Source organism: Uloborus diversus, chromosome 10, assembly GCF_026930045.1.
Source record: "Uloborus diversus isolate 005 chromosome 10, Udiv.v.3.1, whole genome shotgun sequence".
In the NCBI taxonomy this organism is placed as follows: domain Eukaryota; kingdom Metazoa; phylum Arthropoda; class Arachnida; order Araneae; family Uloboridae; genus Uloborus; species Uloborus diversus.
This window is the reverse complement of record NC_072740.1, coordinates 121,434,802-121,506,890: the sequence shown is the minus strand read 5'-3', so window position 1 is coordinate 121,506,890 and position 72,089 is coordinate 121,434,802. Positions and strand designations below refer to the sequence as shown.

General features: G+C 32.1%; 1 protein-coding gene across 1 annotated transcript; it reads left to right on the top strand.

Moving 5' to 3' along the window:
* The first annotated feature begins 22,672 nt into the window (after nt 1–22,672).
* Nucleotides 22,673–66,360, top strand: LOC129231523 (coiled-coil domain-containing protein 169-like). The gene is made up of 7 exons (XM_054865862.1): nt 22,673–22,857; nt 28,637–28,722; nt 36,825–36,938; nt 61,774–61,820; nt 63,421–63,519; nt 63,592–63,743; nt 66,058–66,360. Exons 1-7 carry the CDS (start codon nt 22,751–22,753, stop codon nt 66,215–66,217), a joined length of 765 nt encoding a protein of 254 aa, XP_054721837.1. The 5' UTR covers nt 22,673–22,750; the 3' UTR covers nt 66,218–66,360.
* Nucleotides 66,361–72,089: the final 5,729 nt, after the last annotated feature.

The following is a 72,089-nucleotide window of genomic DNA, read 5'->3' as shown; positions in this document are numbered from 1 at the left end:
TTTATGGGGAGAAACACCCCCATTGATTAGTAGTGGTGTGTCTGAAGTCCGTGAAATTAAATGGTTTACGTCTAGTAGTAACAATGATTACATTTTTGGTAATGTGTATGTTTAAATTTTAAAGCATAAAATTGTTCTTTTCTACACGATGACGGAAAATTTTAGTGCTGTTTTTTTCTGCTAAATTTAACTGAAGAAAAAATTTATTTTCTTCGATCTAGTTCAATTTTTCAAATAGGTATTTGTGCAAATGCTGCATTCGAAATCAGTCCCAAAATCTGCACAACTTCTTATCGCATTCTGTTTGAATTTTTAACTCTATTGTATTGCGGTCACAAGCGCATTCAAAAATTTCCCATCTGAGAGAGGAGAGTTATAAAATACCATACTTATATCATTTTCAAATCCTAGTATGATAATTTTTGTAATTCGTTAATGTATAAAATACCATACTAGAATAGGTAATATGATTTAAAATCAATGCAACTAGGGGTTTTTAACCACTCTCTTTTGTCCCATTGTGTGACATGAATGAATAATTTGAAACATTGGTATGTTTTCCTGACAATGCGCTAAGGATTTAAAAAAAAAATTTAAAACCCCTCCTAACCCTTTACGAAATCATGGACACGGCCTGTGTCCAATATCTTAATTCTGTTATCTTTTAGAAATGATTGAGTCCATTCATGTATGCAATAGAACAGAAACGCAATTGAACAGTTGTTAGCATTTAATATGCCATAATGTTACTAGTTATCCATTTTTTTTTTTTTTTTTCAATGTGTTTGCTCTCAACAAGAAAGCTCAATCCACTATCAGACGGGTGAGAAGATGGTAACTTTTTTGGCTGCGTGTGCTGCCATCTACTAACGTTCTCAGTAATGTAATCTTTCCCGTCTTATTTCTCCTCTCTGAGATAAATGATACATTTCTTTTCTAATTTGCAAAATAATATTGTATTATGGCTTAAGGATGTTTAAATACTCTTTTTGGTGATGTCTAAATGTGCTGGAGGAGTATGAACCAAAGGGATATTTTTAGCTTTGAGACATCCGCAAAAACTATGGCGTGAGGCAGGATTGGGTACAGAAAGATTTTGAATTGGGAACTAAAAGGATTTGAACTTTCCACCCTCCTTAACAAGTTTTGTTAAGAACCGAGGAGGCGAATGGGACTGAACAGGGGGGGGGGGGGGGAGACGACAACTATAAGCCATAGGATTTTTAGCGGCAACCAAAAAAGTGAAACAAAAAGTACAAAATTTTGCTGAGGCTGGTTTTTAGAACATATGAGTGGTAATTGATACAAATTTAACAATAACTTTCCTCAAAAAAAAAAAAAAAAACACATAGCCATGAATATAGAAATACACCGCCAGCTCAGTAATTTCCAGCCGAGGACTGCAGTTTCGTGCTTATTAGCACTCATAAGCCCGGCATAGGAAAGCGACTGAGCAGGAGATGGAAAACCTCTTAAGGAAGCCAAGAGTGCGAAACAAACTGGTAGCTAATATAGAATTAGCAGACCAGACGAGTGATCGAAGCAATGGTTCGGTTCAACTCGAAGATTGAACGCGAGGCAAGGTATATTCAGTAAATTACCGCCCATTAGCCAGGGCTAGAGCAGAAATACATGAAATACAACGCCAGCTCAGTTATTTCTGCTTTAGCTCTGGCTAATGGGCGGTAATTTACTGAATATACCTTGCCTCGCGTTCAATCTTCCGAGTTGAACCGAACCATTGCTTCGGTCACTCGTCTGGTCTGCTAATTCTATATTAGCTACCAGTTTGTTTCACACTCTTGGCTTTTTTAAGAGGTTTTCCATCTCCAGCTCAGTCACTTTCCTATGCCGGGCTGATGAGTGCTAATAAGCACGAAACTGTAGTCCTCGGCTGGAAATGACTGAGCTGGCGGTGTATTTTACGTATTTCTGCTTTAGCGCAGGCTAATGGACGGTAATTTACTGAATACATGAATATAGACTTTCATTATTTACCCCAAAGTATTTTGAAGTGTAACAAAGACTTGGTATTGATTTCATTATAAACAATGAATACAAAAACTAAAAGTTACTGCTTGTGCTAAATAATGTTTCGTAAAGATACACAAAGTGAAACAAATAAATATGGTCTGAAAAATTAGACGCTTCTGCTTTTTTTATAATTTCTAGCTCAGGTTCCTAAATTGGAAAATAAAATAAATAAATGAATCGTGAAAAATAAGGACTTTTTGGGCGTGGGATTTTTAAAAAATTCATTAAAAATCAGTCGTCCTGTTTAAAAATACGGCATTGGTAAATTTCTGAGCTTTGAGGGTCTGTTAACAATATCTAATATTCAAAATTGGAATTTTAAACAGGCTGATACTACCATATTTTTACAATAAGCTTATGAAAAGTAACGGGACGCATGACATTGATTTGACAAAAATAGCTTTTTTCACATTTGGAAATTTTTAAGCATCCATAATTTTCTGTACTTACCATTGTTTATATTTAAAATAACAAATTCATACCATTTCTGAAATTTTAGAACTATTTATTTCTGTAAGAGAATGCTTAAAAACATAGGATTTGACCATTTTTTAAATAATTTGACAAAGTTTCATATTTTTTAACAATTGTTTTAATCGGTGTGCAGATTCAATTTTAACCTTCTGTACATGACATCACAAGTGATGAAATGCCATTGACTGATGCCACTAGCGCAGAGCACAATATTTAATTCGCTTCTTTACTCTGATGTACTGGTAACGATATGGCTGATAGCAATCGCAGAGTGCTATATTTAATTCGCTTCTTAATTATCACAACCTGGAAACGCGGCAAACAGCAAACGTAAGCGTTCAGGGCGCCAGTGGAGTAGCGCGCCAAAGTTCATCACTTGTGACGCCGTAAAGATCACGCCTTGTTCGAAAAATCGGACATTTTGTAAAAATAATTAAAAATTAAACGATTTGAAAAGAAAAATTTTCCTCGCTCCGTCGCTCCTTGCTATTTTATTATTATTATCATTATTTTGCTCATTCTATCAACTTCAGTGACTAAAAGTAGTACTTTTGACTGATGGAAACAACTCCATTATAAACAGCTAAGTTAAATGTTTGAAAGCATTTTTAATTGAATGCTTGAGTAACTGTAAAAGTGTTGTTTGTAAGTTATTAGTTAGCCCATTAAGCAGATAAGTTTTTTTTTTTTTTTTAAACCGGCACTTCATCCCCCAATCGAATCAATCAACAAAATAATACTTTCCCACCTTACGACCAAGATCTTTTTCTGGTAAGAATGGCGATGATGATTGATTACTAAATTCTGTACTACTGATATCCCTCACAAAATCAGTCATAACTTTGTAACAGCTCAAATCTTCAGATTTCATTTATGTCTCATTCTTAAGGTCTTTCTACGCGTTTCACATGATGTGGCATGATGGTAACATCATACTATCTCTAAAATACATTTGCACTAAAAAGAATAAAATAGCATATTTAAAATTTAAAAAAAAAAAAAACTCAGCAGTTTTCATAATGCATTCAAAAGGACAAAATAACTTATCTGGAACAGAAAGGACAATTTAAGTATTCCTTTAGTTTTCAATTATTCCAAGAAAATGACACCGCAAACGAAGAAAAGTGTGGCTCAAGTAAGGTAAAGAATTTGTTATCATTGTATAGCTTTCAATCATAAATTTTAGTGTTGAAACATGCATATTTTTTTGGGAAAGTAAAATTTTGTTATTTAGTTAAAGAAAGAGTTCCATGTAGCCCCGAAACAGGGGTGTCTGCCTAGAGGGGGGGGGGGGATCATTGCGTAGACTGCGCCATTGCAATATTTTGGGTGTGTCTATTTTAAACGGTATTTTTTCTCATTTTGGGGGAAGAGGGGGGAGCTCTTTATCCTGGGGTGTCTTCGCGATACTTAGGGGAGGAGCAAACATGCCAAGAAACACTTCCTTTTTTTTTTTTTTTTTTTTTGCAAATTTTTGTGCTCTACAGTTATTTTAAAGAACTTTAAAATTTTAGCATACACTCTTTGCTTCTCCCAGAGCCCGATCATTCTGATATTGGAGCTGGGGCACATTTCTAGTTCAGCCCCCCCCCCCCCCCACGGCCCGACTAAAATATTTGAAGACACTGGGGACGAAATTCATTTTGTGCCCCCTCCCCATATTCTCGCTTATTCTATTTAATGATGCAATGAAATATTTCGATACTTGCGTATAACACAGCCATTCTAAATTTGGCGGCATCTCGTATCACAATACGGTATATTTATTTCAAAAGCAGAAGACATATAGAATATGATAAATTATATAAGGTCTGGCTAAACTTTGCCCCTTTCAGTAAATACCAAAATTATCCATGATATAACTTTTAATATTAAATACAGACTAAACTTGGAGTAGTTTTGGGATTTGCAAAAAAAGATTAAATTTTTTAGGGGAATTTTCATCAACAAATAAGAGATTTTTTTTCTTGTCTTGGAATTTTCAAAAATAGTATTAAGGATATCCTTTTACTCTAGATTCTAAGTGAAATCATCATTTATTTGTTAAATGATAAATTAAGGGGATTTTCGGCTCTCTTGAAATCTAAGAGGAGGGGCCTGTGCCCCGCGTGCCCCTGCGGTAATCAGACTCTGTTCCCCCCTCCCCCCACCTGGAGAATTCGAAATCAGAAACCCAATTCACAGCAATTCCTAGATTTCTCACATTGAGGACAATTTTGCATACCATACATTCATAATGAAAATGATATTACCTAATATGCTAAATGTTGTAACTTTAATACTTGAAACTAAATCATATAAGCTTAACAGGCTTGTAGTACTAGAACACCAGCTGTCAAAAATTGCAATAGTTTTATTTTCATTAGAAATTAATTTTTAGTTGAATATCGTTTGAAACACGCTAAAATATTTAATGACTGTCAAATTAATTTATTTTTTGAAACCGAGTTTTTTATTCTCAAAAAATTAAGCTCTATAAAACAAACTACTGAAATCTGACGTCGAAATCCAGTTCATACCATTCATGTTTTAACGCCTATCCATTGTGACAGAAAAAAAGAAAAAAGAGGGGGAAGAAAAAAATGCATAAATACTTTTAACGTAATTTTTCAAAAGATATCTATGAACTGGAGCAAGAAATGGAAATATAATTCAAGTTTCATATTTAAAAAAAAAAAAAAAAAGTCTGCTACTATGTAAGATTCTGCGAAATAAATAAATAAGAAAACAAGTATAACGACAACTATTTCTTGAAATAATTCCCGTGAAAAAGTAGAAAAAATATTTTATTCAAATTCAATGCTTTTCTTAGAGAAAAAAAGAAATAAACACTGGAGTCGAACAAGAACCAAGTTTTCAATAATGGCTACAGATGTAACAGGGACTTTCTCCCGGCAGAAAAGTATTGGAAGGAGAAAACAATAATCTCGCTAAGGGAATTTTCCACAAAGAGAAAATGACGTTCAGTTAGGGACCGAAAGTTTTCGAAAGCGCCAGGGTGAAATGGTGCAATATCTTCGCTTTTCTACTTTATTCTCTTATCGTTTATGCTGCCATCTAGTGGACAGATATATGAGTATCGATCAATATTAATTATAAAATTAGGTTGCATAGCCCTTTGCCAAAATATAAATATTTGAGGAATTAAAAAGATTATATTTAGCTTTCACGATGGAAAAAAATGAAAAATAGACTTTTTCATTTACATACACAATTATTTACATTAATGCAATCTCATAAAGAAAAGGAAGAAGAATGTATTGTTTTTGGTTACACTTGGTGTAAATGGGTGAATAAATAAATTTTCTAATTTAGTAATATATAAACATGATAAAATTCAAATTGCCTATAATTGTTAGTATGTAATAATAAAATTATTCGAAGAGACAAGAATAAAGTATAGCATTATTAGCTACGATTCATAAAAAGAGTAATTTAAATAAATTGGACGACAAACATTGGACGTTCTTGGGAAATAGTATTTGTTACATTTGGAGGATGTAAAATTAATCCTCTGAACAAAAAAATAATGTAACATCAACTGACGAAAGTATTCAATAAACTTCAGTAAAAAATATTTTAGAAATAAATAAAAAAAGCATTAATGTAATTATTTTCTTCCTATTCATTTACTTTTTACAATTGGCATTCATATTAATTATAGTGAAAAATAATTAAATACAATAGAATAAAAGTTATTAAACTAGTTTGTTGATAATCATATCTTTAAAATGTGAAAAGGGTGCTGAAAAAAATGTCAGTTAATTAAAAGTAAACAACGAAAATTTTTGATTGGATAAAAGAAAAAATTCAAATTTGTTTACAACAAATTAATTGATGAACATATCACTTAAAAATATGAGTTTCAGTTTTACATCAAATACAGACAAAAGCACTGAAACATTTTAGTATGCAAGACGCTCATATCGTCACCTCATAGCAACAGTAGGATATCTTAGTGTTATTCCTGGGATTAGATGTCTTAGTGTTGCTCTGAGGTGACGATATGTGAAACACATTTTCTATGTTAAAATTTTATATGAAAATAGTTTTACAGTAAAAAAGATAAAGATTACTAGAAATGACAACTTAACATAAGGGTTTGTGTTTTTTTTTTTTTAAATAAAAAAACTCGGATTTTTTTATTCAAACTTTTTTTTTAAATCTTGAAGAATTTGTAGATATTAATTAGGGTTGGGAAGTGGGTCACTGGGGTAAGTGAGTCACCCCCCTAAAACTGATATAGGGAAAACAATTCTTTAAACTCTTTTCAACTCTTTCAACCTTTTTTACACAGATCATGTTAAATTCATCACAGTAATTGGTTTAGCACATATGTGGGATTCGTGAAATTTTTCTAAGTCATAGCACTTTGTCAGAAAAAAAAAAAAAAATTCTGTTTTTTTTTTTTTTTTTTTTTTTTTTTTTGCGAGTCCAAGCAACATTTTTCAAAGAAGTGCTTGCAGGTTAGTTTTTATTATTTTTTTTATGATAATTAATTTTTCACTTATTCTATAACTTAAAGTTCATACAGCAACAAGAATTTTTGAATAATTTATTGTTAATATGTATTTAAAAGGAGGGGTCCCACTTACTCCATACATTTTTGCTATACGGGGTAAGTTGGTTCCCTTACTATGGGGTAAGTGGGTCTTCCTATACTAATGGGGATTTCAAAATGAAAAGCAACTCTGATTAAATATTTTCGGTATTAAACTAGCTTAGCATCTCTACCAATCTCAATACCATCGAAAGTTTGTGGCATCGTTAAATCTAAAGAAAAAGGTTCAAGACCTAGGGCCAGCTAACAAAATTGAACTCATTGCCGCATTAAAGAGGGTATGGAAACAGTATCTGTAGCCCTGAATGTAAACAGCTGATGGAATTTTTATCTGAAAGGATTAAAGATGTGATTATTGCAAAAAATGAGGCGACAAAATATTGATATTGTTTTGTTTGAAAATGTTTTTTACCATTTTAATTTTAATATTTTATTTCTTTGACTCAATGTAAAGTTTCATTACTTTTAACTTTTGGATAATTCTCTCTAAGATAATTTTTAATTAAGTTTATATGAAATGTTATGTGCACTTTAAAGTCTTAAGAAAGGCGGCACGTTCATTTAAATATCTACTTTGCTCTTATATTTTGTTAGAATAAGCTTTTTCTCCAAACAAAAAAGTGTTCTATTTTTTTGAATTTGGGTTGTATAATCGTTAAGAATATTTAAAGCATTATTTTAGAAAATAATGAAGAACTTTTGTTTATTAATAATATCCAAGATAAAATAAAACAATAAGTTTAACATTTTTTGCTTCAAAACTTTTGCATAAGGTTTCAAAAACGAACTATTTTCAGAAGGGGTCCCCCTTACTCCAACCAAACCTACTTTACATTTATAAACATAATATATTTCCCACACAATAGGTGAAACAGCAACTTTTTAGCTATTTTTATTTCATTGCAGTAGCTATGTTTGAACAATAGGTATAAATCTGTACCTCAGAGCCAGAGGAACGTAAGTCACATTATGAAAATTTTGCAGTAGAGCGAAAAAACAGAAAATAATGATTTTGTTGCCTAGTTACAAAGCCATTATATGAATTACGCTACAAAATATGACTGTTAATATTAAAAAAATATGTCTTCTTCATCCCTTGTTGGTTAATTTTTGCACCACTTTTCAATTATTTACATAATTAAAAAATACATGATTCCTTGCATCAGAACTGGACTTACGTTGTTGCGGTTTTAATCAAAAACAGTTCCGTGCCTGAAGGTCAGACTAACGTAAGTCACATTAATCTACTTTGTACGAGTTTGTAAAAAACCAGGGCTGTGGGTTTGGATTGAAAATGATCAAATCCGACTCCGGGAATTCTAGAGCCTTTGACTCAGACTCCTTTTTAAAATTATTTAGACTCGACTGACTACTTAGCACAAGCAGAGATTCGGGCTCAGAGGAAAAATGACCAACTCCAATTTCGACTCCTATCCCGGCGCTGAATCCGACTCCTTTATCTCAAAATAAAGTTAACTCCGACTTTGCATCCCTGGTAAAAACTGAAAGGAAGGATTTCATTTACATAGGCAAGACATAATTGTTAACTTTTAAAAAAATGTATGCTGTACTCCTTGTTGGTTCATTTTCGTACAATTTAAAAATTAATTATATAATTAAAGATTAAATAACTCATTATATCAGAACTGGACTTGTGTTACTGTTGTTTTACACCAAACGCTGCGTGTTTAAACGGTTTTACAAGTAAACTGCAATATTCAGGAAGTTACCGCCCTATAGCCAGGGCTAAACTGCAATAGTTCATAGCAGAAATTTAATGATACCTAACACAAAAAGTAATCGACAGTTACAATTAGAACATATAAGCAGAACTTATTTAATTTTAAAATGTTGCAAAGAAACTGTGTGATCATCTATAAACTGCAGATGATGTCAAAACATTAGTCCAGAGCAGTTGAATCATCTTCAGAAAAGTTTCCTTCGTTTTCTCCATGTGGAAGATTTTCAAAGTCAGGTCTATACTTTATAATAGAAATCCATTGCGTTCAAATTCATAAGGTCTCTTTACGTTTCATTACTTATCTTTTTTGGTGGTTATTCTTAATTTTGGAATTGCCTTTGGCATAACAATCCTTTCTTCTTATCCATTTCTTTTTATTTCAACTGCTAGAAATTCTTCATCTGCAAAGCTGGTCTTTCAATACAATTTGCTGTCTCCTTTTTGAAGCTGCAACCAAACTGCATTCGATATCAAAACAAAATGAGCTTCTTTGCTCCTCAAATAAACAACCTCTAAAAAGTCTTCAAGGTCCATCCTTCTTGCTACAAACGCTTTTTTTTTCCCTTGAACATGAACTAATAAAATTAGCCCAATCATTTGTAGTGAAGATAGTGTGTTTCTTAATTGTTTTTAGATTGCTCTATATACTATGTTTCCCATCAACTTCCATGTGAGTGTGTCCAGCAAGCAGAAGCTTGTGGTTTATTTCTTTTAAAGTCAAAATATTGTCTAACATTCATAGGTAAAAGAAAACCATATTGATATTCCTATTTTGGCCACTGTAATTATCAGTCCATACCGTTAAGTTTCTAGTAGGGTTTTCAGAATTTTGAAGTCATTTTCGCACGTGAATAAACATGATGCAATTCAATTTCCTCGCCCGGCTGTTACGTCATACCAAATCATACACCAAGTTTTGTCGATGGTTGTGTCAAGAATAGTACGATTTAATGTCCAGAGTTTTCTTGAGTAAAAACAATGAGAGCTCCTCAAATCTGTAGTAGGAAGGCATTTTTGGGTAACAAACATAAACAACTGTCCTATCTTTAATTTCTCAGCCTTTTAGTTTATGTTCTCTTTTTAACTCATACCTGAATAAAGCTTCTCCCAAGTGTTTTACTTTTTTAACTTAAATTTCGCTGCGTTTTTCAACAGTTCTTCCATTTTTTAATTCACGAGCTAATTTGTCACAAATATTACAAGTGTCGTTGTCTGGCAAGCGGAAGGATAAATTGAAGTCTTCTTTAAAAACTTTTGAATATACCCACTTTTTCTCTGCTTTAATTTTTTCTTACACGTTCTCATCGACGTATAGTAAGTACACTTCAGAAATGTTTAGGTGATTGCCCAAGTATTTACGTTTCGCTCTTTCTTTGGTGTAGTGGCTTTCATTCACTGGAAACTTCAAAATGTTTGTTTTGACTATATCTAAACTATTACTTGTTAGTTTATTTACAGGAATACGTTTACCCCTCTGGTCTGGTATCACCAACGTAGACTCACTGGCTTTTTCTAAAGCGACTCTCATATAGGTTTTAGATATAGATAGTGTATTTAAAAAGTTTTGCAAACTACTTCTTCGCTGTTGTTAAAATTTAAAACAATTGTGTGGCTTCTGGTTTTGTTTCCAATCGTGCCGGCTCTTTTACGTTGTCTATAGAAACAGGCCATTTTTTACACTTTTCCTCCCTTTCTCTTTATTTTGCTTTTCAATTTTTTTCATTCCCATCACAAATTATTTCACAATAAATCTGCTTAATTTATATTTCTTTAACCAATATTATTCCTCTAATAACAGACGATATTTTTCACAACATGCATTAGAGTCATTCCATGTCAAGTAACCTAGGGGTACCCACTCGACCATCTCCGATTTAGATAAAATTTCATAGAGGTGTCGAGATGTCTTTGAAACTAACCTATGCAAATTTTCAGCTTTCTAGATCCAAATCCTGAGGATCTAGGATCTCCGAAAAATGTGATCCAAAATGGCGGATCAGCTTTTCGTGTCGAATTGCCAACTTCAGTCTAAGTTTACAGAAAATTTTATCATGATGGAAGCCTGAATTTTTAGGCACCTAAAGTACGATTGGCCGTTAATATATTCAAGTATTTTTGTGAGTTTGAGCTCGTTAGATTTTGTGTAGCATGCGCGTAAATTTGTGAAAAAGCGCAATATGGAAAAATTTTCCCGAATTTTAAGTTGTCATAAAATTTGAACAAAAATAATTCAAAAGCTCGTGCTTCGTGACTCTATTGTAAAAATGTTTGTTTTTTAATGGGTAACAGTTGCAGAGCTTAAATATGTATTTTCTGAAAGATATTGTCATCCATATATAGTGGCTATCAAAACCGTTCAAGTGAAAAATAGTCTATTAGCTATAGCTCAAGTTTGCCACCTTGAATCTTCTTTTCGTTAAAACCATTAGAAAGAGCAGAATTTTCCCTTTCAAAATTAGTTTTTTTTCTTCGATAGTGTTCTTTCGTTTAAGGATAAAAAATTGAGCTCGAAATTCTCTCTCGTAACGAATTGCCTTGTTTAAGAGCAGGTTATGGAATATTTTATTTCACTTGAAGCCTGAAATTTTAGAGGCTTAAAGTACTTTAAGTTTTAAATATATTCTAGTATTTTTATGAATTTCAGATCATTAGCTTTTGTGTAGCACGCATGCAAAGTCGCAAGAAAAACGCAGTGGAGAAACTTTTTTCTGGATTTTAGAATGTCATAAATTCTGAACAAAAATTATTCAAAGGCTCGTACTTTGTAGTTCTATGGTCAATACACATGTTTTTTGAGGGTTATAACTGCAGAGAGTAAATATTGTTTTTCTAACAGATATTGGCATCCAAAGTGGCTATTAAAATCGATCACATGAAAAATGACCCATTTTTAATGCGCCATAGCTCAAATTTGTCACCTTGCATCTTCTTTTCGTTGTTATCATTAAAAAGAACATATTTTTCCCTATAAAAATAGTTTTTCTTTCCGATGGTGTTCCTTCAGATAAGCGTAAAAAAATAAGCTTGAAATACTGTTTGTCAATAGCGAGAAAATCTCGTTCCACAATAAATAAAGAATGGTGAATGTCGTGGAAACCGACTAATTATGATTTTGCAACTGTTGTAAGTCAGAAATTGTTTATATATATATATATATATATATATATATATATATATATATATATATATATATATTTATATATATATAGTTTCTAATTGATATATCCGCCAATTATTATCGGAGGATTATGTTAAATAGCCAAACATGAAGACGGGAAGAATACGAATCCATCGATACCTGGCTCGACGGTCAGTTCATTGGCGTTCGAGAGAAGTTACTTGGACATACATACATAAATACATACGCTCAGTTTTTAATTATTTAAGATCTTGAAAAATGTATAAAACTTATAATTCTAGGAAAAAGTAGTACCAATGTTTCCTAGAAGTATAGTTGAAGGATTAGTGGTAGTAGCTGGAGAAAGAGGGGGGGGGGGCAGAGCAGCTAAAGTTGAAACCAAGTGGTTGATAATCAAAATTTGTACGCAAGGATTTCTAATTGTCGTTGTAAAACTTCTATCATCATGTGTGACAGTTTTCTTTTTATATAAAGAGAAAATTCTGTGAAAACTGCTTGAAAAAAGGGGAAGATGGGACTGGGAAAAAAATTGCAGATTATTCACAATGTACAAAACATTTTATGATAAAATGTTACTATGGGCTATGCCGATAGACTTGCATTAAAAGATCAAAATAAAAATTCTATGAAACTTTTTTTTTTAATTTTAAACGCTAAATTTGATTTGAATTATACATTATTTGTGTTAAAACTGGTCTACTAATTGTTAGTATTCTAACATAGCTACTGCCATGATATGAAAATAGCTAAAAAGTTTCTTTTTCATCTGTTGTGTGGGAAATATATTACGTTTATAAATGCAAAGTAATTGATATCTACAAAAATTTCAAGACAAGAAAAAAATCTGAATAAAAAAAATTAAAAAAATTTCAGAAATTTTTGATTAAAAAAAAATTAAAAAAATCACAAATACTGATGTTAAGTAGTCATTTGTAACCTTTATCATTATTACAAGAAAACTATTTTCATTTAGAATTTTAACATAGAAAATGTGTTTCACATATGAGCGTCTTGCAGACTAAAATGTTTAAGTGCTTTTGTCTCTATTTGATGTAAAACTGAAACTCATATTTTTAACTGATATGAAATAACTGATGTTCATCATTTTATTTTTTGTAAACGAATTTGAATTGCTTTTTTTTTTTTTTTTTTGCTTTTTTTTCAGTCAAAAATATTCGTTGTTACTTTTAATAAACAGACTTTTCAGCACCATTTTCATTTTTTAAAAGTATGATTATCAACAAACTGGTTTAATAATTTTCTATTGTACATAGTTATTTTTCATCTGTCATTCCATTCATATGTGAATACTAATTGTAAAAAGTAAATGAATAGGTAGGAAGAAAATAATTCTATTAATGCTTTTTTTTTTCCATTTCTAAAATATTTTTTAGCGAAGTTGACTGAATACTTACATCAGTTAAGGTTAAAGTAACTTTTTTGTTCACAGGATTAATTTTACATCCCCCAAATGTAACAAATACCAATTTCCAAGAACGTTCTATGTTGTAACTTTTTCGTCCAATTTTAAATTACTGTTTTCATGAACCGTAGCTCTTAGATATCCTAAGTCTATTTCATGTGAAGGCGGAATATGTACTTACACAGAATAACCCAAATTAAAAAACGTTTAATAATGCTAGTTTGAATAAATTAACTATTACTAACAACTGTCAGCAATTTGAATTTTATCATGTTAAAATATCACTGAATTTGAAAATTTATTTATTTAGCCATTTATATCAAGTGTAACCAAAAATAATGCGTTCTTCTTTCTTTCCTTTATAATATTGCACTATCTAATGTAAATAATCATGCATGTAAATAAAAAAGTCTTTTTTCATTTTTCCACCGTAAACAAAAATGTTAAACTTTTTAATTATTCAAATATTTATATTTTTGATAAATATAAGGAACAAATGAATACTTTAAATAAAAGAAAGAATGAAAGAGAGACTCCATTAAGAGGGTTTTGCAACCTTAATTTTATAATGATTATTTAGCGATATTCATACATTTATCTACTAGATGGCAGCATGAACAATAAGAAAATCTTGCCGAAAAGCGAAGATATTGCACTATTTCACCCTGACGCTTTCGGAACTTTCGGACCGAATGTGTCCGGGTGAAATAGTGCAATATATTCGCATTTCTGCTTGACTTTCTTATCGTTTATGCTGCCATCTAGTGGATAGATGTAGGAGTATCAGTCTATAATAATTATTAAAATAGGGTTGCATAGCCCTCTTAAGGAAGATTCGCTTTTTTTCGTATTGATTTATTATTTATAATTAGCAGAAAAATAAATATTCGAAAAATAGCGTATTAAGTTTATTGTTTAATGTGGCAGAAACTGAAAAATAGACTTTTTCATTTACATACATGCTATTTACGTTAGATAGCAAAATCTTATTAAGAAAAGAGAAGAAGTGTGTATTATAGTTGGTTACACTTGATGTAAATGGATGAATAAATAAATTTTCAAATTCAGTAATATATAAATATGACAAAATTCAAATTGCCTATAGTTGTTAAGAAAAAAAATTAATCAATGAGACAAAACACTAAAAGGTAGCAATATTGAACGTTTTTTCATTTGGGTTGTTCTGAATAAATACATGGAATAGACTTAGGATATGTAAGAGCTGCGATTCATGTAAGAAGTAATTAAAAATTGGACTAAAGGAATAACAAACTTTGAATTTACTTGGGATTTGGTTTTTGATACAGTTGGAGAATGTGAAATTAATCCTCTGGGTGTAAAAATCAAAGTAACCTCAACTGAGGAAGATGTTCATACAACTTTGCTGAAAAATATTTTAGAAATGAATAAAAAAAGCATTAAGAGAATTATTTTCTTCTTATTCATTTACTTTTTACAATTAACATTCATATGACTTAATACCAGGTGAAAAACAATTAAATACAATAGAATGTGTAAGTTATTAAACTAGTTTGCTGATGTCTTTAAAAAATGAAAACGGTGCTGACAAAAATGTCAGTAAATTAAAAGTAATCAACAAAAATATTTGAATTTTTTTTTCTAGTTTGTTTACAACAAATTAATTGATGAACACACTAGTTAAAAATATGAAAAATAGGAAAATTCTGCATGAAAACAGTATAATTGTAATTTTTTCAAAGAAAAAAATTCGTTTTTTTTTTTAAAATTCATATTTCTTTTTAAATCTTCAAATATTTATAGATATTAGTTACTTTACATTTATAAACATAATATATTTCCCACAATAGATGAAAAGCAACTTTTTAGCTATTTTTGTTCAATGACATTAGCTATGTTTTAAAAATAGGTATAATTAGGCCGATTTTACTACAAATAATGCATGATTCAAATTAAACGAAACTTTTAAAATTAAAAAAAAAGTTCTTTTTTTTTCTTTTAGTGGAAGTCCAGAGGGATATAGTCCATAGTTTATTTCTATCATAAGTTGTATGTACATTGCACATAGTAATTTATTTATCTACAATTTTTTCCTCAAACCCTTCTTTCCTTTTTTCTGAGTTTTCAAGCAAAATTTTCTCTTTTAATGAAAAGAAAATTATCACGCATGATGATAGAAGTTTTACAATTACAATTGGAAATGCTAGAGTACAAATTTTGATTGTCAATCTCTAGGTTTCAACTGTAGCTGCTCTGCCCCCCCCCCCCCCCAACTATACTTCTAGGAAACAGTGATACCACTTTTTCCTAAAATTCCATTGTTCATAATTTTTAGAAGAAAAATGCTTAAACTTTGGCAGTTTTCTATGTTTATCAGCTTAGAGTCGACAAAAGTTCTGAAATAGATTCAATTGGGGTGAATAAGGTAGTTGTTAAAACTTGACAATAAAGCAATCTGAACTAATGAGCCATTTAGCTTACTCTTAAAACTAGGAAAAATTCCTTAAATATTCGAAAAATTCTTGATATTTATAAATACGTTATAATTTTTAGATAAGATGTGATTTTGTTTCATGCTTTGCTTAATGATAAAGTTTCCTTCATCATGTACATTTGTGTATAGAATAATATGATAAACAATTACATTTCTTAAATATATTAGTCATGCAATAATATGATTAAAAATACATATTATCGTTATTATTATTATTATTTCTGGATTGTAATTTTGGAATAAAAGCAATATTGCAACAGTCTGAAAATCTGTTACACACACAGAAAGAGGGATCTATGTAGTTTAGCCAGTTGAAGTTAAGATTGTATTATACAGTGTAGTTAAATTTAGAGCAACACATTCTAAAAATTCAAATTCAATTTATAAAAATAAAATCAACTGATTTTCATCAACGATTTTGTTAAACAAATCACTTGATTCAAATCAATGATATTTTTTAAAATCACTTAATTTAAATCATGATTTTAATCACAGTTTAAGTCAAGCTGATTTAAATCAACGATCCCTGTTTAATATTAAGTAAAATGGTCAAGCAGTTTACAATAAGTATTAAGAAAATCGATAGCGTAGATACGATTCCAAATTATGTACACGTTGATGTCTTATATAAATAATAACAATTGAGGAAATTGTTTTAAAAATGATACTCATGTTTTAATATTTTGTTTTAAACCAGGAACTAATTTTGTTATAATTAAATGATATGACTCTTATTATTCGCATTTTGAAAGTTGATATAGGCTTACTAGTATTTGGTGCAGTATTCATTTTTATAGTATTTAAAAGTTTTGTAAAATTAGTCAAGTGCATGCTGGGCAAAGTGAGTTCAATTCGTTTACTTATTCAATCATTTACTAAACCATTTAAGAATTAGTTTATTTATTAAGTAATTTACATACCATCTTTCAACAATTTATTTATTTATTCGTTCACTTAATTTCTTCTTCATTCATTATTTTATTCACTCAAATTAATTAATTTATTCATTTATCCATTTAGTGTTCATTATCTACTCATTTATTCAGTAATGAGGAGAAAGATGTTTCTAATGACGCTGAAACAGGTTTGGGCGCAGTTCCAAAAATCATGTTCTCATGACTCTGTTTCAGCATTCTAAAAAATTAAAAAAAAAAAAAAAATACTTGAAAATATCTTAAATCTATAATATATGCATATAATAATTAGTATCTAATGTAAATAGCATATATGTAAATGTAAAAGTCTATTTTTCATTTTCTGCCACCTTAAACAATAACTTTAACCTACGTAATTTTTCAAATATTCATATTTCTGCTAATTATAAATAATTTTATTTTTCTGATAACTATAGGCAATTTGAATTTTATCAGATTTATGTATTACTGAATTTGAAAATTTATTCATTCATCCATTTACACCAAGTGTAACCAACTACAAGACACACTTCTTCTCTTTTCTTTATAAGATTGCGCTATCTAATGTAAATAGCATGTATGTACATGAAAAAGTGTTTTTTTTTTCTTTTTCTGCCACCGTAAACAAAAAATTTAATGTGTAATTTTTCAAATATTTATATTTCTGCTAATTATAAATAATAAATCAATACGATAAAAAACAGCGAACCTTCGTTAAGAGGGCTAAGCAACCATATTTTAATAATTTTTATAGATTGTTACGCATATTGACCGTTCCCAAGCGGTAATAGGGAAGTATCAACCTATCAAATATTCCAATTTTAACTATTGCACAATGTTGACAGGCTTACAAAACACAAAAATTCACCATGGCCGGATTTTTAAAACCAACGATTGATTTTTTATGAATTTTTTAAAGAGCGATGCGCAAAAAAGAGGTGTGGCCTAAAACGTCAGCAGCTGACGTCATTTCCCTGTTCCGATCAGAGCTCCATTTCCATGCCGTGTTGCGCCTACCAGGAGGTGAATAGCACTGTCTTTTTCAGCCTTTTTAAAGCATTTAACCAGCATTTTTTCCATCATGGGGCTAGGATTCACGAAAGGTCAATCCAATAACCTTCCTCAAGCAAAGTCATTCATGGTGTTTGACTTTTTTCGAAAGGACGAGAGATTTAATGTCCTAGAAGTACGGGGAGTGAGACAACAAAGTTTCACCATTGTTATTCTTTAAAATTGTACGTACATATCCGTCTATGTTTGCAGTTCATATTATTCGCATTAGTTTCCCTTATCAAGATTGATCATTTCCATTTGTGTGTCGATGGTTTTTTTATCTGAATATATAAATTACAATGTAAGAGCGCTATTCCAGTTCTTACTTGGCGGCTTTTAATGAGGCGCGCATTTTGTAACAACCCTACTGCAAGTGATTCCAGTACTAAGTTTTAGAGCAGTTTTTGCATGAAAATTTTTCGCTTTGTTGGCAATAAAAGTTGATCTGCTTTTTTTTTGTGGAAAATTGTTTTAAATCCACTAATACATGTTAATTATCCTTGAGTTTTTGTGCAACTTAGCAAAAAAAGGAAAAATATATTTTTTTGCTCTTTTGATAAAAATAATGAATTTGAAAATGGTGTTCATTTCATAAAATAAGTACCTTTTTGCAGGTGAGAAAGGTCTTGTATATATAGAAACGCTTCTGGTGATAAACTGAAAATGTATTTTTAAATTATCAATTTGCAATAGTTAAAATTTGAAGATAGTTTGAATGTTAAAAAGAAAGTATTAATAGTTTTTGCATTGTTATTAAAATGGAAATAGTAATGCATCTATTACTTTCTATTTAAGTTTATTGTGCAGGGTTTAAATTCCTTTGTTTACTTGCATTTTTTTAAAAAATATCTCATATGCTTATTAAACATTTATTTATGAACAGTTGTGAACATATATTTCAAATTGTATTTCTCACTTGACATAGTTTTTAATTAAAATGAAGTGCAAATTTTCATTTTCAAATTTTAATTAATAAACACATTTGAAAACACTTCTTTCGAAGATCCTGCTGGGACGGAACAATAACAAATCGCTTGTGAGGAGTTTTTTTAGATGTAGATACGCATCCAGCAACGAAGCAATACTTGTAATTGATTCTACTAGCCATGACAAAGAAAATCAAATTAAAAACAATCGCAGAATGCATTAAACCCTACAGACAGCAAAGGATTTTCACTAGCCTTTTATGCGCGCTGCTGTTAGAAGGCTCTTGTTTTCCCGCGTCTTCCCCCAAAGATCGCCAAGCACTTCTTTGTCCTAGCCAACCCCACCGCCTCGCAGCGCGGCAGTGACGTCAGTCAAAGGACTTACAAGCAAATGACGTCACTCGCGCGTGAACTTTAAAAAATTATTTAAAAAAAAAGTATTAGTCGTATCGTAAAAATTTTTTCGCAGATGATGTTCATGTATGTTACTCTATCAAATAAAAATAAAATTAGAAAATCGAATACTTCCCTATTCTGTAATCCACGCTATGGCTTGATTTCATCCATGCTCAATAGATGGCGCCACTACTTTTTCATGATTTTTTTTGCTTTATTTTTAAAAATGTCTTGTGTCTTTTGAAGTTTTAACCATGGATAGCTTATCATCCGGCTTTACTTATTCAAATATTAATATTACAAACGATCAAAACGAAAATTTAACTTACAGAGTAAAAGAAATCACTGATGAAAATGCTGCAAATGTAAGTTTTAAAATTTTTTTCTTAATTTAATTGCGGATATTCCGGAAAAAAAAAAGATATTCTTAAAGGGACAGAACAGCCGATTTAAATTATTGGAATTAAAAAAAAATGAGAAAATTCATGTGCCTAAAGGTTTAACGTTGTAATTAATAATTTAATCAACGGTCTAATTGATACAACTATATCAATTAGATAACATTATATGCAGTATTCGGGGGGGGGGGGGGAGTACATGTATATAGTGTGAAATGTAAGTCAGAACAGCTCTTTTACAAAAGTACTCCAATAGGCTTTCTAGTTATTTATTTATTTATTATTATTATTATTATTTTTTTTTTTTTGAAAAACACAAAGACACACATATATATTTACATGTATGCCAATGATTTTTTTTGGTGGTGGGGGGGGGTGTTCGCTTCCTTTTGGGGGGGGGACACATTCACCCTTAGTTTTATTTACCCATGTTTTGTAGCATTTTTTAAAATTAATTTTCTGTTTAGTTTGTTCTTTAAGTTTTGTTGTTTTTTCCACCAGTACTTACATGTTCTTAACTTAATTGCTATGTTGGGCCTTTTTTGGTTAAAGATTTTTTAGACTGTATTTGTGTTTTAATAAAAATTGAATTAACTTGTCTTTTGATTGGCTTATACAGATTTAACTTAAATATGCTTGTTAATTTTATACACGGAACTGGTTACAGCAACACAGTGAAGATACAAAAAGTACTTGGCGTGTTGCAACAACATATCCGAAATCAGGGAGATTTAATAAATACAAAATCAGCTATCGCTGTGTGCATGACAGACAGAATAGTTTCTGGGGATGGTCCTTCAAAGCATACGGGATGCACTGCTAAATTTACAATCACAATACAAAGGCAAGTTACTTTCAATTAAATGTATATATAACAGGGTTCTAAATAAGGTTCAATTTCTAGAAGGGGAATGTCCCCCGTTACTTCAGATTCCAGGGGGGATTTTTTGAGTTTCGGGGAGAATTTTTATAAGTTCTGAAAATTTGTTTACTATTTTTTTTTTATAATTCATTTTTATTTCATTTTTCTATTTATTCATTTTTAAATTATATTTTTTTGGTGTAATATCAGTCCCATTTTCAAATAATTATTCCTTAATTTTGCAATTTTACTTTATTATTTCATTTTCAATAAAATATTTTACAACTAAGTAACATCACATACACTCAATTATTTTTTTTCAATAGAACATTTTCTGGTTCTAATTATCCGAATGGGGTTCAGTCCCGATTATTTAGAAAAATATTTCTACTGAACAAAGACTTTTTTTCTGGCGATCAAAAAGTTCAAGTAAAAAATTGCCTATAATTTTCCAAAACGGACTGTCGTTTCTAGCAGTTTTCGGATCGCATTTCGACCGGCGGATCGGAATTAGTTGATATTGGCGGATCGGAATCGGTTGATGTAACCAGTTCTGTGTATAAAATTAACAAGCATATTTAAGTTAAATCTGTATAAGCCATTCAAAAGAGAAATTAATTCAATTTTTATTGAAACACAAATACAATCTAAAAAATCTTTAACCAAAAAAGGCCCAACATAGCAATTTAGTAAAGAACATGTAAGTACTGGTGGAAAAAACAACAAAAGTTAAAGAACAAACTAAACAGAAAATTAATTTTAAGAAATGCTACAAAACATGGGTAAATAAAACTAAGGGTGAATGTGTCCCCCCCCCCCAAAAAAAGGAAGCGATCACACCCCCCCCCCCACCAAAAAAAAATCATTGGCATATATTATGTATGTGTGTCTTTGTGTTTTTCAAAAATAAATAAATAAATAAATAAATAAAAAACTAGAAAGCTTATTGGACTACTTTTGTAAAACAGCTGTTCTGACTTACATTTCACACTATATATATGTACTCCCCCCCCCCCCCCGAATACTGCATATAATGTTATCTAATTGATATAGTTGTACCAATTAGACCGTTGATTAAATTATTAATTACAACGTTAAACCTTTAGGCACATGAATTTTCCCATTTTTTCTTAAATTCCAATAATTTAAATCGGCTGTTCTGTCCCTTTAATAACATTTTTTTCCGGGATTATCCGCAATTAAACTAAGAAAAAAAATTTTAAAACTTACATTTGCAGCATTTTCATCAGTGATTTCTTTTACTCTGTAAGTTAAATTTTCGTTTTGATCGTAATACATTTTTGAAAAGAAAGCAAAAAAAAAAAAAACACCTGTGACCCCCCCACTTCCCCCAATCAACTCTAATTTGAATTCTGAAACTTTGAATTCAAATTATGTTTTTCGCAATCACGAGTTGCGACAAGACCCTAACTCATTAGAGTTATTGTTTCTAGAAATGGCTCCCCCCCCCCCCGCAAGCATGTTCTTCCTCCTGGGTGGTTATGTGTGTATAGTTGTGTGTGTGCAGGTTTAAGTGTGTGCATGTACGCCTGTGTATGTGTGTAAAGGCGCGCGCATGTAGGCGAGGGTGTATGAGCATGCGTGTGTAGGACATGGACGCCACCACCCAGCAGAAGTGGGTTCCGGAGGACAGTGCTCAGGACCAGAGCAGCCGTGCCGACGCCGGTGGGCGATGGTGCTGCTGGTGCAAGCTGAAAAAGGAACCACAACGTCAAGGACTGTCAAATGAGAACAATAAGCAATCGTGATTGCTCAAAAATTCATGAAAAAGTAGTGGCGCCATCTATCGAGCATAGAAAAAACCAAGCCATAGCGTGGATTACAGAATTACCGCTTGGGATCGGTCGATATGCGATTGTTACTGCCACATCTATCTACTAGATGACAGCATGAACGCTAAGAAAATCAATCAGAATATATTGCACTATTTCACCCGGACATCTTCGGTCCCTAACTGAACGTCTTACGGAAACTTTCGGTCCCTAACCGTACGCAGAAAATGGCCAAGCGATCGTTTGAAAGCAGGTCGGATCTTTTCTAGAGATTATCTCCGATTGGCTACAGTGCAACTTATCCACTCTGAAAAGCACCATGCATCTCGCCAATCAGCTACTCCAGCTTGACGGGGGAGTAGTATACGTGGTTGGAACTGTTAGGTTTCTAGACAAGACTGTCGAAACGTAACTTTTCATAATTCCACACTTTTCAAAATGGCAACATGTATGTAGTTATTGATTCTTTTGACATTTTGATGATAAGTTGTTGACATCAAAGCAGTTAGCACACTGAATAAATTTGAATATATACTCAAAGCGAAAAGAAAGGAAGGAAAATTATGTATTCGAGGAGACAGAATAAATCAGTAGGTAGCAAATCTGCTATAGATGCTGGAAAAGATGTCGAAACCTTACGATCTGAAATAGAAAATGAGCAAAGAATGACGTAAGTGCTATAATATAAACTAGTTTTTTTGAATAAGAGTAAAATCAATATAATGTTTGAAAGCTCCGTGTAAATGAAATCTATTTGTCGAGTCGAGTACTATATTTTACTAACTGTTTTTTGGGATCATTCTTTTGTGTGCACTTCTTTCGTGTTCCTCCACAATATTGTTGAAGTACATTTTCTTGACTATGATCATTTCTGATGATAAATGAAGTGATTTTTAGAGCTTTAACATGTTTCTGCTATGCAAACGTAGGTCTTAAAAGAGTGATTCAACACAGTTTGTACTTAATACTTTTCTAAGCGCAATGTTTTTTTTTTGCAATATCCAGAAGAAAAATGTTTTGTTTATTCCTTTTGACACCGTTCCATTTGTTGTAGCAGATTAGAAATACAGAAATATTGTTTTGAATGAGTGAATTAATAAATAAATAATTAAACATTACATCTACTTAGTACCTTTTTTTGGGAAAGTGTTGTGGAGGGAAGGGTTTGCTTGTTGTAAGCAAACTTTGATCAGAATCATGAAATACGCAATACAATTGTTTTTGTTTGAATCTAAAAAATAAAAATTTGACATAAATTATGAAATTGTCAATTCAAGTCAAAGAGAATTTCTGGTGATTTCATGTAAAACATAGAAATAAGCTAATCTTGAATAAAAATTTCAACAAAGAAAAATGAATTAGATTAAAAATCATTTATTTTTGATCTTGTTAACAAAATTCAGTTCTAAATTAAATATACGAAATCGCATTTTCGCATAATTTCATACCCTTTGTTTTATTCAGGTAAAATATTTTTGTGATGGATACTAATGTGTAAAGAATATTATAAAATGCAAATTTAATTTTTTCCCATAGTTTTATTGAATAAATAAAAAATGATTCATTTTGAAAAATCCTTGTTGTTTAGGTGGTAATTCGCAGCTTTTAAATACTAGCGGTGGATCCTATTAAATGGAAAGGATAAGGGGGCAGCTATACCAACTAGAGTCAAATAGTTCTCAGAATAGTAGCTTACATTTAAAAGAAATTTTTGCTTAGGAGTTGATAACACTATTAGGGGAGATGTTGTGCAATTCACCAGACAGTTGGAGTTGACATCACGAATATCATTGAATATGATATTCGTGAAGTAGGTGCTTCAAAAATAATATGTGGGCAATTCCACGAAAATGTCAACCTGAGCATCAAAATTTCAATATCAACAAATCTATAAGTATTGCATATCATTTAAAAGCTTGAGATATATATTTTTAAAGTGTACCAAACTAAATTTTAATTTATAATTTTTCATATTGAAAACAAGCCGTAACAGATGCCTATATCTTTTCCGGATTTCTCGAGGAAAATTCAATATGTAGCAATCAATTTTTTTTCTAAAACAAATTCCAACTAAAAGGAAAGAAGGTTCGTGTATTTTGTTGTACTCATAATAGTTTTATACTGGAAGCTTATATCAGTAAATATCTGTATACTGTTTCGTTTTGAAACAATCTTAAAATCAGTTCATAAATGTCAGTCAGTTACCATAAAAAATCAACTTTTTCCCCTTAGCATTAAAATTATTGGTGTAAATTTTCCAAAATTCATATTTTCTGCCTACAACAGCTGGGCTGACGCCAAGGGGGGGGGGGGGTGCTACACCCCTCCAGTTTTTCAGAAGTAGGGCCGCCAATTTCTTTTTAGCAATGCAACAAACGAAGAAAAAGGGAAACTCTTCATTGTTTTTTTTTAAAAAAACAGTAAATTTAAATGAAAAATTGAAATAATAGTGAAAAAAGTATTTTTTTCTGTAAAATTTGAATGGAAAATGTAATCTTAAAATACAATTTAGGAACATCCATGATTCTCTTTTAGTGAGATTATCAAAGTAAGGGCTGCAGAAATGTGCGCTTCAAACATTTTTTAACGCCAAAAAAAAAAAAAAATTCAGTGCACTATTTACTAGGCCACATAGTGGGTATGTCTGTCTAATCGGAAACTATGGGCCCGGCTCAAATTCAAGTATTGTGCATAAAGTAAAATTAGCATAATGGGAGGAAGGACCGGCGACAAAACTTGCATGCCTCGTCTCTCAGTGGCCCTGGTTATACAAAACCATGCTTCATGGTTCTTTAGTTTTTTTTTTTAAATAGATAAATAAATAGGATGGTTTCATAGGGGCTGCCTAAACATTCCCATACGTAATTTTTTTGATGAAAAATATTGTCTTGAAAATCGTTTAGAAGTGGAGAAAAATGCTTGGGTTGTCGAAATGAATTTTAAACGGAGAGAGGAAAAAAACAGTTTAATGTTAAGAGATATTGTAATATAATTATAATGCTAAAAGTATTGTAATGAATACTTACACCAGAAGTTCTAAATGTTTAGACATAAAAATCGTAAGTAAATCAAAGCTTAATCAATAGATGCAGGAGACATTTAAAATAAAATGAAGTGGAAATAAGACCTAAGGTATCACAGAAATTACCATATCCATTCAAAATGTTAAAAGTTCTTTTTCTGGGGCCGCAGACGCTTGTATTTCAAGAAAACAAAACTATTAGGCTGGAAATTGAGAATTTTACTATATGGGAAATCCAAGCAAATAATCGTGTTTGGTAAAGGAAAATTGGAAGAATGAACTCATTACCACAACATGTTTATCAATAATTAAAATTTAAAAGGAAGATAGGGATGTAGCCAAACTGAGGGTAGAGTGGAGAACTCCAAATCCTTTATTTTTCATTCCCAAAGCTGGCCTGGAAGTGAGTTTTTAAAACTTCGGATTTGAAAAAATCCAGAGAAAACATTCTCAAACCCCATCCCTTGCCTTTATGTCAATAAAGATGACCTACACATAAGTATTTAGGACTGCATTTTCGAAAAACCATGAGAGTGCTCCCAACGTAACCCCCCGAGAAACGCCCTCTCAATTAATTATTCATCATCACTCACGGTCGAATAAATTTCATCTTTAGACTTTGATTTTAAAAAACTCCCTGAGGTCTCTTGAACCTGTACTCCTCCTAATATTACCGAAGATCCTAAAAAATTTCATTCTTAAGGCTTCAATTCAGAAAAGTTTTTGCGAGAGATCTCCCAAAACCTCTACCCCTCTAACAGTATTGAAAATCACTTACGATTGCGTCAATTCAATTTCAGTTTTGAAAATTTACCAGTGGACTCCACCCATTAACATTAGAGAAAATCTTCTAAAGCTGCGTTTTCTACAGATCGAAAATTTTTCGAGAAAATGCCCCCTCCCTCTCTCTCGCCAACATCATCGTAAAATGTCTTAAATCTCGCTTTTATTGCTTCAATTATGAAACATTTCTGTGTGCGAGCCCCTTTAAAACTCCCCCCCCCCCCTTTCATTGAAGGCTAGCTTAAATTACGTTTTCGGAGCTTTAATTTCAAGAAACTGGCATTGCGCTCAGTTTTAACAAAAAAGCCTACAACCGCGTTTTTAAGGCTTTAATTTCAAAAAGTTTAGGGGAGATGGCCCCGGAATCTCTCTTCTCCTAAATATCACCATAGATGATCTAAAACTGCATTTTTTGAACTACAATTTTCAAAATTTTCTCGGACCCCCCTTTACCTGTCACAATCAGAAATAATTTACAATTGCGAGCTTGGAGTTTAAAGTTTTAAAACTTATCAGGAGAAGACCAGTCTTGCATAATGTAGACGAACGCGCGAACGGCGTTCGCAGAAAATTTTTGGCTCTGCAGAAATTTTTTTTCAAACTGCTAACGTTGATTTAAAAAAAAAAAAAAAAAAAATTAAAGGGATTTTTTAAGAAAATCCTAAAGTTTCTTTCTGTTAAAGCCTTTCTCCAAAAGAGAGAGAGAGAGCCTTTTAAAGCACATGTGTAAAAAAAAAATTCTTTTGGTAATTTTCTTCAGTTGGTGAGAAATAAGCAAACTAGTATATGTTATTGCAAAAAATAAATAAATAAATAAAATAAATGATTTAAAGCCTTTTTTTTTTGTCTCTTTCTTATTTGAATATAAAATAAATTTAATTTTTTATTCAAGGGTGAGTTAGGCAAAATAATTATTTGCAGAAAATTTTCCAGTTAGGATTTGTGTTCGCAGAAAGCTTTTCATTTTATCTAAGTCTGGAGAAGACCCTCGAGTCTCCCTTAACATTGTCACCATAGATTGTCTAAAAACGTGTTTTTCGAATAACAATCCTGAAAATTTCCCGGGGGAGAGCCTCGGACCCCTCTCAATGCGTAATCAAATATAACTTCCTATTGTGTTTTGGTAATTTAAATTTGGAAGGGGGGGGGGGGGGATTATCGGGAGAGGCTATTGGACCTCCTCTCTTTTTCCTCCCCAACTTACAATCTAGTCTAAAACTGCATTTTTATATCTTAAATTTCGAAAAATACCAGGATGAAGTCCTCTGACACCCCTATTTCTGATTGAATATTATCCTTCGGGTTAAATTTATATTGCTAGTACTAAGGTCTAGTAATATGACTATCCCTGCTAAACCAGAAGCTAACTCTTATCTCTCTCTTTACATACTGGAAAATGCATTTTGGAACAATTAAGGGGCCGCCAAATGCTTACACCCCCCAGTTTTTTGACCTAGCGACGGCCCTGTACATCAGAAGTATTTAAATGCTCAATAAGTAGAATTTTAAGTTTATATCCGGAACACCGAAAATTCCTTGGTAACTGACTGACACACTTGATACAGTAACTGACTGACATTATGTTTAACTTTAAAATGGTTGCTGTGTATTTAGTTTTAATACTTCTGGAAACATAACTTATTTTATTTTTAGCCCTTTAAGTGATATCCAACAATTAAAACTAATAACATATTTCATTGATTTTATTCATTACCATTCTTACATAATTTAATAATGCTTGAGAATAAATTTCAAAAATAATTGCCTAATATTCGAAAAATACATCAATTCAAAACAAAAGAGGAAAGCATTTTACAGTCAGTAGGGCCAAATGACAAATTTGCAATATCAAAACTTTCACCGGGAGGAATAAAATTCAGAAATATGGGAAGTGATTACTTAAAGAACACCGAGTTTCTTGTGTTGGACAAAGCCTAAGGTCCAGCAAGACCTTACCACTGCAAAGAATAAAATTTTAGAACTTCATGTTTTGAGTGTTTAGAAATAAAGGGACCATGGGCGTTCATATAGGGGGAAAGTTGGGGCTCAAGGCCCCCCCCCCCTAGAAATGAGAACTTCCTTGCTTTTAGTATTTTTTTCTTTGCAAAAATATAAAAACATTTCTTTTCCAGCCATTAATGAATAAGTTATTAAAAATGTCAAACTTTAATTACTCTGATCTGTACTGAATCGGTTTCCATGGGGAAAATATCCTGCTAAGCCATGGGGAAAATATCTGAGCCCCTTCTTAAAATTTTGCATATGGGCACCCATGAAAGGGATCCAGAGTACTTTTGTGCCTTGAACATATTGTTAAGTGAATTCTAGAGGCAACCTGAAAGCTATTGTAAACGTTTTAAACTTGATCTCATATTACAGTGTGTTTCTCTTCAAAAATAAATTTCGAGATTAAAATAAATTTCGTGTTAGTTTCAAAAGTAATTCTTTAACAGTTAAGCCGATTAAAGTGCTACAAACCTGCTAAAATTAATTAGCGATTCACAGCTTGAAAAATACTCATCTAAACTTTTTTTTTTTGGAAAATCTGCATTGTAATCAAATCCAAAAATTTGGATTAATAATTTTCATATCGCTCTTGATAAAGTTACATGCTATGAAGTACAGAAATTACCATTCCCTGTAGAGAAATGTTGGATCTGTCGATTGAAGAATTGCAGAGAACAGTCGATGCCTTGGAGCAACAAGTGGATCACACAGATATTGCTGATGGTATTTTGTTAAAAATGCTACACTATGCCTAAAACAAGCACCTTTGCAGATATAATTGTGATGCACATAAGTGGGGAAATATTTTATTGTAGATGCTTATGCTGAATTTAAAGACGCACATTACTGATTGGGTTGTTATGCACATTTTTGCTTAATCTTTCCTAGTTATAAATGTTTAATCAACTAGTTCTCTTTTAGCTGAGACTTTATTTTGTTGAAAATGCTTTGCTCTATATTTAAATCAAGCACCATTGCTAACTTGACTGCATTGCACATTTTTGCTCAATGTTCCATTGTTAAAAATTTTTATCACAAGTTCTCTTTTTAAGTTCAAAGAGCTGAAACCAACTTTCAGTCACAACTACTTTGTAGGTTGGTTTATTAATTACTTAATATGTTGGTTTATTAAATACTTTGTATTGCACAGCAAAAAATTTTAATTTTCCTATTATTTTGTTCACGTATTGAATGGAGTGAATTGGGTGCTAAGGATGAAGGTTTCAACTTCATGGTAAATTGATGTCTTTTCCAACATTTTCTATGAACTAGCCATCTACTTTTGTCTTTATTTAAGAACTTGTTCTTCTTCTAATGAGTGGAAAATAGAATCACTTCTAATGGAAATCACTTGGAGCGATGTTCGAGACTGTAAGGTGTGTGGACCAATACCTCTTAATGCAAAAACCTTCTTACACTTCTTGTTTCATTGGCGGAAAATATTTCTGTCTATGCTGCCATCTTCTGACATTTTGCGCTGTTAATGAACTAACACCCAGCTTCGTCCACAAGTACTGTTTTAAAGCTCTTATCATCATTTGAAACCTTCTTGAAAATATAATTTTATATAACACAGCTGAACGTAAAATTTCAAACCAATTTTTTACATGCTGAAGACAATGCTGGTCTGATTTATTACTTTTTATGTATCCCCTATCAGTGGTCTGCGTAAGAAAGGGGGTGGTCCCCGGATCCGGGTCCTTCCCTTGAAGCTCAAAATTAATCCGCAATAGGGTAAAGTTAAAGTTATTCCATTCCAGTCAACATACTTTTTCATCATCTAATAAATTTAACTTATGTAATACTGCGTATGTAAAATTAAAATCAAATTATCTCTGTTTCAATTAATGTTTCCAAGTATAAGAGTTTGCTGATTTTCGGCAGGACATACCCTTGAGAAATTTGTAGCTATGCTCCCTATTGCATAAATACATTATTGCACACATGCAAAATTTGATATGTGAATGCAAAGTATAGGTTTATGACTTTAGTTTTAAACCTATACTTCAATTTAAAAGTCCTTAAGTGGATAGCCAGGGTTGCCACGCCCTAGCGAAGCCTGAAGAAATAAGGAAAACACAGGGAATTAAAAAATAAAAAATAAATAAAATTAAAAAAAACATTGATGCTCGAGGGAATTTTGAAATTTTCCTCTAAAACCTGGAAAATACAGAGAAAATATTTTTTTTTTTAAATCAAAATTGCAAAAATCAATTCCCAAATATATAAACTACCAAAAATAAATAAATAAAAAATAAATAGTAATAATAATAATGATTAATGAAGTTCAAAAATAAAATAAAATAATAATGGTAATTTTGCTTTTTTTTTTTTAAAGTAAATATTAAAATATCGATCATAAACAGAATCGTTTTATTGCTTTATTTAACATGTATCTTGAATTTCATGATAGTTTAATTTAGAGTGTATGAAATTAGTTGTTAATTTTCATTTCTCTATTTAACCTTTACACTTTTAGGTCCAAGTAATGAATGGTTAAGAGAAGGCATTTTTTTGTTTTAACTTGCATAAAAAGTTAAATATATTGAATCACCATGTTATTATATTTCAGTTATTATGAATTCTTATTTATTTCCCCTTATTTATTTATTTATTTATTTTTTGTTTCAATTTTATTCCTTGTGGTGAAATTATCAAGATATTAATGTTCTTTTTTAAATATCAGTGTTCACTCCTTTGTAATGTTTCATTTTCATACAGGGAAAGTATGGGGAATTTTTTTCCAAAATTGAGTGGCAACCCTGATAACTTTCTAACAGAATATGTATGATGTTTTTCAAAATTAAGAGTTGAAGTTAGAAATAAAGATTTAAATCATGATGACTCTTGAGAAGGCCTGCGCTGAGTCTAATGGCGCGCTCGTGCAAATGTCTTTTGAGCGCCTTTTGCAGTGACGTTCGGGGGAAATCTAGTTAACACCCAGAGTGAGATTTTGTAGACAAATATAGTTTGGAAAGAATACGTTCGAAGTTCTAATTTATTTAAAAAAATGTGTTTAAATAATTAATTTTTGAATAAAGTGTACCTTTTTACTTCATATCTCTAACTTATTTTGAGCTCAGTAGCTCATCTGATATGTTAATGCATTTTAGAAAAAGAAAATATTCTAATACTAGCAAAAATACCCGGTGTTGCCTGGGTCAGTAATATTTGTGAGAAAGAATCGATACTTTCATTCATTTTCTGTTTAAACTGAGAGAACTCAAAACACACCGTTTTGATGTGATTAATAATTGAGCTTCTTCCTTACCAATAAAAGTAAAATAGCAATAAGTATAAAGACCGAAACAGTATTCAGTTAGAAACGAAAGCACGATATTTAAGCATATAAAAATTTGAATAATTTCCAAAATGTGAATTAACAAAAAGAAAGATCACTAAAAAAGCCATGCACTTTATTTATTTAATTAAATAATACACACACACAGCATGAAAAAAAAAAAAAGCTCTCAACAATGTTTTCCTAAGTGTGCAAAAAGTAGTGTTCCCAAATATTTAAATAACTTTAAATTCATGTTTGCTCTGGAGAAGCCTTGATTCAAAATTTTCATTATGATTACCATTAATATTGCTGTTGTAAGGCAATGACTTTTTGTAACAATGGGTTTTATATTTAATTATTTAATGGGGAAATTACATGAAATTTACTGTTTTCGATCATAACTTTTTTAAACTAAGTTTTTGAGAAATAAATTACAGCCTATGTGACTTCCTGATAATGTAGCTATCTGGTGAAAAAATGGTTAAAATCTGTCCAGTAGTTTTGAAGTTTAACATGGACATTCTTACATATAGAAGTAGCCATTTATGTATATAGATTAAAGTCCGCTCTAAATATTGGTATATTCTGTATTTGATAAATAATTAATCAATATTTAATGCCTGTCAAAAATTGACAACATGATACAGATTATGTTTCTAAATTGAAGCATTATAGAGGATATTCCACCTTAAAAACTGAAATTTAACTTTTTTTCTGCACAATAAGTAATTCTAAAGTACGGAATTGTTAAAAAGGCATTGAATTTAATGCGAAAAACAAGTACATTGTCCAAAACTAGTTTTTTAATTAAGTGCACAAATGAAGAAAAATGAAGAAAATGGAGGGGAAAGAATTGAATAATTAGAGTCAATTCATTACTTTACAGAACTAAAATGATATCCTAAGTTATTGTCTAAAATATATAAATATTATGCACAAGTAAATAATATGCAAATGTGCGTAACACCATTTTTGTATGTATGATAACATGAAGCAGCCAAATTACCACGAACAATACTTAAAAATCACAAAAATACATATTGGCACAAATTATAATACAACATATTCCCCACAGGCAGTGGCATAGCCAAGGGTGAATCCAAGGAGTTGGGATCTGGACCTTAGAGCAGAAATTAAAATTTAGGGTGCAAGTCCAATCACTGGCTTAGCAAAAGCTGACCCAAAGATGGATCCCGACATGCGTTTATAGCGCAGTCGGTTAGACGCTTGGCCAGTGATGCAACTATCTCGGGTTTGAATCCGGCTGCAGAAGAATTTCGTAAAAGTGATGGGGATTGTCGAAAATGAAGAACAAGTAAAACAGCTTCAAGAGGATTTAGATCATAAGTGGGCGGATAAATGGGGTATGGCAGTTAATGTAGGGAAATGTCAAGTGCTACACTGAGGTCATGGAAATAAGCGTACAAGTTATTGTTTATAAGGTTCAGTCATTAGACAGGCAGAAAATGTTATGGATCTTATAAAACAATAGCCTATGCAAAGCCAACAAAATGCTTGGGTTTACCAATAGATCTATTTCAAACAAATCTAAGAAGGTTCTTCTGCCTTTATATAGGAGTTTAGTAAGACCTCATTTTGGAGCATGGTGTTCAGTTTTGGTCGCCTTATCTGAAGAAAGATATTTCTGTATTGGAAAGGGTTCAAAGAAGGGTAACTAGACTAGTAAGGGGACTTTCCGATCTAGATTATGATACCAAACTTAATAAGCTTAATGTGTATAGTGTGGAGCAAAGGAGAGTCAGAGGGAACATGATTCAATTATTTAAATTTATCAAAATGAAAGATGTAAATGGATTAAATTTTTGCACGGAAAGCAGGACGAAGGTTCATTGTTTTAAGCTATTTAAATCTCGGTCTAACTTGGAAATCGGGAAAAACTACTACATCGGTAGGGGCGTGGGCAGTTGGAACAGCTTACCGGAAGAGGTGGTAATGAGCAAGGGGGTGAATAGCTTTAACACTTTCAGGGGCGGTGGTCGCGCTGTGAAACCTCCAATTTATAAAAAATTTTCTCTTTTTTTCCGAATGTTTTGAATCAAGATCGCTTGAGTGTCCTTCTTTTGAGTTCAATGAACAAAATGAGATGGCAGAATAACAAAAAAATATTTTTTTCGTAGGCTCAATTTCTTGCCCAAATCATAAAATTTTCAATTTTTTGTTTACCCCAAAATTGGAATTTTGTTTCAGATTTTAAAATTTTTAATTAGCGCTGAAGGAGTGAATCACTTTTCTTGATTTTACCTGAGGTACTCAATCATATTGTTCTAAATGATTCAAATTCATTTCTACATGTGTAAACATGTTTTTGTCCTTCCCCAGGTGGGAGGTGTGAACAAATGGGGACACCACCCCCAGCGAAAAAAAGTTGCCAAAAAAAAAAATTTTTAACTGAAAAAGTTATGTCTAGATGATCAAATAAACCTACTTGTGGTGTTTTTTCTTCATATTTCTCAAAAATTAATGATGCGTCCCTGAAAGGGTTAAGAGGGCCATTGATCTTCATTGAGGACTAATTAACTGACTAGGACCAGCCTAGCTGAGCCCAGAGCCTGTTGCTGCTTGTCACATTTGTATTTGTATTTATAAAGTCACGTGACTCAACAACAATGAATGATTGGCAAGTTTTGCCTGAAACAAGCAGAAGAAACCCTGGTTTCTTCCAATGCTTTGCTTTAAAATCTATCATGTGACTTGGAGTGTTGGTTTCATGAATAAAATTCTTCACTCCCTTCATTTTATCCCTTCTCAATGGTTGGGACCCTCCCCGTAATGAGTAAGAAACTTAAAAATGGAAAATATCCATTTTTTACATAGTTTTCCTGGATAGTACAAAAAAAAAAAAAAAAAAAAAAATCAAATTTGAGTGCATAGAATTCTGTATATTTCCTCTATTTATAATGCATGGATCTATCAAATTTGAAAACATACATTTTTCCTCCCTTTTTTCATTAAAAAAAAAACTAGAGATTTCACAAAAAACGACTTAAGACGATTGTTCTTCCTGGTGAGCAACTTCTAAGCCACAAATAAAAAACGTTTAAAAAATCAGAAATATTAGCTTCTTAACAGATTTTGAACAAAATCGGATGTGAGGACATCTAATATTGGATAGGTTTTTCTGTTTTTTTTAAAAACTATACTACAATCGGAACCTGACCGAAATGAAATCCTGGCTACGCCATTGACCACAAGAACCTAATTGGGGAATAGAAAAGATTTTGCGCCTTGTATGCTTGTCCTTGTGTACTATAGACACATACTAAGATAGTCTTCACGGCTCCACATGACAAAGAAAAATGCAAATGTGTGCATTAACATCACCAGTTTTCAGTTTTAAATATTGCGCTTTTGTAAAGAACGTTTAGACAGAACAAGGCAATAATTTATCGTTTTAGATATAGGCAATGAGACGGATTGCTTATTTCAATGAGCAGTATGATTTCTGCGCCATCTAATAAAAAGTTTAATATTATTTTTTTCCTCCAATTGGAGCATTTTTGATCGGTAGAGCTCGGCACTTTTTTGACTCTGGCGCTGTCTTACTCTGCACAACCTTGCACATAGGGACGGCAAGGCCTTGCTCTTGAGTAAGTTTTTCAGTTGTCAAAATTAAAAATATCCATGATATTTTTGATAAATCATACATGTATGAAGTTTTAAAAAAATGTCAAAGCATATGAAATTTTTCTTTCAATTTTTCCAAATCAATTGTGCGTTGTGATATTATTGCGTTTGGGGAAGAAAATGCTTAATGCAATTAAAAGTTTTAGGCATCAAATTTAGCACCTGGAATTATGAATCTGGGGGTAAAAATTAAAATTGTTCGAGCAAAATATGCCAAATGACTGTTTATCTCTAACACTGATCAGAGTCTATGTCACCTTCTTTTGTATGGAAATATGGATCTTTATTGCGAGTAACTCATTAGTGGTACCAGGCCCATTATTTAGGAGATCAGAAGAAAAAACTTATCTTACACACTTGTTATCCCCCTTGCACGGAAAAAAAAGTGAGAATCTTGGGCACTGGATTGTTAAAGTTTGGCCGTTTTTCTGTCTTTCGGAAATATTTCAGACAAATATTAAAGAGGGGCTTGCAGACATGATCTCTTAAGATCTTTTATTAAGAAAAGAGTGAAACGAATAATTTTTCTTTGTTCTCTTTTTACAATGTATCAAGTGATGCAATTTTCAACTATACTTGCATGGGAAAGAAAATCTGGATATGCTTGTGTGAACATCTGCTTTTTTTGTGGGGCAAAGAAAAAAAAATGCGAACAGCATACCAGTTTTTTATTTTTTTCGGACAACTGTAATGTCAAACTTAATTTTCTTTTTCCAATTTATTTAAAATTCTATTTTTTCCTACATATGTATTAATTTTTAATTTTTTGACGTCATTAAATTTTTTTCCACCTAAACTTTTAAATGTTGTATTTTAATCTGATAGTGCTTGGTAAAGAGAGAGTCACCACGAAATATTTTTAGGCTCAACCATATCTCACAACTTTTAATCATGCAAATATTGTTTAATCCTGCTGCTTTCTCTTTATTCCATGAAGTCGGAGATTAATTTTTTAAATGTTCAAAATTGGTTTAAAAAATGGTTAAAATTTCTATTTGTCGTTGGTCCCCCCCCCCCCCAAAAAAATCGTAATCAATAAAATTAATGTGTTATGAAGTGGTTGCCTCCCCCCATCCCCAATATTATTAAAGTCACCCAGAAGGAACTTTCAAAATTCATTGAAACTTTTGCTTTGTACCATCAAAATACAACTAAATTGAATTATGTTCCCTATTTTTATGATAGATTTTTTGTTCGATAAAAAATATGTATTCAAAAAATGCATTTATGAAGTTCAATTTTCATTATTTTTTCCTGGAGTCATTCATACATGTGTCTTGAAAAATACCTAAATTTTTTTCTCAAAAATTTATAACAGGAGAACGGTTAATGTTAAAAATCAAATTCTTGCAGAAAATTCATGTAGTGGGCGCTAAATTTTTTCCCTCAGAGTTCCAAATTTTAGTTCAAAAATGCTTCAATAGATGACACTGCAAAGAATAAGCCAGTAATTCAAAAAAGAAGAATTGAAATTCAGCGATTTTTTCTCCTATTGCGACATGGGGTTAGAGCCGACGATTTCTTGAAAATATTGTTTTGTTCTTTTGTTCATTATTTTCAAAAAAATATGTTGTAATTTTCTATATTTTTAAAAAATTTTGCGGGCTTACTTTCTGCAGCACCATCTAGTGAAAAAAATTTCAACTAAAATTTTGAACTCGGGGGGGGGGGGGGGGGGGATTTACGACCCAAGACATGAATTTTCTGCAATAATTATTTTTTATCATTTACCGTTTTCCTGTTATAAATTTTTAAAAGCAGTCGGTCTTTTTCAGGACACCCTGTATATTGTCAATACTTAACTTGATTTCTAATTATTGTTTCAGAATATTTATTAATATAGTTTTCATTGAATGTTTTTATTTTCTTGATTGTAATGTACTCGTATAATTTTCAGAAGATGAATGGAAAGTACGTTATTATACTCAGGTGGAAGTAAATGAGCAACTTGAACGTCAACGTGACTGGTTGATGGAAAGAGTTGAGGCAGCCCGGAACCAAAGCCAAGAGGGTATTGTGTAATTTTGTTTTAGACAACTCCAAGCAAAAAACTTTTCATATTATTTTTTAAAATAATGAAAAACTATAACAAATTAAGTAACACAATTAATGTGTGAATTTTCTGTTTTCAAAGATGTAAAATGTTGTATAATAATAGTAATTGGTTTTTATTTGATAAGTGAAAAATAAAATTAGAAAATGTTTGGAAAATGAAAGGAATGTTTCGGAAAGAAAGACAAAAAGAACAAGAATTATAACTAAACATTCTTTTGGTACATATTTTAGCAATTGTTATCAATAGGAGACTGGGACAAAGTGAAATGGTGAAATATCTACCACCACCCATCTGGGTATATTGTGACTATGTAGTAACTGAGTTGAAGTCGGATTGATTTTAGGGTAATGGAATTGGAGTCCGGAGTCAAAGGGTTTAAAACTACAGGAGTCGACGTCAGTCATTTTCCTTCAAAGTCCTTAATTCTGCCAGTGCTTTCAGAGTTGGAGTCAGTCGGACAGATTTTGGGGTAAAGAAATCAGAGTCGGGGAGGGTTTTGGAATTGTCAGAGCCAGAGTCGGCCATTTTTCCTCTGAATCCACAGTCCTGGCAGTAATGCTATTCTAGTCACAAAAAAGTTATCTGTGAAGATCAAAGCAGATGATAGTACAAACAGTTTTCAAAACTTAATATTCATGTTGTAATGTTTTGTTTTAAGTCGGAAATCTTTTTTGTTGTTATAAAATGATAAATTTCTTAAATTAACTTTTTAAATATTAATAGAGACCTACTAATAACCAGTGCAGTATTTATTTATTTTGCAATGAGAATGCTTTTATTTTAAATATTTTGTACTGTTTCCGTTAAAAGGGAAATAGTTCATTTTTGTATACTTATTCAGTCATTTATTAAATCACATATGTATTCATTTACAGTAGGCGCCGCTTAATGTGATCACTTTGGACAAATATAATTTGATAACAATAACCAACTGATAACAATAACCGGAAAGAATCCAGGAGACAAAATAAGGAATTTTTTCCAATTAAGGTGCATTTATTTTTGCAACCACAAATTAAAATCACAATAATTCAACAGAATGCAGTTTTAAATTATAAATTATTAAATTCACAGAAAGGAACTATCTGAATTATAAAAAGTTAAAGCTAAGTTATGCAATTTTTAATCACATAGTAATAGGTGAAGTAAAATATGACCGTTTTCCCTGACATTCGTAAACCAGTTTCAAAGCACATTCAACTTTTCTATCTTTTCCGGCATGGTTTTGTTTGTTGTTTAAATTTTAATTTAACTTCGCTTTGTTTTTAATCTCGACACAATTCTTTAACAGCTTACAAAGTAATGACAACAATGGAGGTCCTACATCAATACCTGGAACATGACCAGCGACTGAATTTTTTTAGGTGCAAAAGAAAGTTTTCTTAGGAGAAGTCTCTGGTCACTGGGGGAGAACTTTCTGTAGCTTCATTCCTAGAAAAATTTTTAATTGCTATTGAAAACCATAAAATGCTACAGAGAAAGTTAGTCTCGTCCTGGTTTGCCTATGTATTTCTGTTAATTGAGGAACAAAAACGGGGGGAAAATTGAAAGTTTATGAAAAAGTGATGACAATAAACGAAGACGTTGATTACAATATCCGACTTTTTTAACGTGTGTTAACATACAAGTGTTGGGGGTCTTCGCAATTCTGATAACATTAAGCGAATGATAACATTAACCGTGATTACATTAAGCGACGCCTACTGTATTAATTCATTCATTGTCATTCCTTCATTTAATAATTTAACTTATTCATTCATTAACTCACTTATTTTGTTTTATTCATTATTTTATTCTTCCATTTACTGTACATTAATTAATTAATTTATTTATTCATTATTTCATTCTTTTTTCATTCATTCTTTTATTTACTTGTTTATTTGATCAAAAATGTTTTCAATGATCAAATAGAAAGTTTTTGTGGAGAAATATTTCGTTTTTCATTTTGCCCCATGGGAAAAAAAAAGAGCAAAAATTTTCCACTTCCTTTTAAAAATACAAATTTACTGAGAAAAATAAGAAGAAATGTTTCAATGCAAGTTTTATTATAAAATACATTGTTTTTTCTTTATGTGTTTTTCAAAATAAATTTCCCATTTGTTTGTTTAAAAGGGTAAGTTGTTTTAACTATTTCTTTTTGCCTCACATTCTTCTACTTGGGTTTTCATTTAGTAAAAAGAACGTTTAACAATTAAGAACATGAACAAAAGAATCGTTAGAATTTCTGAATCTTTTTTCCTTGCATTATTAATAACATCAGTGATACATTTGATACTTTGACAACTGAGTTATGAGTCTTAGTTACAAAATATTTTTTTTTTACCTAAAATAAGTATTTCATCCATAATATGGTGAACAAAAAGTACCTTTTTTTTGTTATGTTCTGATTAAAATGCTTCACTTGGTCTAGCAAGTTTGCTGTATGCAATTTTATTTGTGCTGTGATACTATAAATTCACTTGTCTTTATAAGTATTACAGTTTCTAATCCTAGAATATTATTCTATATCCTTTTTGCTTAGTGGAGTCATTCTCATTCCATTGTGATGAACGTAACATTCAGAGATTCTGTTTCGTTGCGTAACAAGAGTTTTAAACATTTAAAGAACATTAACTTGCAATTTTGCGGAATTTTGTAAAAGAATAAAACTTCTGTGCAATACTTCATACAAGAAAACGCAGTATAAATCATATATATAATTGGTTTTTGAAACTAAATTAGTATACTGTGACGAATGACATTTTTGCCACCTAGAATAGTTTCATGAAATTTAGCTTTGAATTTCTCTGAAGTTTAGGTAGATATTGTAGTAAAAACAATATATTGCATTATTTTCATTCCTAAACTTTATTTTTCATGCAGAATAATACTAATTTTTGCTTTTAATGTAACAGAAACTAATATTTATTCAAAATATAATGTGTGACAAACATAACTCTGAAGATGGAACATTTTAGAAAAAGACTTGTGTAGAGTTTTCTGAATTGGTATGCGTCTAAATATTAATTAATAAGTAAGCACTGATACTTAATCTCAAAATTAACATCTCTATCAGCAAATTTTCAATATAGATTAAATAACTTTTTTTTTGCATATGTGTTTTGCATTAATTCAAGTGCAGAAGGAACAAGAGCTGTGCGGGTGAAGTGACAGTTCAGAATGTTAAAAAAGATATATATATATACATTAGGGAGGTCCTTATTTATATGGGAAATTTTTTTTTTCGGAATTCAACAAGTGACGCCCCCTAGTTTTGTGACACTATAACAAAAAGTAATCGGTGCAAAATTTGAACTCAATCGGTCAATAATAACACGTGCCCCTAGGACGTTGAACTTTAACACTTTTGATAATTTTCCCATAAATCTTCGAGTTTTTACTTCAGACCCCGTACATCGTTTCTCCTATGTTTGCAAAATATTTTTACAGCGAGGTAGCACTAAAATTAATCTTTTTAATTACTTCATATCGTTTAAAGATTTTACATTGAATAAGAATGAAATAGTGCTTTAGAAACTTTACCTTAATCGTACGCTTTTCTCAATGTATCTCAATCGTGTGCATTTTTTTCCCGATAGTCTTGGACTGTCTGTAAAATACTAAATTGCTTTTATGATTCATATTTCGTAAATTGATTGTGAAATTCTTCGATTAATTGTGCTCCTCTTTCAGTTGTATCATTCAAAACTTTCAGCATTTTAACGATATCTCTTCCCTTTAAATAGCTTCCTTCATTTTGCCATGAATCAGGATCAAATAGAAAACATCTTTTGGTGTTTGTAACTTATCAAACAGTTTTATTGACGTGTAATTCATTCTATGAAGAGGAAGATCTTTACTAAGAAAGTATTCTGAATCATCTACTGTTATCTGAAATTTTTTATACAGTCATCAGACACGTCTTCCTATTCAGCAAGCATTTTTTTGAAGTTTTCTTTTCATATCTTCAAAGTTAATTCCTTCATCCATTACGGACAAAGCTACTAGTTCATCTCCTAAGTACTATAAGTGATTTCTGAATTTTTCAATCACTGCTTCTGCTGCATGTTTGTCATTATTTTGTACCTTGCAGGTTCTTTAGATACTATACTTTATATTAATTTAAAAGGCCTAGAATGCGTTGCTGCGAAAAACTATATCTTCATACAACATTTAACTGTAAAACAGCATTTACGGGCATTCTCTTCATGTAAGATCAATTTAAATTGTTTTGTAAATATATAAATTTTTAAACAATAAATTCCTTTTGCCATCCATCTGGCTCACAGATAAGCTCCAGGTTGCCGAAAACATGTCCCTGTAGCAGGGAGGACTTCACCAAGAATTATTATTACACGTTATGAGAATTCTCTGTAATATTCCTTAATTCCGTTTTCTACGAACAATAATATGTCATCAAATTCCTCTTTTAGAATTTTAGTGGTATGTGTACTTCTTGAATTTTGAAGCGCTTAAATAATGGAATATCGAGTCTAGAACTAAGAAAGCCAAGAACTTCTTTAAAGACACTCTGCAGTACGATTTCAAGTGCATGATGATAGCAATACAAATGCAATATATCACCGTTCAGCTTTTGTTCTAAAAAATTACATGCACAATTTATACGGCCGGTATTGTAAGCCGCTGTATAAAACACTACAAATTGAACAGTTAGCAATAAAGAGCAATCATCTAAGATTCATACAACTGAAGAAATATCTCAGAAATTCTGAGTAGCTGTTCAACATTGGGACCTGAAGCTATCACGGTAATCCTGTCGGCGTTTTTTTCCAGTTACATCTGGATGTAGCTTTGTATCCCAGGGAATAACTAAAAAATCTAAAATTAAATTCATGAAATCTGATTTTACCTCTAGAAGATTTTCTCTTGCTCTCTTAAGGGATGTATGATTGATCATAAGGTTATTTGGATTTAAATTTACTGCATTTACATAGGCTGTTAATAAATGAGCAGCATCTTTGTCCCTAATATGGCGTTTGTCTAACATTAATGAAATGCAAGCAGATATCAATAGTTGTCAAGCTTTTTTGCGTTGTGGTAGACCAGATATAGATAAAAGGTTCAACAAGTTAGGATAGATACCCATTTCGGTTTCTAAATCTTGTGAATTGCAAGAGGAATTTGATGATAATAAAGGACTATGTACTGAAATAGAAGACAGTTTAAAGTATAGATTTTTACATTATTCCGATCTGGAATTTTTTTAAATTTATATTTTAGATATGGAAAATAGAGTTTATTTTTATGGTAGGGTAATCGAGGATTTTTCAAAATTTAAATCATAAGGATGCATAAACATTTTACGTATATAACTAAAGAACAGCGAATTAAAATATAATTGTCATTACTTATATTTATAGCATGGAAACCTAGTGACCCTATTTGCCACACCTATTACATACACAGAAACTTTTCTAAATCAACACCCCGAAAGCCTGGAAGAGGCAATTTGTTGTTGTCAAAAATCATTCATTAATGGCCTAGGCCAGCGGTTCCCAACCCATGGGCCCAGTAACAGCGTGTTACTGGGCCGTGGACACTGGTCGGGAATCTGAATCAAGATAAAACTTGTAGTCTTAATTTCCTTTTTTCGCGAAAATTCACTTATTAGATATACTATCACTCAAAAACTCTCCTGGCTCATCGCCAATAAGGAACTTTAGGATTAAGATTTCTTATATTTCTTAGGAACTTTCCCCTATAATTGAAGAGATGAAGCCTAATAAATCAGAAACTTCTTTAATGAAAATTGCCAAAGAAGCTAGTATTAGATTCAGGCTTCAAGTTAAAAATGATCCTCTTTTGCTGAACTCTGGCAAAAATGAATTGAGGCGCTTGAGGGGCTTTTCGACAACCTACCTATTTGAATGAGACTTTTCATTGCAGTTTTTTTTAAAAAAATAACATAGAAATGCATTGAATGTTGCGAATTAGTTGAGACTAAAATCATCCAGTTTCAATCCAGATATCAACTCCATCGTAGAAGAAAGACAATGCCAAAAATCCCATGAAGCTTTAACTTTGAGGACTTGTTTTTGAGTTTCCTTACAGCTATGCCAGCTAAGTGAATGCAATAAAGTTATTTTCTTCCTTGAAAAATATTTTGAAAATTGTTTTTGTGCAGTGTATTTATATATGTAATGCAATATAAAGGGAAAAAGGGGATTAACATCTCCAGAACTCTTGTTTTTAACGCACTTTCAGTCCTAATACGGTATATTATTCACACTTAAGTACAGTTATGAACAGGCACCCTCCAGATAGTAAATTTTGGCTGTGCAAGTAATGTATAGTAGTTTGTAGGCCTTAATCGAGTTTTCTACAAAACTGGTGGGCCGCACAATCAAAAAGGTTGGGAACCGCTAGCCTAGGCCATTCATTAATGACCTTTAGAATCCCTTGTGTCCATCTTGGTGGAAAGAAATGTTCCCCTGGCGCTTGGTTTGAAACGAGCGCGAATAGCGGTATGCCTGTCCCAAGGCCATTAGTGTACATGTACTCTATGTAATATGTAAAATTTTACAGAATGAAAGTGAGAGAATGGTTGGTCTGGAAGTAGTAACATCTATTTATCTTCAAAATTACTTTAAATATGAAAGCTAGGAATATTTTTACATAAAAATGAGAAAATCCGCAATTTTTTCTTCAAAACTCAAAAAAGGGGGCCCTAGGGGCATGTGTTAATATTCATGGATTGACTTAAAATTTTGCATGGATCATTTATTTGTATAATGGAACAAATTGAGGGGGCGTCGTGTAAAATATCTACAACTTCAAAAATAAGGACCACCCTAATATACATACATAAGTTTTTATTTTGTCCTGGATCTTTGTGACAAATTTTTTTAATGTCATGCACATCAAAACATTATTTTTCAAATAATGAGCAACAAGTGTAATAAAAATAATAGTTAAGTTGAAATTCCAAGTATGCCAACTTTGGTCTAATTAGTCAAGAATTTTCCTTGGTATTCAAGTTAAGTTAAAATGCTAGCAATATATTCATGACTCATTATTTTAAAATAAATATGTTTATTTACATATATACAAAATAGAGAATGTTTAACATATTTATCAGGATAATTCAGTCACGTGAAGAGTGACTGCCAAAAGTGCTAAGATAGCATCAAGATTGCATTGATTAAGTCAAGTCAAATCAAGTCAAGAAAACTAAAACGGCATTCAGCCTATTTGAAGGACGCATACAAGTTCATTGGATCACATGATGAATTTCCATAAAAATACTTCAACTTTAAGCTTAACTGAAACGAGAAAAATATATGCAGATTATAAATGTTGATAAAAATATTTAACAACTGACCTCAAATCAACAGTTGTTCTTCAAGAAATATATTTAACAAAATCAAGTAGAATATTCAGTTAAATTAAACTTCTTGCAATATCTTCCAACAAGGTTATTCAAATCAAGACTTCCAAAGCGTCGTAAATTAACAGGAAAATAAATAGAAAAGTAAAATATATTAGTCATGAACAATTTTAAACATTTAAAACAAGTTTTTTTTTTCTTTTTACTCCACAAAAAGTTCACTAATTCGTCAAGTCTCTTATCTCAATATTATATAGAAGTTGAACAGGTTTTCTTAAGGTGGTATTTCCAGTTTGTATTTTGCAGGATCAAATTTCTCCGTCTCTTCCTAGAAAGGTTTCAGGGATTTTCCCCATTTTCCAAAAAGTTCTTGCAGATGCTCATCGTGAATTAACACCACATAGCTTTACTTGAAATCATGAACTTCTATTTGGTTTGTGTGATGTGTGGACCTTAGGTTTTGAAGGTATTCATTTATCCAGCGTTTCCAGAAGTGGTTCAATATTGTTTCGCGCAAGCGTAAACTTTTGAGTAAAATTTCTTTCGTTCCAGGCAAATTTAAAACATTGATTTTAATTACACATAGCTTGTTTTCCAATTAAAAAGTGGGCAGGCATAAGGGGCGACGGCTCTTCCAACTCAGAATAAACGTAGGTTAAAGGTCGAGAATTGATCATGGCCTCAACTTCTACAAGAAGAGTTTCTAATTCACTCAGAGTTATAAGTTGATCTTAATATGCTTTTACTTAGGCTGGTTTTAACCGAGCGAACCATTCTTTCATAACACCCACCCCACCACACTGCACATTCAGCTATATATTTCCAAGTAGTTCCAACTGTGGAGTAAAATTTTTTAACATTCCGGATGGTGGATTACTTTCCACATTTCCTTCAACTCAATTTCAGCTCTTTTGAAACTTTTTACATTATCTGAATATATTATAGCTCACAAACCTCTTCGAGAAATAAATCTTCAAAATGCCAATGAAAATTCAGCAATTGTCATATCTTTTACAAGCTATGAATTGCTCGTGTAATTGAGCAGGTAAATAATAAAATGCAATGCTTATTTTCACTGCCTTTAAGGTAAAGAGATCCAACGAAATCAAGTCCTGTGACAGAAAAGGGAGGCGATTTGTTAACTCAGTCGGCGGGAAGAGGTGTAATTACTTGTTGCCCAGGACGAACATTAAATTTCTTGCAAATTGTAACAATTATTAAAAACCAATTTTACATTTTCTTCCTCTTGGAATCCAAATTTTTCCCAAGTTTGTACTAAAGTCTGCAACTCCTGCATGCAAAACATGTTCATGAGATTCTTTTATTACCAAATCTGTGAAGAAGTTATTAAATTATTCTAAATGGAGGTTTTAAGCGGTGTTCCTCAAGGATCAGTGTTAGGGCCTGTTTTGTTCATTGTTTGGTTTGAACGATATTCATAAAAATATTTCTTGGAACATGAATTGTTTTGCTAATGATGCCAAAGTTATGGGGATTGTAGAAAATGAAGAACAAGCAAATCAGCTGCAAGAGGATCTAGATCATATTACGGAGTGTGCTGATAAATGGGTATGGCTGTTAATGTTGGGAAATGTCAAGTGCTACATTTAGGGCATGGAAATAAATGTACAAGTTATTATTTGCAAGGTTCAGTCATTAGTCAGGCAGCAAAAGTTACTGATCTGGGCATCTTAATAAGTCAGGATTTAAAGTTTAGTCAACAGTGCAGCATAGCTAGTAACAAAGCCAATAAGATGCTTAGGTTTATTAATAGATCTATTTCAAACAAGTCTAATGAAGTTCTTCTGCTCTTATATAGAAGTTTGGTAAGACCTCATTTGGAGTATGCTGTTCAGTTTTGATCTCCTTATCTTAAGAAAGATATTAATGTATTGGAAAGGGTTCAAAGGTGGGCCACAAGGCTAATAAATGGACTTTCTCATTTAGACTACAATTCCAGGCTTGGAATGCTAAAAATGTACAGTCTTGAGCAAAGAAGAGACCGAGGGGACATGATTCAGTTGTTTAAATTTATTAAAATGAAAGATGTTACAGGGCTAAAATTTAGCACCGAAAACAGGACAAGGGGTCATTGTTTTAAGCTATTTAAATCTCATGCTAACATGGATATTAGGAAAAATTATTTTTTTAGCAGGGTAGTGGAATCTTGGAACAGCTTACTGGAAGAGGTGGTAATGAGCAAGGGAGTAGATAGTTTTAAGTAGGGATGCATCGGATAGTGATTTTGCCGGATACCAGATACCGGATATCCGATGCCCCCTTATCTGCCGGATTCGGATATCTGGCATTTCGATTGCATTGCATGTTCGCATGTTTTTCTACAATGCCGTTTCAAAACAATAAATCAAGCTTGTTCCACATATCATTTCTTTAAAAACATGTTAAGTACATTCAAATGTACTTTTTTAGAGCCTCTATATTTCAATTTAGGAATTGTGCTATATATAAAAGGAAACATTAAAATATTGTTTTATTTGGACAGATTTTTTCGAAAGAGACAAACTTTCGGCAAAAATTAATTCTGTATGTAATGTACACATGGTTTAAACTTTTAATTATTCATAGTTGAAACCTTAAAGGTCGTATTTGTTATTGGATTTGCATAACATGTAGAAATTTTTTTAAACTTCATCAAAAAGTAATACATTTTCTTGTTTCCAATTTGGAAATAACAAAAAATTAAACTTTGCTTTGAAATCATTTTTATTACAGATAATACAAGTGTAAAATTTTTCTAACATAGAAGTTAAAAAAGAAAATATTAAAACAGGGCCAGTTTGACTCAAAAAATAAATAAATAAATAAACTTAAATAATCAACTTAAAATTTTACTTTAATTCCGGAAATAAAGGTACATTTTCTCTAAAGATGCAAATTAGCATCTTAAATACAGGGGTGCCCCCCCCCCTAAGAGCAAGGGCCCACCCCCTAAAAACCATAAATACCCCCGAAATAGAAAGCTCCCCCCAAAAAAGAGAAAATACTCCTAAAACACCCCCCCCCCTAGGTGGGCGACCCAGTTAACAAATTAATAAACTTATGCTAAAATAATCAACTGAAAATTTTACTTTAATTCCAGAAAACAAAGATTCACTCTCTCTAAAGATGCACATTAGCATCTTAAATACAAGGGTGCCCCTCTAAGAGCAAGGGCCCACACTCTAAGAACCATAAATATCCCCCCAAATAGAAAGCCCCCCAAAAGAGAGAAAAATACCCCTAAAACTACTCTAAACATTGCTTTGTTTCAGTGCAACTATTCCGCTTTTTCATTAGTTTCTTTCATTCTTCGTTTTAATGTTCATGAGATATAATGGCACCAAAGTGTGCATTATTAAATTATTAATACACTGTAACTATATTATTGTTTTATTTACATGTCTCTCTCCCATTGACCATTAATTTTGTACATTGTAACAGAGTTTTATGTTGAATAGTACAGCTTTTTTCATGCAAGAAACGGTAATATATAAAGAAATGGTTCAAAATAGTGTGAGAGGTGTTTACAAAAGCCTAAAATTTTTTAGTGTGTTTCTAAAAATCCGAATTCATACATTTTTCTACTACGCTAAATTTCAACTTACGCGAGAGGAGTAGTGGAATGCATTCCTCCCGCAAGTCGGAACTTGACTGTATTTTAATTTTCAACACGGCCACTCCTCCAACTTCAAGCGCTTTGATATGAACCATTTCAAGGTCGACTTTTCACTTCAGCGTGTTAAAGCAGAGAGAGGGAGGGAGAAATTATTGGCAACATATCGTCAGCAGATTCGCGAAGGAGAGGGGGAGGGACGCGAGGGAATGCCAGAAGCTAGGTTTGAAGAGGAATGGTCGTTTTTGAAGCAGTAATTAAAAGAGAAAGTATCATCGAAAAGTTTATGAAACAGTGAAAGCTTTAACTGGAATTTTTGCAAAAATAAATTCAAAATTAAACCCTCATTTCGTACCGGATAACCCCACATCAACCCCGGATATCTCTCACATTTTTACCGTATAACTGCCCGGATATCCTGCAAAAAACTGTCAGATATCCGGATCCGGAGTGGCTTGCCAGATTGGATACCTCATAGTTCCGGATAGTTAAAAAATCAGCTGGATAGGCCGGATACCAGATAGTTATCGGATATCCGGTGCATCCCTAGTTTTAAGAGAGCCATTGATCTTCACTTGGGATTGTAAATTGACTAGGACCAGCCTAGCTGGGCCCAGAGCCTGTTGCTGGTCGTCACTTTTGTATTTGTATTTTGTATTTGTATTGTATAAGTGCTTATCAAGAATTATAATAAGATGCCTCCCATGAAAAGTCAAATTAGATTTTTGCAACCTTCCCCGTACTAAAAGTACACCTTCTTCCGAAAGTACAGGTTTTAGCTGCAAAATGTTCGATTCTTTGGGAATCTTCTTTTTTGCTTTCAAACACTTTATAATATCATGAAAACATTAACTTTGAACTGTTTTCACCCAGAAAATGTCTGCATGTACTATTTCATCAAATGAAAGTTCTTCGCGATTTCTTTCCTCAAATCTTACTCTACTGTTAGAAATAAATCTAAAGATCCATGCAGTTGCATGATAAAGTTTTGTTAAAGAACTGTATTCAGATATGTTCAAGATTGGAACATTACTATTTTCATTTAGTACGCAAGACAAAATGTGTGTGAATTTTCGATACAGTTCGTCAGATACATCAATTTGTTTTGCGCATTTTTTAACACTTGGCCACTGATCTTCAGAAAGGGAAAGGAATTCTAGGCCGTTCCACCATAGTTTACAACTTATTAAGGTTTTTGCTGAACAACCTCTTGTAATTAGATCAAAGGGGTTAATTTTGGAGTCACAATGTCCTCATGAATTAGGATCTGATAGCCCATTTATTTCCGCAATGTGGTTAGATACAAACTGTTTCCATTTTTCTTTTGAACCCTTTATCCAATGAAGAACAATTTCTGAATCAATCTAATAAAAAATGTTTGATTCTAAGAGAAAATTCTTAATATAATCTGCAATTATTGCACCAATAAGTGCACCCATTAGTTTAAATCGTGGTTGTAAAATTTTCTTTAGAGGCGCAACCCTTGATTTAGCCATGACAATACTGGTTTTGAAACTGTCTTGCGATGTTTGATACCACAAATAGGCCACTGCACCATACACCTCTGGATTTGCCTCACTAAACACATGCAATTGAATAACTTTTTTCCATGATTACAAAAGAATCAAAGTAATGCCTTGAAATTGTCAGTTGAGTTAGATCTTCAATTTCTGAAAGCCAAATTTTCAAGGTAGTTTGAAGCTCATCAAAAAAATTCTCATCCCAATCCGTTCCCGCTATCCATAATTGTGTTGCAAGAAACATTTCATGCGAATGACAAAAGTTGCTATGAATCCAACTGGATCAGGAAACATAGCTACAATTCTGAGGACATTTCGTTTAGTACAGTTGTCATTTATTTTTGATAACAAATGACGAAAATCTAAACTTAAAGTATCGTCGCTATTGCAGACCAACCCTAGCACTTTTAATGAAGTATTATCAGAATTAAAATTGTTATCAATACCGTTTTGCTCATTCCACTTAGCTCTAAGCTCTTCTGAATTAGTTCCAAATTTTCTTAAGTTCATTTCCCCTTTCTTCATAATTTCAACAGCTTCCATTGACAACTTAAAAGCTTCTAGAGTATTGTTTGCCCCAAAAAATAAATCATCGACAAATAGTGACGAGTTTGACTTGTCAACTGTTTTCTTATGAGATATTTTGTATTTATTTATATGATATATTATCGTACAAAACAGAATAATAGGACTGCAAGTTATACCGTAAGTAAATCTTGCCATATTATAAGGAACCACCGTAAAATGGTACAATTTTGTGCCAAGGGTTGGGGGGGGGGGGGTCAACAATGGGCCACTGTTGCCATGGTGATGATTTTACTCTTAGTGGCCCTTTTTTGAACTTACAAGCCCCAAAAAAATTCACCAGATAGTGTAAACATTCAGGTAGCTAAAGATGCTAGATCACAGATTGCCATTGTTGTTGACCTTAGAAAAATTAGTCGCACTTAATGCGTGATTAGACTCAATCATGGAAGAGCCAAAGGTCTCCTTTGGGCAGACCACTTATGTTGTTTTCCAAGATTTGTTAAGTTTAGATTTGCTATCCTATTTTGTCAGTTATGAATTAAGCCGCTTGTTGACATAAAATGTTTCATAGTTTTCACAAGCTCTCAACATTTATCAGAAATAGGAATGTTGGGGTACAGCAATGGGCCACCTATTTTTCCCGGTTTTTAGTGGCTTGAAGCTTCATTTTATTCTGTGTAAGGATGCTTTCGTCATATTTTGTGTTATTTATTGTTTGTTTTCTAAATTAGAAAACCTTACCTAACCAGATTATTTCTAAGTTACTCGCGAGAATCTTTCCATAATAAACATGCTTCATAACGACCGTTTACAAATTTCAGATTTGATTGAAATTCTTTTACCTCATCAAGATCAGCAGTGTTACCTTCATTTTTTTTTTTTCAATAATACTAAGATATTCCAAATCCCAAAATGATTTTAGTTGAGTGTTTATTTTTCCAACTGAAACCCTTAAACAATTTACATCCCTTTTATTTGAATCAGTTCTTCCCTGCACTGTATGACCAAATATAGTTTCCGCTATATACATTTCTTTGGTGATATTTTCCACAACCCCCTTTTGAATTTTCCGTAAGAAATCAGAGCCTAATAATACTTTAATTTCAGATTGAAGACCCACATCCAATGGCATACATCCCCTTTTTCTCATGGTTTTGATATTTCAAATGATACAGGTTTCACTTTTGCCCCAGTAATTTCAGGTACTACAAGAGCTTCTATTTTAACAGAATTGCATGGTTGTACAATATTATTGAGTTCAAGAACAACCACCTCATAGCAAGATTCATAAGGTTGTCTTTTCCCAAAAGAGTAAATCAACAAACTTTCCTCCCTAACTAGCTGCGTGCCTGGCGTTGCACAGGCCACCTAAAAAATAAAAGAGATGTCCATTTTTTTTTTATATTACTCTGACATTAGTTTCTAATGTATTAAGGAATAAATAAATGTGCGTAATGCAAGGTTTGCAAAACACCAGTAGAGCATATTTTTTGCAAAAATTCTATAAACGTTAATCATAGTTATCTTTCATACAAGTTATGAGTATTTTCAATTAGCACAAAAGATGAAAATATATGCATTATCAACTATAATCTGTGTTCACGTAAAACTGAATTACATCTGGTAGACTTCATCTAAAATATTTATGTACAATTACAATCAGCTTTTTACATAAAATGACATACTGTTTGGTTCATTATGTGAAACTAAAGCACCAAAGCTTAATAAATACCCATAAGCATTAATTTAATACCAAGTCATCAGATTTCAATTAAACTTCAGTTAAAATCCTTAAAAACAATCTTTTTTGCTTAACTCTGTTTCACTTAAAAGAAATTCAAACAATCTTAATTTAACATGTTCGTTTAACGATACAAAATGTATTTCAAAAGTAAAAACAGGAAGGAAAAGAGAGTTATTGCAATTCGAAAACTCACCCATGTTAAGGGAAAAAGTCCAACAAAATAAACATAATTAGTCACACATAACAAAATATGAGGCTGGTAGTGATAAACTTACACTACAATTAATAAACATAACTAAAGAAACACCTTTCATATTGTCGCGTCAGAGCAACAGCAGGATATCTTAGTGTTATTCCTGGGATTATATGTCTTACTGTTGCTCTGAGGCGATGATATGCTGAAAAGAGTTAAGAACGTTGACTGTAAAAAATAAAAAAGGACATACGATAAAATAAAGGTTATGTCCGAATAGAGCAACTGATTTTAAACGAATTTTTTAAAAAATTCTAGATTTAAACATTGTTTTAAGATTTGGACAGCAGAATCTCTTTTAAAACAATTATTAGAATTTTATTTGCTCATCCATATGCAAAATTGGCAACAGGAAAGAAATAAAAATTTCTGAATAACGTAATGTTAATCAACGTTTTAATTAATATCATCACTAATTAAAATTGGACAAGTATAATAATGGTTTTATTGTTTTCTTTGGAAAATTTCGAATTGATCGGTATCTCGTTCGACTCTCGATTTAGCAGTAATTCTCAAGAAGATCAATTTTCAGATAGACAGACGAACGCGAACAGATTTTAATAGTATGGTTAGATTTCAATTATAGTTATTTCACTAAGGAATTTTTCACGAAACACCTTTCCGACACGCTATCACAGAGAACCCTCGTTAGTATGCATCAATTTCCAGCAGATACAGAAACACAAAGAGTTTGTAAAAGCATAGATTTATTCTGTTTAACTTTTTGCTCCGACATTATAGACACAATTGTGCCAATTTTATTTTTCTCAATATTTTTCATTTTAGTTTCTTTAAAGCAAAATAAATAATTATGACCACGACTTTCACATTTTACAAGGATTAAGCTTTGATTTGCAATTTGATGACAAATGAGATTTTAGAAAACATTTATAACAACGTCCTTCTTTTTTTAATTTATATCTTTTTTGTTCATCCGAGAATTTTGTACAATTTATTCCTGTATGTTCGGAAGCTTTGCAAAGTATGCAGAATTGCTTCACAGTACTATTTAAAGCAGCGGCCGAAGGCATACGCTTTCCTTGAGAGAATTTTGTATGCTTGTTTTGAGAGTTTTCATTTGACGAGTTGTTTGATGAGTTATTTATTTTACTAGTAGAGCCTCACGACATCAGAGTTCATCTTTAATAAAAGTGATTAACTCTGTAACTTCTGTATCTTTATTTGGATCCCGTTTTCTGTGAAAATCCAGAATTAAATTTTCTGGCAACAGTTTAAACACAATAGGCAGAAGCAAATGTCCATAAGAGCCTAACGTAACTCCCATTGCTTTAAGATTTCTGACACAAACTTCTACACTATTGTAAAGTTTCCTTAAAACTTTAACATTATTAGCAGATTTCACCCCTTCAAGATTTAGAATTTGGTTCATATGACAACTGATTATGTTTTCTCGTCTTCCATACTACTCTTCAAGCAATTTTAAAGATACTTTATAATTTTTATCAGTTAATTGAAATCCCACCACAACATTATATGCAGTCCCGAGAGCAGGGGTGCCCACAGGGGGGATTATGGCGCAAGTTGCGCCATCAAAATTTGGGGGGGGGGATTTTTTTTCCAGAAGGTCTTTTTTTTTCTTTAAATTATGAAATTTTTGAATTTTGGAAAGAAAAATATTTAAACTCATGCAACAAGAAATAGATGCATTAATACTTTTTCCACGTACTCTTCAGGGCCGTCGCCGTAGCAACCCCCCCCCCATCCCCAATTTCAGAAGTGCGGCCGACAATTTCATTTTAGTGATGCGACTAACGAAGAAAAAGGAAAACTCTTCGTTGTTTTAAAAAATTAAAATAGTAATTATAAATGAACAAGTGAAATAATAGTGACAAAAAGTATTTTTTCTGTAATATTTGAACAGAAAATGTAATCTTAAAATAAAATTTAGGAACATCCATGATTCTCTTTTATCAAGAGTATCTAAAAAAGGGCCGCGGAAAAGTCCCTCTTCAAACATTTTTATTAACACAAGAAAAAGTATTCAGTACAGTACACTCTTCACTAGGTTGCAGAGTGCGTATGTCTGCCTAGTCGGAAACTAGGGGCTCCGGCTCGAATTAAAATATTGTTCATAGAGTAAAATTTTAATAATGGGAGGGAGGATTTTAAGAAAGTTACTTAGAAACCACCTTATTAAAAAAAAAAAACTATTTTCTGAGGAAAGTTACAACAAGAGTAAGAAAAGAGAGGTCTGAAATGGTGGGCAATTAATTGCTCATCTTCGGGGTAGCATTATCTGTTTCAGAAATTGCTTTAATTGGTCACTTATTACAAAACTTTTTTTCAGACCAGAATGAATTTTATGTTTATTTTATAAAAGTGCTTACTCACAACTCAAATAATAACTGGACAGGCGACCAAACTAACATGTTTCACGCCTTGTCTCTCGGCGGCCCTGGTTATACAAAACCATGCTTCATGGTTCTGCAATTTCAAAAAAAAAACATAATTAAATAGGATAGCCCATAGGATAGAGGTCGCCGAAACATTCCCATATGTTTTTTTTTTTTGATGAAAAATGTTGTCCTGAAAATCATTGCTAAGTGGAGAAAAATGTATGGGTTGTCGAAATAAATTTGAAATAGAGAGATAGAGGGAAAAAAAAAGTTAAATGCAAAGAGAGATTCAAAGTATTATGTAATGAATACTCACACCAAAAGGTCTAAATGTTTCAGTGTAGAAATTGTAAGTAAATCAAAGCTTCATCAAGAGATGCAGGTGGCATATTTAAAATAAAATGAAGTGGTGTGGAGACCTAAGGTATCGCAGAAAATTACCACATCCGTTCAAAATGTTAAACGTCCTTTTTCTAAGGCCGCAAACGCTTGTATTGCAAGAAAACAAAAATATTAGGCGGGAAATTGAAAACTTTAATATGGAAAATCCAAGCAAATAATCATGTTTGGCTAGGGAAAATTGGAAAAAAATTATTACCATAATATGTTTATCAATTATTGAAATTTACAATAAAGATAGGAGGGATGTAGCCAAATTGAAAGGAAGAGTGGAGAACTCCAAACCCTTCTTTTTACGTCCCCAAAGCTGGCATGGAAGTGAGTTTTCAAAACTTAGGTTTTGAAAAAATCCCGGGAAAACGTTCTAAAACCCCTTCCTTTACCCTATCACGTCATTAAAGATGGCCTACACCTAAGTATTTAGGACTGCAATTTCGAAAAACCGTGAGAGCGCTCCCAACGTAACCTCTGAGAAACGCCCTCTCAAGTAATCATTCATCATCATTAAAGGTCGCATAAATTTCGTCTTTTGGACTTTAATTTAGAAAAAAACCTCTCTGAGGGATTCCGAAACTGTCATTCTCCAAATATTACAGAAGATCCTCAAAAATTTCATTGTTAAGGTTTCAATTCAGAAAAAATTTCGGGGGAGATCTCCAATACCTTCTATTCCTCTAACAGTATTTAAAATCGTCTACGACTGCGTTAATTGAATTTCAATTTTGAAAATTTGCCAGGGGAGGACTCTGAATCTCTCCACCCATTAACATTACCAAAAATCTTCTAAAATGGCGGTTTCAACAGATTGGAATTTTTTCGAGAGAATGCCCCTCCCCCCTCTCTTGCCAACATCATCGAAAAATGACTTAAATCTAACTTTTAGTGCTTTAATTACGAAACATTTCTGGTCTCGAGCCCCTTCAAACTCCTCCTTCCCTTTTTCATCGAAGGTTGGCTTAAATTGTGTTTTCGGAGTTTTAATTTCAAGAAACTGGCGGTGCACTAAATTTTAAGGAAAAAAAGTCTACAATCGCGTTTGTAAAGCTTCAAAATTTAAAAAAAATTCGGGGGGGGGGGCGCATCTCTCTTCTCTTTAATATTAGAAGGGGTTAATATATCTCTTAGGGTGGGGCGACAGGGGTGGTCCACCCCGGGCGGCACTTTGCTGGGGGGCGGCAATTTCATGCTTTTGATGTGAAAACAGTTCAACCTTCTCAATAGGGAAATCATGTTTTTGATCAATTACTGGAGGCAAAACAAAATAACTTTTCGTTACAATATGAAGCTAGCACTTGATTTTAAGAAAGTTACTTAGAAACCACCTTATTAAAAAAAACTATTTTCTAAGGAAAGTTACAACAAGAGTAAGAAAAGAGAGGTCTGAAATGGTGGGCAATTAATTGCTCATCTTCGGGGTAGCATTATCTGTTTCAGAAATTGCTTTAATTGGTCACTTATTACAAAACTTTTTTTCAAACCAGAATGAATTTTATGTTTATTTTATAAAAGTGCTTACTCACAACTCAAATAATAACTGAGACTAACCTTACTGTTTTATATCAACAAATTTCCTATAAACAGTGAGTTTCAAACTGAGACATTCATTTAAGCGGAAGGTTTTTAATTAGTGAATTGATGTCTAAGTAAACCTTTCACATTCACATGGAAAGTATTAATTTTCGATGCACAACTATTCCTTCTCATGAATCAGTATGGTTAATCGAACTTATAGGGCTTATTAATTTTATCACCCTGTATCAGTGAAAAAGAAAACCATCCAAATTCTGTAATATAGCAGTATTGGATCTAGGAAAGCAGCTACTTCCGAGTTTTTCAACATTAAGAGAGGCACCCAAGCACGGATTCAAAAGGAAGTCATTACCCCCTTTGACAAGACCAAAGAAACCATAAACTTGCGTTTCTAGCTCTTTAAATTTGGAAAATTTCCTGCCCAAAGCGCCGGCCTCTAAGCTCCTGCCTAGTGTCACCAAAGTTTAAAATGCATTTTTGGGACTAATTTTGAAAAATTTTCTCAATAGAGCATATTCTTTATTTTTCTTCGTAATTAAGTTCTTATTTTTCCTTTAAATACCTTTGACTGTTTCTCAGCCAAAGGGGGGCAAATTGAGGAAGCGCCCTGGGCGGCAGAAAGTACTGATCACCATAGATCATCTAAAACTGCAATTTTCAGATTTTTCCCGGAAGAGAGCCCCCAGACCCCCCCCCCCTTTACGTGTCACAATCACAAATAGTTCACAATTGGGAATGCATGCCTTAAGTTTGCATTTTGAAAAATTATAAAACGATGACCCCGAGTCTCTTCCTCCCTTAACATCACCATAGGTAGTCTAAAACTGTTTTTTAAATAACAATCTTTAAAATTCATGGGGTGAGCCCCGGACCTCCTCTTTTGAACATAATTAAATATAACGTACAATTGTGTTGGGAACTTAAATTTGGAATAATTATCGGTAGAGGCTATCCTGGACCTCCTCTGCCCCTTCCTCCCAAACTTAAAATATAATCTAAAACTGCATTTTTATGTATTCAATTTCAAAATAATGCAAGAAGGTAGCCTTCCGACACCCCCTAATTCTGATTGAATGTTATCCTTTACGATTAAATTTATATTACTAGTACTAAGGTCTAGCCTTTGACTATCCCTGCTAAACCAGAAGACAAACCTTCTCTCTCTCTGCATATTGGAACATGCGTTTGAAACAATTATTGGGCCGCCAAAAGCGTATCCCTCCCCCCTCAGTTTTTGACCTAAGCGACAACCCTGGTACTCTTTCCACAATTTAATGACCGTGTCTCTTTTTCAATGAAGGGAATATCACAGACGACATGGAGTTGGTTTCCGTTTCAAAGCTGGATCAGACAATTTGATTTTTTTTCCAATTTTTCATAAATTTTCTGGAAGTAGAACAATTTTGCATGATAAATGCGTGTGTCAAAAATGTTTTGTTGTTTGTAATAATTCTGACCAGTATGCTCTAGTCTTCCATTGATTCATTTGCACCTCGACAATCGTTAAGAACTAGTTTTGAATTTTGCGAATTTGAATTTTTTATCCCCCCAATGGGCAATTAATATATTTTCTTCATTAACGAGTTTAAACTTATGAAGAATTTTTATCATTTCACTTTACTCCCATCTTCTCTACCATTTTTAAATTGATTGTTTCAATCTATCATTAGATGATTTTTATTAAAACTTTCAGTGATGTTGGTTCTCGCTGATTGAGGTAGAACAGTCTGTTCTTAAGGTGTTTAAATTATTTTTCGTAAATCATATTTACTTTCTTCTATATTTGATATGTACAGAAGGATATTTGATTCATGAAAATTCTCGAGTTCTGATTTTCGATGTGGGCTGAATAGCTGAATCAATTTTTGAGAATTTCCGAAACATATCTGTCACGGTGTGTCTGATCCATCTTTTTTGGATATGCAACTTCAATTTTGGAAAACTTCCAGGAGAGCGCCCCCCCCCCCCCCACTGTAGCGCCAGAATAACACCCTCTTTATCCTCAAGAGTCATCTAAAACTGCATTTGTAGTACTGCAATTTTTAAAAAATTTATAGGAGAGAGCCCCTAATTCGCCCCTCTTTCCTTAACACGATCAAAGACAAGCCTACAATTGCGTTTTTGGAGTATCAATTTCGAACAATTGCCGGGGGAATGGTACCGAAATTCAATTTCCACTAACATTATTAAGATCTATCTAAACTGCGTTTTTAAAGCTACAAGTACGAAAATTTTAAGTCAACATTATTTAAAAATCATGTTAAATTTGGTTTTCAGGTCTTCAATTTCGAGAAAATTCCAGGAGAGCTTCCAGAAATTCTTTTTCTTAACGTCACAAAGGTCGGCTACAATTGCGATTTTAGAGCTTTAATTTCAGAAAACTGCTTTTCCCCCAACCATAGATAGCATTTTTAAGACTTTAATTTTGAAAATTTTCCTGGGGTGAGTCGTAGGATCTCTTCTTTCCCTTACATTATCACAGATAGTCTAAAACTGCATTTTTAGAACTACAATTTTAAAAACAAAGGAAAGCCCTTTTTCACACAACGTTAGACTATCTACAATTGCGCTTTTAAAGTTTCAATATTCAAAAATTACCGGGAAGGGCACTTCAAACCTTTTATCACCCTAACATCACCAGAGAGGTCTAAAACTATGGTTTTAAAACTAAAATTTCGAAAATTTTCTGGGGGAGAAACCCCCGGACCCTCTAAGGGACAATAAAATAAGATTCATTTTGCATAGATTCATATCGTGTACATCTAATAGTGACTGCATCTTAAGCCAGAAAGTTGAATCCACTCTTCCTGTAATTGTTCATGCGTGTGAAAAAAAAAGGTGTAGCAAAATTCAGGAGTACACAAAACTTGTTTGCTGAAGGTGCACATTGTAAAATTTGGAAAGGCATGGTGGGTTAACAATCCAACAATATTTCAGTTCAAAATGCTATTCGTTAGCGCTACCCCTCCCCCTCCCTCCATGAATTTGAATGGAAATTAAACACTCTAAAAACTATTATATTTAACCCGATTCAAAAGCGAGAAAATTTTTGGGGGGGAATTTGCGCCATTGAGCTTGGGGGGGGGGGGGATGGGCACCCCTGCCCGAGAGCAATGATTTTAGATAGACACTTTTCAATTGCAGTTAAAGATTCGTTTGAATCCATGGCATTAGAAAATGTATTAAAAAACTCGAGAAATTGGCTAAAATCTCTTCTAAATTTATCTATTTGTAATTTAGGCAGTTTTACTGCTGAAGCCCTTTTACTTTCAAACATTAATTCCTTAGTTATTTTCTTTTTTAGGGTCTACACCTACGTTACATTTCCTTAATGTATTCTTAAGCTTAAATTTCAAACTTAAGATTTTGTCAGAATAGTCTTCAACAGTGGTTATTTCTTTTTCATACTCTGTTTTGTCAGTTATTAGATCATCTATCGTGGAATCTAGTTATTTTAATAGCTTTTCTTTTTCAATTAAAATGTCCAATGATTCGAATATCGAATCAAAATCCGCAACTTCAGTAACATATAGTAGTAACTTTTCTGATTTTAATAATTAATTTAGTTACTGCAGTTCGCACAGCTGCTCTTTTATTTTTTAACTTTTATAAAGCATCCATATTTAACTTTTCTGTAACACTCATATTTATCGCCAAATTTTCTTCAAAAACTTAATTTCTTAGTTTTGCACAGTTCAAGAGTTACCAGTAAAGAAAAAGGTACAGCTGACCTTTATTTCAAGCCCAACCCTGGGTTTTCCGCACTAATAATAAAAATCGTATGTCAAGTTAAAATTTCAAGTATGCCAACTTTGGTCTAATTAGTCAAGAATTTTCCTTGGTATTCAAGTTAAGTCAAAATGCTAGCAATATATTCATGACTCATTATTTTAAAATAGATACGTTTATTTACAAATATATAAAATAGATAGTGTTTAACATATTTATCAGGATAATTCAATCACGTGAAGACACGTTTGGCAGTCACGTGTGACTGCCAAAAATGCTAAGATAGCATCAAGATTACAGCATCGATTAAGTCAAATCAAGTCAAGAAAACTAAAACGGCATTCAGCCTATTTAAAAGCCGCAGACAAGGTCATTGGATCACATGATGAATATCCATAAAAATACTTCAACTTCAAGCTTAACTGAAACAAGAAAAATATATGCAAATTGTAAATGTTGACAAAACTATTTAACAGCCTTCTGTACCAAAAAAATAAATAAATAAACCGGTTGTAAGATTTGTTTAACCAAAAAGTTTTCTTCCATGAACTTTTTAAACTTTTATTTCTGCCACAGTAATTCCAATATTATTATTTTTATTTTGCAAGACAGTTTGTAAAAGCCTAATTTTTCTTAGAACTGTTAGAGTGGCATGTTTTCTTGTCTTTCCATAAACTTTGCATTTTAAGAAAGGAGAAGTTACGTGGACTTACAACTGTATACAAAGTTAATTTACTAGCCCTGCAATTGATTCTCATTTCCAATTTTTTATATTTCAGTCTCATATTAGTTGATTTTTTGTAGTTTTTACTGTGCACATAATATTTGCATACAGCGATTTTTGCTTGATTTTTTTCCTGTCATGTTCTCTTTGTTTAGCAGCCATTCTTACTTTGCTTTAACTCTTACTTTGTGCTGATGTTTTTCTGTAACATACTACCCAAGAAAATTTCACAAATTAGTGTTAAAAAATTGAGTTAATTCTTGTACAATTTACAAAATATTAAACGGTGACAGTATAAAAACTAAATAATTTCAAAATATAAGTTTCATTTATTTTGTATTGAATTAAACATTTGAAAAAGGTATTTATTTATTACTTAATGCAGTGTTTGTTTCAAACATTTAAATTTGTCTCAAGCAATTTGTTATATTCGTCGTTCTAATAACTAATTGTTTAAATAATTTCATAAAAGTTAAGGTTTTTAAATGTATTCTAGGTAGCTCTTGGAAGGGAATAAAACCCAATTTTGCTTTTTATATTGCTAAAAAAAGTGTGTAAGGGAAAATATGACATTTTGTGATGAACATTACAGGCCGTTCAGCACTGAATTAAAATTAGGCTCAATGGGAAAAAAATTAAAACTCAATGAAAGTTCAAAATGTAAACAACAATTGAAAAAAATATCATTTTCTTCAATCGTATGATTAACAAATTTAAGGATGAGTTTCTCGAATGGTTTATAGGCAGTATTTACATGTTCTTGAAGATCTTCAAGCAGTAATTATTCTACACAAGTCATTCATCTTTAAAATACCGTTACTAGATTCAAAAATTCAGAATGTCATCTTGAAAATGATTTATAGTGCGTTAGTATTCACTGAGTTTGAAATTTTGTCCTCTAGGTTGGCATTTTCATGATTAAAACTCAGTGATTAAAATTCATTCTCAAAATCAAATAAACCTCCTTTTTTTTGTTCTTACTCTTATTTAGATTTAAAATTGAAGTTTATTTGTGATAAGTAATAATTTTAGCTGTAGTTTGTTTAAATCTTTCAACTCTTTTTAGGTGTTTCTGCCCTGCTCGCTGAACTTGATCTTGACAGTCTGACAGAGGTATTTAACTTGTTCTTTAAAACTAATACAAATACAAAAGTAGCAACCAGCAACAGGCTCTGGGCCCAGCTAGACTGGTCCTAGTCAATTTACAATCCCCAGTGAAGATCAGTGGCCCTCTTAAAACTATCTACTCCCTTGCTCATTACCACCTCTTCTGGTAAACTGTTCCAAGGTTCCACTACCCTGCTAAAATAATAATTTTTCCTAACATCCATGTTTGCCTGAGATTTAAATAGCTTAAAACAATGACCCCTTGTCCTGTTTTCAGTGCTAACTTCAGCTCCGTAACATCTTTCAATTTAATAAATTTAAACAACTGAATCATGTCCCCTCGGTCTCTTCTTTGCTCAAGACTGTACATTTTTAGCCTTCTAAGCCTGGAATCATAGTCTAAGTGAGAAAGTCCATTTATTAGCCTTGTAGCCCGCCTTTGAACCCTTTCCAATACGTTAATGTCTTTCTTAAGATAAGCAGACCAAAACTGAACAGCATACTCCAAATGAGGTATTACCAAACTTCTATATAAGGGTAGAAGAACTTCTTTAGATTTGTTTGAAATAGATCTATTGATAAACCCAAGCATCTTATTGGCCTTGTTACTAGCAATGCTGCACTGTTGGCTAAACTTTAAATCCTGACTTACTAAGACCCGTAGATCAGTAACTTTGTCTGCCTGACTAATGACTGAACCTTACAAATAATAACTTGTACATCTATTTCCATGCCCTAAATGTAGCACTTGACATTTCCCAACATTAACAGCCATACCCCATTTATCAGCCCACTCCGTAATATGATCTAGATCCTCTTGCAGCTGTTTTGCTTGTTCTTCATTTTCTACAGTCCCCATAACTTTGACATCATCAGCAAAACAATTCATGTTCCCTGAATTATTTTTGTGAATATCGTTCATAAAAACAATGAACAAAACAGGCCCTAACACTGATCCTTGAGGAGCCCCGCTTAAAACCTCACTCCAATTAGAATAATTTCCCCTTATAACCACCCTTTGTTTCCTTCCGGTCAGCCAGTTTTTTACCCAAATGAAAGTTTTCCCTCCTATTCCTATATCAGCTAATTTGCTAAGTAGAGCAACATGCGGTACCTTATCGAAAGCTTTTTGAAAATCAATGTAAACAACATCTACAGGCTTCTTATTGTCCAAAGCCATGGTAACTTTGTCATAGAAATGTAATAAATTAGTTGCACAAGATTTACCTTTCCTGAAACCGTACCGAAAACTAGTCAATAGATTATTAGTCTGTAGAAAATTTACTATCTTAATTTTTATCAATGTTTCAAAAATTTTGCAAACCACCAAAGTTAGACTCACAGGTCTATAATTTCCTGCGCTCCCTTTAGACCCTTTCTTGAAGAGCGGTGTAATGTTAGCCAGCTTCCAGTCCTCTGGCACTGTCCCTGAGTTATAAGAGGCATTGAAAATATTTACGATTACATCTGATAATTCCTCTGCACATTCAACTAAAGAACTAGAAAAATACTTTTCCCTCCCAAGTGAATAAAAGTAGTATTGGTTACTTTATTTGAACTCTGCATAATTGAATTGCATTTTAAAATGTATTTGTACTTTTTATAGAGCCAATTGTTACGTTATCTCAAACAACTTGAAAAGGACAGGAACTCATTGTACAATGAATTGCGAGACAAAGAATGGAAATTGGATCAAGAATCAAAGGTAAAAATATTTCTTACAAATGTATTTAAACATTTGCCTTGATTACTCCCTTAAACTTTTTTTCTTTTCTAGACATTTCACAAATATAATGACACACGAAAGGCTTATATGACGGAAATAACTGAAGCGATGCTGAATTTGGAAGCTATGAAAAGTCGTTTGAGAGTGTTTGAAGGAAGTGAGAATGGATCAATTGCAAAATGTCCTCGACACCTTAAATACTTGTATGACTCTCCTAATATTTCTTGTTTCCCAAGGATTTAAAGATGAAAAATATTAAATTTAACAGCTAAATTTATTCTCCTGGGCAATTTGTTTTTTTTTTTTTAACTTACAAACTAAATTTTAAAAATACTTGATATTATTCCAAATTTCTTAAAATTAATGTCGTAATAAAATTTCATGAAGATTTTGCATATTTTCTCTCAAATGCATCAGCATGTAAAATAAATAAAAAATACTGAATGACTAAGTAATGTGCATTTATAAATAGAAGATTTTTCTTTGAATCAGAAATTTGTTCTGTATAACACTCATTCAGAAAGAATTTATTTTGGTTCATTTTTTTAATTTTAATTTTTTTTTTTTTTTTTTTTTTTTTTTTTTTTTTTTTTTTTTTTTTTAAGCATGAAAATATTTTAATTCACAGTATTCTTCTTTCAGAAAATGTTGTAGGTTTTTTTTTTTTAATCTCATAAATATCCTGAAAAATTAAAGATCATTTGATTTCAAGTTTTTGTTGCATATTATCTGTAATTTAGTGAAAAATTAAGTTGTTCTCATTCCGGCATGGTTCCTAGCACCAATAATTTAAAAAGAGTTTGGCAGCAATATCTCTTTAAAGGATGTAATAACTTTAATATTTAATAATTATAATTTTGTTATTATTAATAAGCATGTCATATCAAGTGTAAATGTTATCCAAAGATACAAAAATATTTTTATAAGTAGTCAAAATAATGCATGCAATTTCTCACCAGATAGCTCTTTTTTTAAACTATTTTTTTTTAAGCAGAATTCATATCTTTGAATATTTAATGCATGTGTAAGGGTAAAAAAATTTTTTTTAATTTTTTTTATTTCAATTTTATGGCTCTTTTAATACTTTGAATGTATCTAAAAAGCTATTTTTATGTAGTAACCACAATGTCGCGATATGAAAAGTTATCGACAAATTGCTTCTCTGGAGAAAATATGATGCCAGTTAATTTTTTTAAAAATAAATATGACAATTGAAAAAAAATCTATATTGCTCTATCTGGTGTAGTGACAATGATGTGGGGGACATAATTGTCATACCTGCTCTTGCCAGCTTGCGAGCAGTTGCATCACCATTTCAATAATGTGTTTTAAATTATATGTTAAGAATTATTTTATTTTTTGAAAAACTGTATGAACATCATTTGTGTCAAGGTTCTTCATGGAAAACAAGCAATGTGTTCCAATTTTAAAGTCTTGATTAGTAATGAAGATAGAAGCTTATTTTACTTTCTTATTTTTTTCTTATCTTTTTTATTTTTTGACCAAGGTAAATTCTGAATGTATCTCTTTCCACTTAAATCGTTTAGTACTAATGTGCTGTACCATGTGTATATGTTGTACCGTTTAGTACAAAAAGTTTTCAGCATATGCTGTGAATTTCACGACATTGCACTGTAAATTTTCTGCTTAACATTTTTCTATATTATCTCAAGACAATGCTAATAAATATTTTCTAACAATTTTCTGTGATAAATTATCTTGTTAGCAACTGTTGCAGTTTGTATTACATTTATTGCACCTCTTAAGGCAACCAAATACATAAATAATTATCAAATGTATTTCAGCCTACTTAATTGAAAATTAATATATATATATATATATATATATATATATATATATATATATATATATATATATATATATATATATATATATATATATATAGTACAATTTTTTTTTAAAAAGCATTTTTTTTCTTAATTGCATTGATAGATGAATGCATTATAAGCTCCATTGTTTTTAACTAAATAACACATTCTGTGACTAAGCTTCATGTAAACATGAATTAAACTTGTTGGATTAAATACAACCAAACACTGACCATCTTTTTGTTGGGACTTATGATGTAAAATTAATGAAAAGTACTTTAGTTATGTATTTGTTTTGTTAGAGAAATACATACATGTAAAATGAAAAATTGTTACATTGTCAAATTTTCCTGAGTTGAACTTCGCCCTTGAAAATGAAATAATGGTTTAGATTTGGCAAGAAAACAACTTTTATTTCCTAAATAGTTCTTTTCTAAGAGTCTAGCTACTTTAAGCATTGAAAACTATAAATAGAAGAAATAGAACAATACAAAAATTATGCAACATTTTTGATTGATTCAAACATTTTTGAGCTTTTAAATTAAATAATCAAAATATTTTCTTTTTCATACAGAAGTTTTTGTATTCAGTAGTACCTCTACAACATTTCATGTAAATATTTTTGTCTTCATCTGTAAGTCTTCATTGTAATTCCTCATATTTTATGATAGAATTATTTTTATTGTAGGAATATTTTACCTGATCAGCGAGTAATAGATCCCAGAAAAGGACCAATTAAAAAAACTGCTGCTGTACGAAGTCTTCCTAAACTTAATACAGCGGACAAGGATTTTAATGATGATGATGATTTGATCGATAAGCAAAGTAAAAAATCTGCTGAATTTTAACCCTCGTTTTTTCATAAACATAACAATTTTAACTGTCATTTGTAGCTCAGAACCTTTGAAATGGAAACTTTATTACTTTGTGAATTTCGGTTTCAATTGTGTAATCATGTTTAACATTAAAACAATAAATGTACATCCCTTGACCTTTTCTGTTTCTCTGTTACTCTCTTTAGACAGATAACATTTTTAAAAGTACCATTAACATTTAACAATAAATTACATTCATACTTTCAATATGACAATATTATTCCAACATGTGGTTTTTAGATAGTCAGCTGGGGCAGTTTTTGAACCAAAATCAAATGCATGAACTATTATAAAAACTATCAATGCGACAATTTGCATATTTTGCAAAATTTCGTATGAAAGAGCATAGACATGCTTTCTTTCTGAAGAATGTTTTTTATTTAATGAATAATGCAGCTCTAATTTAAGTAGTTATTGTTAATCAGTAAGAAGTATAACTTCAAGATTTATCCATAATTTTTTTATAAAAAAAAAGTGAATATTTTGTTTAATTTTACAATTTTTAATTAAATAAAAATTTAGTAATCAAGAAATATATTAGGGTTGGTTGGGGTAAGTGGGACCCCTTTTGAGAATACTTCGTTTTTGAAACCTTATACAAAAGTTTTGAAACAAAAAAATTTAAACTTATCTCCTTATTTTATCTTGGACATTATTAATGAACTAAAGTTCATTGTTATTTTCTAAAATAAGGCTTTAAAAAATATTCTTAACAATTCCACTTACCCAATAGTAAGGGGTAAGTGGGTCACCCCCTTTTATTTAAATTTAATGGAAGCATATCAAAAAAGGGGTAAGGGGGTCTTACATGATGAAGTATGTAAATTTTTAGAGTGAATTATTTTTTTGTAAATGCTTCCATTTATGAGATATTTACTGTCTTTTAAATTTATGTCACGGAAAATTTTAAAACAAAACAATTTCTTTTGTAAAATTTAGTGAAAGCCTATAGGAATATATTTTACTTTTACAAATAAAGGTGTGTTAAATGAATGTAATACAGTTGATTAAGATCAATTTTGGTAAATAAGCCAAAACTATAAATTGAATAAGAAATTGGAAACACTAAATTCCTACATCTATGTAAAATGTGCTAGGGAAAAACCATTATTACTCCATCCTCAGCAATTATTCCAAAATTTTCTGCACCATGCCAATAAAAAGTCACTGTTTCTATTTGTTCTTGCAAATTTATCAGTATTTTTTAGTTTGTATTCATCAACTTCCAACAATGGACCTACATAAATCATAATGGTTTTCTTTCATGTATGTTTCACAATCACAGAATCACCAGCTTTAGCTGTTTTTGTAGCTGAACTATGAATTCCTACTGAGTCATCATAGTTGTCTTGCATTTTGCTAATACAAATATTTGATCAGAGTTGCTTTTGATTTTAAAATCCCCATCATTTTAGGGGGACCCACCTTCCCCATAGCGAGGGGACCCACTTACACCTTATAGCAAAAATTTACAGGGTAAGTGGCACCCCTCCTCTTTAACACTTATTAATAATACTAGTCGACCTGTGCGGAACTCCCCACTGTGCTTCGAATCCTTTCATAAGGCATTTCGCACTTTAAAAATTTCAAAAGAAGACCGAAAAAAAGTAAGCGCAGAAGAGAAGGCATGTAATTTAAAGACATCAGTAACAAATCCTCGTTAAATACAACGTTGTGATAATTTGATCATTGCTCACCTTTTGGTCGTACATATTTTCAATGCAAACATAAATATCATTAAAAGTGGCTGAGTAGTGACTCGTGAAAAAGCAATAATTGTGCATGTGAAAAAACAGGTTGTGGCAAACACAGTCCTGCCCATATGAGCATCTGACAGGAAAAAAAAGAAACATTAAAGAGATATTTATTGGCATGGATTCGAATTGGCGCCATTCTGATTAACAGCCTGACACCCCAACAAACCTAGCAATTGTGCCTTCCTTTTCGAAAGCTATTCATTGAAGGAATGCATAGTAAAAAACAGCAAAAAAGCTTTTTGCCAAAAAAATAATAATAATAATAATAATAAGAGCATGCTTCTATATTTTGTCATTAACCAGCATGATACGATTTAAAATTATTCGTAAAGCATGGAATTTGATTAAAGAATAACGAAGATCTCACGTAGCGATTGAAATAAGCATTCTAGAGAAGTAATAATTTAGATTGAAAATAAGTGTTTTTATCTTTGAATATTGAACTATTTCACATAGAAGATTGCTTTAACCGTTACGGCTTAAATGCCCACACACGTTTCTCTTTTAATCGAACACTTAAAATTCAAAACAAAAACCAGTTGAACTGAGTTTGTTTTTTAAGTGTAATTTTTCGAACGTAGACAAAATTTAAATTAGGTTGTAATGGAAGTAGGTTTCATGAAAAAGGAGAAGAGAGAGGATGATAGTTTGGCAGATACTTGGCGGGCAAACTAGATATGATAAATTTTTATTGCTGAGGGTTTTTGGGTTTAGAATGCAGGTTTCCTTTTTTGTGCGGAAAAGTTAAAGGTTTTCTTGGCGGGGAAATTTTTACAACAGGGTTGTTTTTGATGAGATATCACATCTTTTTGCCTTGATATTATTACTTTATCTGTAGTTTTAGAATTGAGAACTTCAAGTCAGAAAATTTTCAGTTGAAACAACTCTGTTTTGTGTTTTCAAGGAACAATAATGGCTAGCCTAATTTTATGTCAAGTTATTTTGTGACTATTAAGATTCTATGTTCATTTTGCGAGAATTGATCGGTTTAAATTTTATTGCAATTCTTGTATCCTCTCTGTTGCAAAGAAAACTTCTTGGATAATAAAATACTATATTTTAAATTATATTGTTTTCGAGTATTTTACAACTTCGCAATAAATTCTATTACAGTTTCTTTATTTGACAGATTATTCAACATTTTCATGAAAGTTCTTTAAATGTTAGCTTGAGAGCTATTTTAATCTAGCTTTTCACTTTTTTTTTAATTACTTTTTTTCTTAAATCGTGGATTATTTTAACGTTTATGGGATAATTTTAATTGTTTGGTGATTTATCTTTTTCTTGATAGAAGTCTTTGTCTTGTTTAATACCTAGTTTTGTTTAAAAGTTCGTTTAAAAAATGAAATAACGCATGTTATCACCAAGCAAAAAAAAAAAAAAAAAAAAAAACTAAGCCATTAAATATTTTAAATTTGAATGTGTCAGAAGATCTATACAACTTTACTCGATGTCAAATCGCGGATATCCCAAATTTGCCATAGCGAATGCGCATGTTGCGCGCAGACTAAGCTCATTAAAAGTCTAGCTTAAATTAATTGCAAAAATTTCTTCCACTAACAAATTACTGCAAAGCACGGATATCCACACACGTATTTCATATATTTTCTATTCATTATGTGTTGTTAGTGAAAAATCCATTAATTTTGAAAATAAGCAAACCAATAAAAAAGTGCTATTTTTCGCTTTCAATTAAAAAGTTATATGTGCCGTATTCGTATGCGTATAGTTTCATATAATTTGTCACATAAAATATTGTAATAGTTTAACCCCAGTTTCGCGCCGACAATTAAAATTTCTTCCCCCCATAAATATATCAAAACTGAAAAACAGGGGGAAGGAAATTTCGTATCGGCAAAACTTTTGGGAGGGGGGAGGACAGCATTCTAATCTCATTCATTAATTTGTTTCTCTGCTTAAGTATAAACAAACAACATAGAATCGTAAAAAAGAAAGCCCAATAAGCTAAATCTGCGCGCATGCGCAGTCGCTGTGGCAAATTTGTGATATCCGCGATTTAACGTCTAGTTGCAAATGTTGGATATGTTTTAGTCTTGATTGAACTTCATTTCCTAAGACAACTTTGGAATAACTGTTAGATCTGTTCTAACCTTGCAATTGCAGTCCGAGATAAACAAACCCTATGAACTGAGAGTAAGTACATAAGAATTTAGGGAAAATTAGTGATTTTTCAATTACTCCGGCCCATGATGTTCCTGGGGGTTGAATTTTTGTATATGTACTCAATGGCCCCCCAAGAATACGTATACAAAAAATCATTACCGTAGCCCCCCGGTGGACTGTGATAGAACCCCGGGAAGGCAACATTTGGGGGGTAAAAACGAGGGGGGAAGGGGAGAGGGGTCAAATGGCACAAAAGGCACATCAGTAGGGCACAAGGAATGTGTGTGCGAAATTTCAGCTTGATTCCTTCTTTCGTCTGGGCTGCAGCCTTGTCAAACAAAGCGAAAACTTTTTTGAACAGCGATTTTATAACTTTAATACCTCCTCCCCCTGATGGTCCAGGGGCCACTAGAGATTGAGTGTACCAAAAATCAACTTCGGGGGTCCTCATGGGGCTGACATACAGAGGGGTGAAAAACCCAAAAAATCCCAACTTGTTCTGTCGTGTAATCTTGTTCTTGGTCGTTTTTATTTTCTTTCATCTTCGGCGGTGGATTTGCTTCTGTTTGCTGCTGACGTTTGGTTTCCTTGGCGGGGCGGGACGCTCCCGCGTCCCGTGATCGATGCAGTGCTCTTACCTTTTCGTATTTTCTTTAACTCTCAAGAGATGGCGCTGCCTTACACAATGAACTTCCTCTCATAGACCCTTCGATTTCACTCTTAAAATTAATATTTCCGAGTAATGTTTGCGTTGGAAAGCATCTTCTCAATTAATTTTAAGGTTGCCGTTTTTAACTTTAAAAAAGAAGGTAAAATTTTAAGCCATTCCTTTCCTCCTTTGACTCTCAACAGTTTGCAATCCTTTACATATATCAACAATATTTTTCCTGATGGTACTGAAATTATTCCTTGCGGTTAGTTGAAAATGTGACTAAAATTAAATTATTTTGAATTTTGACATCTTGAATTCAAATTATGTTTTTCGCAATCACGTGTGTGTGTATGTAGGCGTGTGTGTTTGTGTGTGGAGATATGTGTTTATGTGTAGGGGTTATGTGTATGTGTGTGTAGGCTTGTGTGTTTGTGTCTGTGTGCTAGCATAAGTGTGTGGGTAGTTGTGTGTATGAATGTGGGGGGGGGGGGGGGTATGTGTATGTGGTGTGTAGGCATATGTGTTTGTGTCTGTGTGCAGGCATGACTATGTGGGTAGTTGTGTGTATGTGTGTGGGTGTCTGTATGTATGCGTGTGTGTATGTGTTTGTGTATGTGTGTGTATGTGTATGTGTGTGCATGTGTTTGAGTATGTGTAGTTTTGTATGTATGCGCGTGCGTGTAGGACATGGATTCAACCTGGAGACGGCTTTCGCTATAGGAGCAGCATCGTGAGGATCCCGATCAAATCAAAAATCAAAAGACGCCAAAAACTGTCAAAGGAGAACAATAAGCAATCGTGATATCTCAAAAAAAATGAGTTTTTTTGCTTTTGTAACATTGTTTTTTTTTTTTTTTGTTTCCTACATTTCAGCTTTTTTCATTTTCTTTTGAGTAATCACAAAGTGCTTATTGTTTTCACTTGACCGTTGAATGACATCCGTTTTTCCATCCTTTAATTTTCGACAGCAGAATTGTCCGCAGCAATCCGTTCCTGGACGTGGTTTCTTCCAGATCTTACACACACACCCAAACACACGTGGTTGCGGGAAGCATAAATTGAATTCAAGTTGTCAACTTTTCTTTGTTTCTTTTTGTCTATCGAATGCATTTAAGTCTGAACATACTTTCTCACACTTGGTGGCATTATCAGAAGTGACATTTAGTTGTCCCTTCTTCTGGCATAGAATCTGTTGAGGGCGGCGGCAAATGCAGCCGCGGATATTTTTTTTTATTTTTGCCCTTTATATTAAACGGTCCACAAAAATCTACACCAGAATTTTAAAATGCTGAATTAGGGTAAGTTAGTATTG

What these genes read in the sequence shown, in the direction of transcription:
- LOC129231523 (XM_054865862.1), top strand. Translation starts at nt 22,751, where the DNA reads ATGTATTCGAGGAGACAGAATAAATCAGTAGGTAGCAAATCTGCTATA. An exon ending in AATTGGATCAAGAATCAAAG is followed by an intron (nt 63,520 to 63,591) that starts GTAAAAATATTT and finishes TTTCTTTTCTAG; the next exon opens with ACATTTCACAAATATAATGA. An exon ending in CCTCGACACCTTAAATACTT is followed by an intron (nt 63,744 to 66,057) that starts GTATGACTCTCC and finishes TTTTTATTGTAG; the next exon opens with GAATATTTTACCTGATCAGC.